Source organism: Martes martes (genome assembly GCF_963455335.1).
Source record: "Martes martes genome assembly, chromosome: 9".
NCBI classification, from domain to species: Eukaryota; Metazoa; Chordata; class Mammalia; order Carnivora; family Mustelidae; genus Martes; species Martes martes.
The window spans coordinates 68,013,302-68,068,872 of record NC_137896.1 but is presented as its reverse complement, the minus strand read 5'-3'; the positions used below and the strand labels follow the sequence as shown (position 1 = coordinate 68,068,872).

General features: G+C 36.0%; 1 protein-coding gene across 2 annotated transcripts; it reads right to left on the bottom strand.

Annotated features, from left to right (window-relative positions):
- Window positions 1–5,961: 5,961 nt before the first annotated feature.
- On the bottom strand, window positions 5,962–54,937 carry GTF2A1L (general transcription factor IIA subunit 1 like; the record flags this gene model as incomplete). 2 transcript variants are annotated; one of them, XM_080812849.1, is made up of 9 exons in its annotated part: window positions 5,962–6,069; window positions 13,674–13,763; window positions 14,821–15,081; window positions 40,168–40,754; window positions 41,834–41,918; window positions 43,971–44,026; window positions 51,787–51,910; window positions 52,316–52,417; window positions 54,917–54,937. In XM_080812849.1, the coding sequence occupies 9 exons, from the start codon at window positions 54,935–54,937 to the stop codon at window positions 5,962–5,964; spliced, it is 1,434 nt and encodes a 477-aa protein (XP_080668975.1). The 2 variants fall into 2 exon arrangements, with proteins under 2 accessions (XP_080668975.1, XP_080668976.1); XM_080812850.1 differs by lacking the exon at window positions 52,316–52,417.
- Window positions 54,938–55,571: the final 634 nt, after the last annotated feature.

The window sequence follows — 55,571 nt, the reverse complement described above, 5'->3', positions numbered from 1 at the left end:
TTATGCCACTGTGCAAAGTGATTCAAAATAGCCTATAAAAGACTGTAAGCTTTATAAAGTATCTCTTCTCTGTATGTTTTTCACATTTCTGAATTTTCTACTGTAGAACTAGTTATTTCTCTTTACTCAGATACAATCCTCTCTGGTAAGCTGTTCTGTTCTAGAAGTTGTCTCAGTGATGTGAGAGAATACTAATTACTCGTGTTGCTATACACATACACAATAAACTTTTTGAATGATTCATAAATTCCCAGAACCAAAACAACTAAGTAAGCAAAAAAGCAGAAAGCCAAACAAAAAAAAAAAAGTAAAGTATATCTTTACAGAAAAACTCTATTTGAATTATATCTTAAATATTGTTTGAGCCAAAGTACTTGTATACATCCTCTCTAAATATTGCAGCCTTTTCCACAAATACTGATTTTTGTAAGTTTCAACAGAGTTATAGTTTACTGTCTCCCTCATCCTCCTATCCTTTCTCATTCACAAAGACCTACCGGTTGCTGAGTGTCTTTGAATGTCTTCTATATAAAGTCTTTATTTTGCATTCCTGCTGCCACACCCACACTTCAGGCCATTCCCCCTTATGGGGAAGTCTTATCATAACCCCCTCATTTTTATTCATATCCAATCTTTGCCATAGCTACACTCTCATACCCACTACTGACTGATCTTCCTAAAATCCTATTATATCCTATTACATATCTGCCAAAATCCTAAGCAGCTCATCTGTACCTATAAATTTAAGCTTTAGCTCCTAGACTAACATTCAAAGAGCTCCAGAATCCATCTTCAAATCTGCTCGCTTGGTCTCCTGCTGCTGTTCTCCAAGAAGCAAACTCTTCCACTTGCTTTTCCCCAGCCATGCCCCACGCATCTGGATTCTGGTGCCTGTGCCACTGTTACTATCCAGAATACCTTCGTCCTTACCTGTCCTCCTCCTGCGCCCCGCAAGACCCCAGCCACGGGTTTAACTTTGTTACTAAGCTCTCCTAATCCACCTTCTCTCTAAGCCACTGAATTTAAGACACCTCCTTTACCTGAAATAAAGTGAGGCATAAGTAATAAATATGTGGCCCACAACAATTTCTCTGGACTTCTTCTGCACTTGGCATCCCTATCATTCATCTGTCTTTTACGCTATATGCTGGGTATTGTCCATACACATATACCTCTTATTTCACCTATTTTATAAATTTCTTTAGTGATAAACTCGTTTCTTTTACTTGTTTCTCCCACTATATCTATCCTTGAGTCTTATACATGGTAGGTGATTAATAATTTTTCAGCTAATTCACTTTATTAACAAAAATATAAGACAAATCCTTATGAAGAAGTATTTTCCTGAGAGGGTCTCGTGTATTCTTAATCTGTGCAATCCTTCATACATAAATGACAAAAACATCAAATGCTCAGGAAATTTTATTTCTATCTTGTGGGTTTGTTTTTGTTTTTGTTTTACCATGTTCAATACTGTCACTGGCAGTTTGCAAAATGATGAAGAAGGGTTAATCAGTTAAGAATCACTCATCTAGAGGCGCCTGGGTGGCTCAGTGGGTTAAAGCCTCTGCCTTGGGCTCAGGTCATGATCCCAGGGTCCTGGGATCTAGCCCCGCCTCGGGCTCTGGGGCTCTGGGGCTCTGGGGCTCTGGGGCTCTGGGGCTCTGGGGCTTTCTCTGGGGCTCTGGGGCTCTCGGGCTCTCTGTTCTGCAGGGAGCCTGCTTCCCTTCCTCTCTCTCTGCCTGACACTCTGCCTGCTTGTGATCTCTGTCTGTCAAATAAATAAATAAAATCTTTAAAAAATATATATAAAAATAACAAAAAAAAATAAAAGAATCACTCGTCTAAATTTACAAAATATTTTTAAAGGTACTTTGTCCTCCATTCCTAACATTTGCTTTAAAGGGCCTGGTTTTAGTTTCCTCAAAAATGTATTAAGTCCACGTGTAAATTAAGAATCTTTATGTCACAAAGATTTCAATAAGTGTGTTCCTAACTGGAAATAATCTTTCCTTTAAAATGTTCAATTTTTTTTTTAAGATTTTATTTATTTATTTGACAGACAGAGATCACAAGCAGGCAGAGAGGCGGGCAGAGAGAGAGGAGGAAGCAGGCTCCCCGCCAAGCAGAGAGCCCAATGCGGGGCTGGATCCCAGGATCCTGGGATCATGACCTGAGCCGAAGGCAGAGGCTTTAACCCACTGAGCCACCCAGGCGCAATATTTTTTATTAATATTGAATTCCTTCCTAAGCGTTATTACCATAGCCGCCTTATTTATAATTTAGCTTTCTAGTTATAAATCACAAAGTTCCCATGTGGCATATTACAGTATATTTACATGAAAACGGCATAATATTAACCTAATAACAGGAGTCAAAAGAAAATCCCCATTAAATTCCCCTGCTTACCACCCCAATTAACCGTTGTATTCATTCTATTTTCATTTTCACACATAACTAATATTACTGAAACTGAGTGCCTCAGCCAGACTTGGAACCTCATTGCCCTGTGGAGTCTGAGCTGTACGGATGATTAGTAACACATATTATAGCACATTGAATAAAATAGGTAAAGACGGTATTCCAGGCAAGATCAGTTGGTCAATCCCTAAGAGACTGTGCATATTCAACAAGATCTTTCCCTTAGGGAGAGGTGGAAAGTATGTAAGAAAGCACTGTAGGATGCGAGCATGAGAAAAAGTTTGAAATAGGAATAAGGATACATGAGACTTTCACAAATTTCATTTAACACAGCAAATTGTAACCTCTATAATAGAGACACTTTCTCTACCTATAAAAGGGCACAGGATGACATTTGCTGAGGTACTGTATTTACAATCTACCTTATAGGATTTTGTTATAACATACAATAAGAAATGCTCAGCTTGGACATGATGAAGGGTTTCTGAAAGTAAAAGTAATACCATATCAAAGCCAAGTCTCAAACACCACTTATAGGGTTTATAAAATAATTTTTTCTTTTAAAATACACTAGTAAGATTTGCCTTGCACTCTTTAGCACAAGAGTAAAAATACTTTGACTATGAATCATGACCCATCACTAGGTAGTGAAATTAATTTAGTGGGTCAAGAACATCAATTTTTAATGCAACAGAACAGAATCAAATAGGAAATATAGGAGGCCATCCTGTGCTAGAGTTAAGCATGATTTTTTAAAACTTTTATATAACTTGTGTTATGTGTGTCTATGCACATATAAACATATACTGGTTGTTAATTTCTTAGTGTAAATCGTGACCAAAAAATTTTCAAAATTTTTTGAATTTTGACAACTTTTCAGGAAGTAGAATTTTTTTCTGGCATTATTTGAAACTAATAAAAGGGCACCAGGTCCAAAATAATTTGGAGAATCTCTTAATTCTCTCTGCAGCCATCGCCAAAACTATCATTTACATCAGCATGCCAAGATTATTGTTGGCTTTGTCTTCTTTTGTGGTAAGCTTAGTTTTTAAATTGATTTTTTGCAGTTTTAAAAGATCAGGGGCATGAAGGCATGCAGAGACACAAATGGGACAAGTGTGACTTTTTTCTCTGATGGTAAAAAATAAGGAGGACCACATAAATAAAGAGGACCAACATAGTAGTATTTGTGATATGCCATTTAAAAAAATCACTGAAGCAAAATGAGATTTTAAAATCCACAATGGAAAAGAGTAAATGAACTTTAGAAACAACTGTTATTGCATCTCCCAAACATTTGAATCAATACATTAAACCCCAACTCCCAAGTGAATGCACATTCTCAATAAATTCAGCCCTTAATTTCCTTAGGACAAATGCAGAATGATTGGACAACACTGGGAGGAAGAAAGCAAGAACAACACTAGAATCTTCAGTCCTGGATGGGGTACATTTTAGGAAAGAACAAAACAAGTAAGTGCCGTCTTTTTGCCTTCCATGTAGAAAAGATGGATATTTCATGAAGGACAACATTCATTAAAGACAACATTCATTAAAGGGAAGTTTTGGAAGTTCTTAAAAAACAGACAAGGATCTGGGACAGCAGGGGTCATAAGGAAAAGAATAATTACTCTGAGGATAAAGCAGGCATAGCTGGAGTATCTGGTTTGGAGAGCAGCACATTCACTAGTACTAACTGAATCCTCTTTCAGCTGCCTACTTTAGGCCAAAGACAGTACCCCACAAATGTTGTCCAAGGCCCAGAAAAAATTAATCCAGATTTTGAAAAGATTTACCAGTAGCTGAGTCCCTTGGGTTGGACAGGACAAGTACTAGAATAAATTAAATTCTCCAAATGGGGTTGCCTCTGAAAAAGAAATGAGGAATTTGGGGAACCTGGCTGGCTCAGTCAGTAGAGCATGCAACTCTTGATCTCAGGGTCATGAGTTCAAGCTCCACATTGGGTATGGAGCCTATTTTTAAAAAATTTTTTTAATTGTAAAAAAGAAACTATTAAATAAAAAAAAAAAAAGAAAGAAATGAGGAATTTGTGACCAGTCAAACCAAGGTATCTAATTCTTGGGGAGTTTTCTGAGACCATAAACCACTCATATCAGCACTGGATTTTCTATGAGAGTTACATCCTAGAAAACACCATTCAGGGCTGAAAGTAGGATCTTAGAGACCATGTATACTCTACCTATTAAGAGAACCAGAATGATGGGGAAAATGTTCCCTTCATGAATTTGAATCTACTAAGGGAAAGAGTATTACAGAACAGCTCATTGGGATATTCATTAGTTTTTTGTTTTGTTTTGTTTTTTTAAGATTTTATTTATTTATCTGACAGAGAGAGACACAGCAAGGGAGGGAACACAAGCAGGCGAAGTGGGAGAGGGAGAAGCAGGCTTCCCGCCGAGCCGGGAGCCCAATGCGGGGCTCGATCCCAGGACCCTGGGATTAGGACCTGAGCTGAAGGCAATCGCTTAATGACTGAGCCACCCAGGTGCCCTATTCATTAGTTTTTATTGCTGCAGGAAAATGAGAGCTATTTGTGTTTTGCACTTTTTCTCTCCCTGATTTTAAGAAAGTTATTTAGATCTTCCTGTGTCAAATGAGATTGCCTGGCCAAAACAGAAGGTTCCTGAAAAGAACATCTCTTCTTAACTTTTGCTTCAGAAAACTCAAATTCAGTGAGGGAATTCCCTGTGAGGGCAAATGAAAAGAGATGGTGTCTTTCAGGGGAAAGGAGTCTGCAAAGGGATTTTCCACTGTTAAGAAAAACAGAAAAAAACTACAGATGGAGGAAAAACCCACCATTACTAAGAAGACAGAAGTCTGAAGTTTCAAGAAACAGAATGGAAACATAAACACTTCCTCACAATTCTCAGGAAGATAGCAGAATATGAAGAAGAATGGCCCAGTCACGTGCTAAGCCTAAAGAGGCTGATCCTTAGCTCCAGGGATCCTGGGCTCAGCACAGACTTCCATGTTCATGTATAGTACAGTTTCAACAGACATCTGCTTCCAAGGGACCACTTGGGGTTGCACAGTCAGCATATCATTAGTTATCAGTGTAGACTGAAGACCTAGAGAACTTTCTTGAATATCCTTCTAATTACAAAACTCTCTAGGGTCTGTTGTAACATGGTTTGGGGAGAGATGGGAGGACACCAGCCCCAATCTAATAACTGATACCAACTTTATCATGAAAGGGAATTGGCATCTGATTTAAATTTTACTTCAAGATGAAAGAAATGTGACATTTCTTCATGCTCCATTACATCTGGTTCATTTATGCTTCATAATGCTATAGATAATGAGGGTTTTTTTTTTAAAGAAACCCCATTAAAACAACAAATGAAAGAAATAAAAAATTGTGTATTTGTATCTGCATCTGAATTATAGTTTTATTAAACTCCACACAGTGAACTAAAAAAATTGAGCAGCTCTGTACTTGACTATATATAAAATAAAAATAGGTTTCACAATACGTGATATAGTTCCACTGATGTTTTTGGTGTATCGAGCTCTTAAGTTTTACCACTCTGCATCACCAATGGCTTTTGCAAATACATAATCTCTCCCTCCAAAACACATAACACCATCTTTCAAATAGAATTTCCATTTGTTCTTGCTTCGATGAATCTGGAGGGAGAAAAATAGTCTAAATTAATTAATTTTATAAGTTAAAGGATCCTTTATAATTCTTTGCACATCACACGGGATTATTCTGACCCTAAATGGGAGTTCTTTAAAAATAAGACCTCCTCAACATAGTTTATTCATTCATCCAGCAAATATTTGAGTTCCTGTATGTCAGGTATTGTTTTAAGCACTGTAGATATATCAGTTTAAAATATATATATATGTTTTATATATATATATAATATACATATATACGTGTGTGTGTGTGTGTGTGTATATATATATATGTGTGTGTATATATATATATATATATTTTTTTTTTTTTTTACTTTTTAAAACCTGGAAAAATTCCTGACTTTGAAGAGTTTACATTTTAGTAAGGATGGAGGGAATAGAAACCTAATAAATATAACCTAATTATAAGGAATATTAAAAGGTCCTAAGTGCTATGAAAACTAGAGCAGGAAAAGGAAGATCACAAATACAGAGGTGGGTTATAATTTTAAATAAGAAAGTCAGTGTGAGCCTGACTTATGAGATAACATTTGAGCAAAGACTAAAAGAAGGTGAAGGATAAAGCCAGGAAGATATTAACCAGAGAGAACATTCCAGGCAAAGGGAATAGAAGCACCAAAGTCCTGAGGAGGGAGGATACCTGGATTGCTCAAGAACAGCAAAGGGTTCAGTATGTCTACAATAGAATAAACAGAGAGGATGTAGTTAATATTTTCAGGCATGAAAAAAAGTGGAATTTCATTTTGAATGAGAAAGTTACAGTAAAGTACTGAGCAAGGTCAGAAGATACAGCTTATAATCTACTAGATTCTACTGGCAGTTCCTTGGACTTAATAAGTCAGTCTAAATACAGACAAAATAAAAACTAGAAAATCCTACTACTCCAAGAGGTAAGAAATCATAAAATCATTATTACCTCTGGGTAAACCACAAGTGACTATTTAAAAACCTTAGATATGTATGATCTGAAATCAAGGGTAAAAATTAAACCCAGATGTTTATTGCAAACAGTCAAACCAAAGAAGGAAAACCTGTGACCAATATTCATATACATTTTGTGAAGCATAAGAATATACAAATGATAAACCCCTATTTGTATAGGGGGAAAGAAGTCCTAATAATGGAAAATTTCTTCTAAGTTTGGCTTAATTTACACTTGGACATATCTTTAAAAGTCCCTGAGGAAAATACATACATACATACATATCAAAAAAAAAAAAAAAGTCCTTGAGAATATTCAGAATCCTAAACTCAGCATAGATGATAAAATCTGACCACTGGGGCCCCTGGGTGGCTCAGTTGATTAGGTGACTGCCTTCGGCTTGGGTCATGATCCCAGGGTCCTAGGATCGAGCCCCACATCGGGCTCCTTGCTCAGTGGGGAGCCTGCTTCTCTCTCTCCCTCTGCTGCTCTGCCTGCTTGTGTTCTCTCACTCTCTCTGTCAAATAAATAAATAAAATCTTTAAAAAAAAAATCTGACCATAACTAGGAGGAGAACAACAGTAACAGCAGCAAATCATCCTAGTAACTTTATTCTAGAAATAGTGCATAAATAGTACATTTATTCTAGAAATGCAACAATGGTTCAATATTAGGAATTTATTAATATAAAAACTGTATTACTAGACCTATGGAGATAAACCATATAATAATCTCCAGTGATGTTGAGAAAGCATTAAATAAAGAATTTAAGACTTTTGTTTAACTCAATAAGAATCAAAGACTGCATCACACACACGCGCGCGCGCGTGCACACACACACACACACACACCCCTACCTCAGTCTAAAAGCTGTCTTAGTGGTTAGCAGGGAACCCTAAAAGTATTCCCACTAAAATCAAGACATAGACAAGGCTTATTCAAGTTTTTATTCTAGAGATCCTAACTAATACAATTAGATAAGAGGAAAGTACAACTTGCACTGGATAATGCAAGTAAACAAGAAGAAAGAAGTGGAGGTATAGAAGTTGGACAGGATAAATATTTACAGATGCAATGACTGCACGTTGGAAAACTCTAAGAGAATCAAGTAAAAAATTACTAAATAGGGGCGCCTGAGTGGCTCAGTGGGTTAAAGCCTCTGCCTTCAGCTCAGGTCATGATCCCAGGGTCCTGGGATTGAGCCCCGCATCCAGCTCTCTGCTCTACAGGGAGCCTGCTTCCTCCTCTCTCTCTGCCTGCCTCTCTGCCTACTTGTGATCTCTGTCTGTCAAATAAATAAATAAAATCTTTAAAAAAAAAAAATTACTAAATAAAGGGACACCTGGGTGGCTCAGTCAGTTGAACATCCAGCTCTTGATTTTGGCTCAGGTTGTGATCTCACGAGTTGTGGGTTTGAGCCCACCTGCAACTCCACACTCCGTATGGAGTCTGCTTGAGATTCCCTCTGCCCCTTCCCACATTCACTTGTGAGCACTCGTGTTCTCTCTCAAATAAATAAATCTTTAAAAAATATTACCAAAAATAATTCAGTATTGATAGAAAATTAATAAGCACAAATTCATACTCTTCATGTATATAATAAGCACTGGTTAGAAGATACAATGAAAAAGCCCTTTAATGACAGCAACAAAAGATAAAATAGCTAGCAATAAATTTTTAAATACTTGATCTACTGGCACCCTTCAACACTCTCTCCTCTTTGAGATATTTTCCTCACTTGGCTTCATGAAGAAGTACTAACTTTACCAGATATTAAAAATCTTAATTATATCAATGTAGTATAGGTCAATGGACAAACCAATGGGACCAAAAAGAAAATCAAATAGACCAATATAGAGGGAAATGTAGTAGGCGATAAAGAATCATTCTCTTATTAGTATGGACAAAATAGACTTTTCAGTAAGTGATGTTAGGAAAATTGGGTAACCGCCTGGAAAAGAAAAATAAAAGAAGCCAAAGAAATACTACAAGAACACATGAGCGAATCCCCTTTAAAATCTTAAGAAAGAGCTTTCTATTCATGACTCAAAATCAGAAGCCATAAAAATTAAGGTTGACAAATACAACATCTGCATGAAAGAAAGAAAAAGCACTGGGAGCAAACAACTGAGGAAAACTATTTCTGTATATAAGGGCTAATCTCCACCCAAACAATACAGAGCTCTTAGAAATCAGTAAACACAACAATAACCCAATTTTTAAAAAAAGACAAATAATATGAACAAGGAGTTCACATAAAAATAGAAATAGTCCTTAAACACATGAAAAGTTAAAAAATTTCACCAAGACATCATTTTCCACTTTTTATAATAGCAGAGATTCGAATATTTTATTGCACTCCATTGGCAAGATTGTAAGAAAAGCAGCACTCTCAAATATTGTAATGGGAGTATATACTGGAATATAGTCTAGGAGAGCAATACCCAGTAATCTCACTTCTGAGGATTTTTTTTTTTAAAGATTTTATTTTTAAGTAATCTCCACACCCAACATGGGGTTTGAATTTACAATAACACTGAGATCAAGAGAGGCAGGCTCTACTCACTGAGCCAACCAGCGGTCCTACTGGGTATTTTTTTTAAATAGATATACTGCACACTTATGAAATATCTTATGGATGTGGTCATTCAATAGCAAATGACTGAAAAATAACTCAAAGATTCATCAGCAATAATTCTGCAATGGAAAATTACACAGCTATAAAAATATTAGGACAAAGATCTCCAAGACATATTGTCTTAAAAGACAAGGTGCAGAATACAGTGTTGACTATGCTACCTTTTAGGTGTCTACTTGAGTAAAAAGACCCTGTAAATACATTAAGAAACTATTATAACTGGTTACATTTTTACACTCAAGGAAGAGACAGGGAACTACTAGACGGAAGCACAAACAGTGAAGGAGCAAGAATCAGACTTTTCATGGTGTACGTTTTATAGTGTTTTGACTTTTTATCAGACATGTATGCAGTATCTATTTATAAAACAAAGTATATATTTATAAAGGGAAAGATACTGTTACACACCTACCAATTACTCATTGTACCATCATCTACCAGACAAAGCCAACTATAAATAAGCTAAAGTTTGCTAACTTGTTACATGAGGATGCAACATATTCAAATAGTTTTACACTCCACTATAGTATCCAATTATGGTATAAAACACTCCCATCTACAGTAAAAGGTTGCATTTCACCATCAATCTTCTCTACATCATTATTTTATTTTTATTTACTATTATGTTTGTGTTTATTTATATTTATTTATATTATACTTATTATTTATTATTATATTTATTTGTTATTTTATTTATATATTTATTTTATATGTGTTTTATATTTATTATTTTATTATTTATTATTTTATTTTTTATTATTATTCCCTATATATAACCTTTATATTAATTTTAGACATTCTCTAAGACATCCTATAACATGATTATATCCTTTAATTCTGTAGTCAACATGGTGACCAATGACTTCATTTAACCTCTTTTCATGGCACATCTCAATATTTTCAGTTTTTCCCCAATTTTTTTTAATTTATTTTCAGCATAACAGTATTCATTGTTTTTTCACCACCCAATTGTTAACTTATAAATTTCAAAGGTAAATTCCATACGGTAATCAGAGCCAGATCAAATATACTAAAAAAAACCAACAAAACAACAACAAAAGAAAAACAAAAACAACACTTCTCAAAGTTTAATAAGCATGCAAATCATCCCCAGGGTCTTGTTAAAATGCACATCCGGATTCTGTACTCTGGGGTAAGACCCAAAAGTCTACCTTTATAACGCTCTCCCAGGCAAACTGATGATACTGGCCTTCAAAACACACTGACTAGTAAAACTCTTAAAATACTACTGAAAACTCTTGAAAACTTACTTGAGATTCGTTATATTAAGTGCAATCTGAAATGAGCCAACTGATGCCCAGAACTGGGAAATTATTCCCTCATAAAAATCTACTGCTGGCAGTGGTCTCTTGCATCCCACTTTGACCTTATAGATACATTTTCTTTGCTAGCTATTTCTAAGTTCATCAGTCCCTTTTAAAAACAATTCAGTGGCTCCCCACTGCCTTGGTTTAAAATGTTTAGTACTGTTTTTAAAATATTCATCAATTAGAGAGGGACTCTCAGACAACTAGATTTGTCAACACTATACACCTAATATCACTCCTTCTACCCCCTGTAAGAAGCAAAGACAATGTATGAAAACACACTTTGAAAAATACAAAGCACTATGTAATTAATTATAAGTTATTTCCCACAATGCAATACAACAAAGGATACTATACCCATAATGGTCTAGAATATCCTCTGTGACTCTATGGGATGCATGCATAATTTAGTGCCTTATAGTGTCTTCTTCATAGAAGACAATATACTGTTTATATGAAACTAAAATAAGTTTCAAACTAAGAATGGTCTCTTTTCTATTACCTATTCCTTCTTATGCTTATGTTTACCAGCATCTAAATTGCCATTTTCTATCTATATAAAATGTTATAGGAGAGAAAACGATCTTATTTTTAGAGAAACGGATTTCTTTTTATAGCAATTCAAAACACCATCCTCTGTTTCTCTCAAGTATATTGGAATTGTTACTGAAAAAAAGACAAAGATGTAAATATGCATTAGTCATCAGGGAAATGCAAACCAAAATCACAATGGGATACCACTCCATACCAACTGGAATGGGTAGAATCAAAAAATCAGATAACAAGTGTTAGTGAAAACTTGGAGCAATCTAAACCCTCATACACGGCTGGTAGAAATGGAAAATGGTAGAGCCACTTTGGTAAATAGTCTGGTACTTCCTCAAACTATTGCCATATAACCCTGGAATTTCACTCCTTGGTATATACCAAGAGAAATGAAAATATATGTTCACACAAAAACCCGTAAATAAATGTTTAAAGCATCATTCTTTGCAATAGCCAAAAACTTGCAACAACCCAAATGTCCATCAACAGATGATTGGATAAATAAAATGTGGTATTCAATGGACTAGTATTCAACCATAAAAAAGAATGAAGAACTATTATATGCTATGACATGGATGCATCTTGAAACACTGTAAAGTAAAAGCAGGCAGACACACACACACACACACACACACACACACACACACACACACTTATTATATGATCCCTTACATATGGAACTCCAGAATAGAGAAATCTAAAGAGACAAAAAGTAAATTAGTGGTTTCTTAGGCCTGGGGTGAGGATGGGAGGAAATGGGGAGCTATGGGAATGAAAACTAAAGGAAAATGTGTTTCTTTTTGAGGTGATTAAATGTTCTAAAATGGACTATGTTAATTGCTGCATTTGTATATTCATATTCATGAATATACAAAACCACTGAATTGTATACTTCAAACATGAGTTGTATTGTATGTGAATTATACCTCAAAGCTGCTAAAAATAAAGAAGTAAATATGCAGGAATTAAAGACAAAAGCTGACTATTCTACCACATCATCACAGATACAGTATTTAAAAAGAAGAAAAAGCAGTATTCTCTTTAAGTTGCCAAAAGTGAATTCCTTTTAACTTAATCTCTAGATTTGAAAACTGACACACCTTCAACTATTTGTTTGTTTAAGTGGGCTCAGCCCAATGCAGGGCTTGAACTCATGACCCTGAGATCTTAAACTCTTGACCTGAGCTGAGATCAAGAGTCGGACACCTAAGTGCCCCTCAACTCTCTCTGTTGATCATCCTCTAATGTCCAAATAATCAAGTCCCGTTGATTCTTCCACCTCTGATTCTTTCATGTTCTACATTGCCACCCCTAGTCCAGGCTCTGGTTACTTCATGTCTGCACTATCCTTGTTCTAACCATTTACCTCTGCCTAATCAGCAAATACAGCCAGTTTTAAGCCCAATTATATCTCAGTAACATTTTCAGAACGCCAACGTCCATCAAATCAAGTTTGAATTTCTCCTACCAGACTTCTGGATTTTCCAATCTGCTGCCAACTCTGTCCCCAACCCCACCTCATTTCCTGATAAATCCAAAAGAACATGTAAGGCAGAGCTGTCTCTTCACTTCCCCCTTGTATATTCTACATGCATTCATTTCACTGTTCTACTTGTATTAAGCTGTTCTACTCAGAATGTCTACTCTCCACACTTATCTATATCTTACAAATCATTTAAGGCCTGTTTCAAAGCTCCACATCACCCATGAAGATTTGTGGAGAACTCCAACTACAAATGATTTCTTATATTTCCTAGCTACTTTTTGGACTTACCGCCTGCACCACTCATCTTACTATTTGATTTATATGCCATGTATTTTAGCATTTGATTTATATGCCACATACTTTAGCATTTGATTTGCCTGTCACAGATTTTAGCTTCTGATTTACCTACCATCTTATTATATGCCATTCTTTCATTACATATAGAAACATCTTGTTTCAATAAGATTGTTACCTCCTTAAGAACTATCACTTTTTTTGTATCCCTGAGACCACACAGCACAATGTTAAGACACAAAATATATATAATTAACTAGCTTTTTCAGGATTAACTATGGATTGTAATTCACCATCATATTGTCCATCATTTTACATACCTTTCTACCATAAATGCAATTAATAAACCCACAGTTCAAAAGGTGAATACAGCACCTTGTCATACTGGCAGACAATTACATTATCCGTGTCAAACAGGTCTGGCACATCCTGCTCACTAACGTCATCTCCAGAATTTAAAGGGTCCTAAAGATGAAAGATGGTCACAGTAAGGAATTTCATGATGCTGTGAATTTTTTAAAGACAGAGATACATATAGAAATGAAGGCACTTGGTGGGGTGCCTGGGTGGCTCTGTCAGTTAAGCATCTGCCTTCGGCTCAGGTCATGATCTCAGGGTCCTGGGATCAGGCCCCCCATCAGGCTCCCTGCCCACAGGGAACCCACTTCTCCCTCTCCTCCCTGCTTGTGCTCTCTGCTGTGTCCATGCTCTCTCTCTCAAAGAAATAAATAAAATCTTAGGAAGGAAGGAAGGAAGGAAGGAAGGAAGGAAGGGAGGGAGGGAGGGAGGGAGGGACAGGGAGAGAGAGGGAGAAGGAAAGTAAGAAAGAAAGAAAGAGAGAAAGAAGGAAAGAAGGAATGAACGGAAGGAGGAAGGGAGGAAGGGAGGGAGGAAGTTACTTGGAAAGAGAATAGTATTGTACTTAAAAAGTCAAATAGCCTGAGTTTGAATCCCAGCTTGGACACTTGGTAACTATAAGAGTGACCTTCGTCAATATACTAAAACTCTTCATATCTCAGTTTTCTCATCTGTTAAATGAGGGCAATAATAAGACCCATAGGGCTGTGGGAATGTTAAATAACATAAAGCAGGTAAGACTTAGTGTGGTATCTGGCATATCCCTAAGGCCACCATAAATGATAGTTAGTACTACTTACCACATTCCACAAAAATGTACTGCATTTATTAGAATCAGAGCAGATACTATATGCTTCCAACCTGGCTGCCTTCTGTACCTCCACTCCTGCCCTCTAAACCTCCCACTATATCCAGTTAAGACCAACAAATATAGTAGCCAATTCCCAAATACTTAATACTAGTTTGAATTACAGTTTAAGAAAAAAAGTTTAAATACTAGGGTACAAATAAGTCTCATTTTAAAAGACTAAAGACAGAGTTAATCTTAATTGTGATTCCTCTTGATTAAAATATATTAAATAATAAAGTGTATTTAAAGTATACTAAAGTACAAATGCTGTAAATTTAATTTTAAAAAAAGTTTCAGCTCAAAAGTGATCCTCACCTCTTCTACAATGTCTGTTTGAGGATCTTCGTTATCACTACTGTTGGCAGTTGAAGCTTCATTTGATATACTGTCAGCTTCTTCTTCAAGTACCTTCAGGTCTCCTGCATCAATAATCCTTAGAAATTCGTTTTCATCTACTTCTCTTGTACTTCCTATTTCGTCATTGGAAGATGTATCACCAGTTCCATCTATTTGAATTATTTCATTAATATCATCATCAGTTACCTGAATGCTTAAATCCGTCTGAGAATTAGAATCCTAGAAAGAGAAAGAAATTCAGTAAAGTTTTTCAAGTCAAAAAGGTGTATAAAACATTTTATCACACAAAATATAAAATTAGTTAAACATTTCATAATAATCTTAAAATATATTTCTTTTCTATATTTATTTTCTTTCCTATGTATGTTCCTTAATTTTTTACTTTAGAACAATTTCAGCATTTCTATGCAACACGGGGGTAAGGTTTAAATCATAAATAAAGTAAACCCACTCACATTCATACATAGACAACAAATGAGTTTACTAGTTCCGGGTAGTAACTGCTGGCTTTTATATATACCACCTTAAATTTATACAGTACTTGTTACGTTTTAACTCTTTTGTTTTATTTTAAACAGTAATTCAATGAAGTAGAAAGTAAAGTGATATCATGCTCAATGGATAAATTAAAAAAACATAAAGGATTATACTAGCTGAAATAAGCCAAGCACAAAAGGACAAAAAGAAATCAAAACTGACAGAAATGAAAAGAGAAACAGACAAATCTATAATTATAGTTGGAGATTTAACATTCCTCTTGCAGTGAACAATAGAAAAATAGACTGAAATTTAGTAAGGATATAAAAGACATGAAAAACACAATAAAACAATTTAGCCTAATTGACATTTATAGAATACTCAATCCCAAAATAGCAAAAGGCACACTTTTTTAAAGAGCACACAAAATGTTCACCAAAATGGACCGTATTCTGCTAAAATAAATCCTGACAAATTTAACACACACAATGTTCTTTAAGCGCAAAGGAATTAAACCTGAAATCAGTAACAGAAAGATCTGGAAAATCTTCTAATATTTAAAAATTAACACATTTCTAAATACCCATGGGTCAAAGAGTTAAGTCATGAGGGAAAGCAGAACATAATTTTAATTGAATATAAACAAAAACATAACACTTCAAAACTTATGAAATGTAGCTAAAGCAGTGCCTAGAGGGAAATTTACAACATTACATGATTATATTCAAAAAGAATCAAGTTTCGGGTGCCTGTGTGGCTCAGTTGGTTAAGCAACCGCCTTCAGCTCAGGTCATGATCCTGGAGTCCTGGGATTGAGTCCCACATCAGACTCCCAGCTCCATGGGGAGTCTGCTTCTCACTCTGACCTCCCCTCTCATGTTCTCTCACTCTGTCTCTCTCTCTCTCTGTCTCTCAAATAAATAAATAAAATCTTAAAAAAAAAAAAAAAGAATCAAGTTTCAAATCAATGGCCCAAAATTCTACCATAAGAAAGTAAAAAGACTGAATTAAGCTCCTGGCAAGAAAGAAAACAATAAAAAGAGAAATAAATAAAATTGAGAATAGAAAAATATTGAGAAAGTTAGACCAAAAGTTCATTCTTTAAAAAGATCAATAAAATTGATAAGCTTTTAGCCAGACTGACAAAGAAAGAGAAAGAAAAAACAAATAAACACTATCAGGGATTAAAGAAGTGGTTTTGCCATAAATTCTGAAGATACTAAAAGGATAAGGAAATTGTCTTCAGCCATTTGAGCTGCTATAACAACATACCATAGGCTAGGTAGCTTATAAACAATGGAAATTAATTTCTCACAGTTTTAGAGGCTGGGAAGTTCAAGATCAAAGCACAAATAGATTCAGTATCTGGTGAGAACCCACTTTCTAGTTCACAGGCAGTGTCTTCTCACTGTGTCTTCACATGGCAGAGAGGCTAGAGAGTTCTGTATAGGGTCTCTTTTGTAAGGCAATTTGTCCCACTTGTAAGGGCTCCACTCTGACCTAATCATGCCAAAAGACCCAACCTCCTAACCACCACCATCTTTGGGGGTTAGGATTTCAACAATAAATTGAGGGGAAGAGGAACACCAACATTCAGACTGAAATAAGTCAGTTTAAAAAATTAATTTTGGGGGTGCCTGGGTGGCTCGGTGGGTTAAAACCTCTGCCTTTGGCTCAGGTCATGATCCCAGGGTCCTGGGATTGAGCTCGGCATCGGGCTTTTGCTCAGCAGGGAGACTGCTTCCTCCTCTCTCTCTCTCTGCCTGACTCTCTGCCTACTTGTGATCTCTGTCTGTCAAATAAATAAATAAATATAAATAAATAATAAATTAAAAAAAATTTTGTAGTAGCAATAAATGATTAGAAATTGAAATTTTAAACAGCACTAATTAATTTAAATATTTACTTCAAATTTTAGAGACGTTTCCAAAAGTTGCCCCATTGAACTTATGTTTTGTGGGTTTTTAAAGTTTTTATTTAAATTCTACTCAGCATTTAGTGTACTATTTGTTTCAAGAGTAGAATTCAGTGATTCATCACTTACTCATAATACCCAGGGCTCAACATAACAAAAAAATTGCCCAGTTTTTAAGAGTCTGTACATCTACTAAGTGGGAAGAAGTCTAATGAGCTCTTGACCTCCTTGGAGAGATGAAGGCTGCCTCCTCTGTGGAGAGGGAAGCACTCTGAGAAGCTATGCTCATGTGATTGTGGTGCGCTGCTTTCAGTCATAATTGAAACTAGGAAATGCAGGGAATTGTGATAAAGAAAACAGGATCAGGTGAGTGTGGAAATTAGCGGACTTTTCCCCCACAAAATCTGTAAAGACAGACTAGCTTGAGTTAGGGGTGTGATTTCCAGGTTATATATGAGCAGAGGTGTCTTAGAGCTAACACCATGAAACCAATAAGGGAATATCCTTCACTTCCCTGTGACTCCAGGCACAAGTTGCAAGAATGCTCCTTAAGAATAAGCACAAGACTGTCCCAAAAGTAAACATGTAGAGGAGAGGTTGGGGAGGTGGTCTATTTAAATCAGACCTAGTTCATATAGTTTTGAGTGTTCTGTGTCTATGTGAATATCTAGCACAGTGCCTACTTTACAGAAACACTCAATAAATGGTCATTGCAGCAAAACAAGTAATAAAAAATTTTTAAATCTTAAAAAATAAAAATAAAAACAGCACTAATTAAAGCAGCAACAGAAAAGAAACTCATCACATACAAGAGATCCTCAATAAGGTAACATGCAGATTTCTCAGCAGAAACTTTGAAGGCCAGAAGGCTGTGGGATGATATATATTTAAAGTTCTGAAAGAAAAGAATGTCAAGTGGGAATTCTATATCCGGCAAAACCATCCTGTAAAAATGCGTGAAAAATTAAAGGATTCTAAGATAAAGGCTGAAGGAGTTTTTTGCCACTGGACCTGCCCCACAAGGCTCCCTAAAGGCTTAATTTAAAGGCTCCTTTAAATTAAAATGAAAGGCTTTAATTTAAAGGCTTTAAATTAAATCCCTAAAGGCTTTAATTTAAAGGCTCCTTTAAGTTAAAATGAAAGGAAACCAGACAATAACTCAAAACCATACAAAAATAAAAAGTTTTCTGGTAAATACATAAAGAAATGTAAAAATACAAAAAATACAAAAACTAGTATTATAATTTTGTTTGTAATTCTACTTATTCCTGAACAAGATTTAAAAGACAAAAGCATGAAAGCATTTATTATTATAGATCTATATTAATGGAACACAATATATAAAGATGTAACTTGGGATATCATTAACAAAGTAAGGGAAGGCAGAGCTGAAGAGGAGCAGAATTTTTATAAGAGACTGAAGTTGACTTGGTATCACTTCAAGACCGTAATAACTTTAACATACCACAAGTAATCCCCATGGTAACCAAGAAGAAAATATCTATAGAATATACACAAATGGACATGAAAAGGGAATCGAAATGTGTCACTACAAGAAAATCAACTAAACACAAAGGAAGGCGGTAAGGGAGGGAATGTGGCACAAAAAAGCTAAAAGACACAGAGGAAACAAGTAACGAAATGGCTAAAGTCCTACTCCATCAGTTATTACTTTAAATGTAAATGGATTAAGCTCCTCATCAAAAGACATAAATTGGCAGAATGGATAAAAAACAGGATCTAACTATATGTTGTCTACAAGAAACTCACGTTAGAGCTAAGGATGCACATAGGTTGAAAGTAAAAGCATGGAAAAAGACACTTCATGCAAATACCAACCAAAAGAATTGGGATATGCTACTATCAGACAAAATAGACTTTAAGCCAAACGCTATTAGAAGAAACAAAGAAAAACATCATACAATCAAAAAAGAATCAATTCACCAAGAAGATTTGACAATTATAAACATATCAGCACCAAACATTATAGCTCCTAAATACATGTAACAGTGATAGAATTTGAGAAATAGATACCTTTATGATACTAGTATGAAACTTCAATTCCCCACTTCCAATAATGAATAGAACCAAACAAAATAGCAACAAGGAAATAAAGAACTTGAATATTATAGGCCAATTGGACCTAAAAGACATATAAAACATGCCACCCAACAATAGCAGGATACACATTATTCTCATTCTCAAATACACACAGAACATTCTCTAAGAAAGACCACATTTTAGGCCACAAAACAAATCTTAATAAAAAGACTAAAATCACACAAGGTATCTTTTCTGATCATAATAGAAGGAAAACACACAAGATATGGAAATTAAACTACAGACTCAAAAAATCAATGGGTCAAAGAAGAAATAAAAAAGAAATAAAAAATCAATCTTGATCATATAGTTGTGGGTTTATTTCTAGGTTTTCTATTCTTTTCCATTGATCTATATGTCTGTTTTTGTGCCAGCACCATACTGTCTTGATCACTACAGCTTCCTAATATAACTTGAAGTCAGGAATTGTGATGCTCCCAGTTTTCCTTTTCTTTTCCAAGACTGTTTTAGCTATTTGGGATCTTGGAGGTTCTATGCAAATTTTAGGGTGGTTTGTTCTAGCTCTGTGAAAAATGCAGTTGGCATTTTGATAGGGATTACATTAAATGTGTAGATTGCTTTGGGTAGTATATACATTTTAACAATATTTGTTCTTCCAATTCATTACTTGGAATGTGTTTCCATTTCTTTGTGTCATCTTCAATTTCTTTTAGAAGTGTTTTTATAATTTTTAGAACTTCTTTGTTTAGGTCTATTCCTAGGTATCTTACCGTTTTTGGTGCAATTATAAATAGAATTGATTCCTTGATTTCTCTTTCTGCTGCTTCATTATTAGTGTATAGAAATGCAACAGAGGAGGGAGGAGCAAGATGGCAAAGGAGTATGAGAGCTAGATATCATCAGGTCCCAGGCGTTCAGCTAGATAGTTATTAAACCATTCTGAACACCTACAAACTCAACAGGAGAGCAAAGAGAAGAAGAGCAGCAATTCTAGGAATAGAAAATTGACCACTTTCTGGAAGGCAGGATGTGCACAGAAGTGAATCCGAAGCAATATACGGAAAGAGAGACCACGGGGGAGTGGCCGGCTCCTGGCAAGTGGTAGAGTAGCAGAGCACAAAATTAGAATTTTCAGAGGTCTGCTCCACTGAGGGACATCACTCCAGAGGCTAAGTGGAGTGTGGATCCCTTGTGGGGACAGTGTGGTCTCAAGACCCACAGGGTCACAAAAAGACCAGGGGTGTCTGAATGTGCAGAGCTCCCAGGTATCAAAATGGGGAGGCCAGCTACAGAGACAGAGCCGAGTGGCTCTCAGCTCGGGGTCACCTAAAACCATGATCTGAGGGACAGTCAGATCACGGCTCTTCGAGCAGGGACCCAACAAGCAACAGATCCGGGTAGACTCACCTTCCTCCTCTGGGAGGAGTGGTGCAGGAGTGCATGGCAGGAATCTGCTGTGTTTGGAGACTCCAAATGGGGCCATGCACTGGAGATAGAAATGCTCCATCACAGGCTGGGTGAGAATGGAGTGCAGCCGGGGACCAGGGAGATGGGAGTGACTGACTGCTTTTCTCTGAGGGTACACTGAGGAGTGGTGCCCAACCTCTCAGCTCCTCCAGGCCTGAAACTGGGAGGCTGCCATTTTCATTCCCATCCTCCAAAGCTGTATGGAAAGCATTCAGGGAACAAAAGCTCCTGAGAGCAAACCCGAGCAGATTACTTAGCCTGACCCCTGTCAAGGGCAGTGCAATTCTACCTTGGGCAAAGACATTTGAGAATCACTGCAACAGACCCCTCCCCCAGAAGATGAGCAAGAACATCCAGCCAAGACCAAGTTCACCAATCAATGAGAACTGCAGAATTCCAGAGGTAGGGGAAAGCAACACATAGAATTCATGGCTTTTTCCCCATGATCCTTTAGTCTTTCAAAGTTAAATTTTATAAATTTTATTTATTTCTTATTTTTTTCTCTTTCCTTTTAATGTTTTTTTAACTATTTATCAATGCCTTTTTAAAAATCTTTTAAAATTTTCATTGTTATAGTCATATTTTATCCCCTCATTGTATTTAACTTATTTTTTGTGTACATATAGGTTTTTCTTTCTTTAAAATTTTGGGATAAATTTTCTTCTAATAGATTAAAATATACCCTAAATCTAGCACATGGCTTTGTTCTAGTCTCCAGCCTGATCACATTCCTTCCCCCTTTTTTTTCTTTTTTCAACCAACTTCTTAATTCCTTTTTTAGAATATTTTTAAATTTTCATCTTTACAGTCATATTCCATCCCTTCATCATATTTACCCTTATTTTTGTATAATTGTAAGTTTTTCTTTCTTTAAAATTTTGGGAGTTAGTTTCTTCTAACAGACCCAAATCAAGTGTGTGGCTCTGTTCTATTCACCAATCTAATATATATATATATATCTTTTTTTTTTCTTTTTTTCTTCCTTTCTTCTTCCCCCGGTTTCAGTCTCTTATGATTCGGTTAGTGTATATTTTTCTGGGGTTGTTGCTACCCTTTTAGCATTTTGTTCTCTCATCCATCTATTCTTATCTGGATAAAATGACAGGGCAGAAAAACTCACCACCAAAAAAGAACAAGAGACAGTACCAATGGCTATGAGCCTAGTCAATATGGACATTAGTAATATGTCAGAACTAGAGTTCAGAATGACAATTATCAAGGATCTAGCCGGGCTTGAAAAAAGATACTAGAAAATCTCTTTCTGGATAAATAAAATCCCTTTCTGGAGAATTAAAATCCAACCAGGTTGAAATTTTAAAAAGCTATTAATGAGATGCAATAAAAAATGGAGGCTCTTACTGCTAGGATAAATGAGGCAGAAGAGAGAATTAGTGATATAGAAGACCAAATGATGGAGAATAAAGAAGCTGAGAAAAACAGAAAAAGAGAAACAAACAACTACTGGACCACGAGAAGAGAATTCAAGAGATAAGTGATACCATAAGATGAAACAATATTAGAATAATTGTGATCCCAGAAGAAAAAGAAAGAGGGGGGGCAGAAGGTATATTGGAGCAAATTATAGCAGAGAATTTCCCTAATTTGGCAAAGGGAACAAGCATCAAAATCCAGGAGGCACAGAGAATCCCCCTCAAAATCAATAAAAATAAGTCCACACCCCGTCATCTAATAGTAAAACTTACAAGCCTCAGTGACAAAGAGAAAATCCTGAAAGCAGCTTGGAACAAGAGGTTTGTAACATACAAGAGGTCTGTAACATATACTTTTATCCACAGAGACTTGGCAGGCCAGAAAGGACTGGCATGATATATTCAAAGCACCAAATGAGAAAAATATGCAGCCAAGAATACTATATCCAACAAGACTGTCATTGAAAATAGAAGGAGAGATAAAAAGCTTCCAGGGCAAACAAAAATTAAAAGAATTTGCAAACACCAAGACAGCCCTACAGGAAATATCGAAAGGGGTCCTCTAAGCAAAGAGAGAGCCTAAAAGTAACAGACCTGAAAGGAACAGAGACAATATACAGTAACAGTCACCTTACAGGCAATAAAATGGCAGCAAATTCATATCTTTCAATACTTACCCTGAGCTAAATGGGCTAAAATGCCCCAATCAGAAGACACATGGTATCAGAATGGATTAAAAAAAAAAAAAAAAGACCCATAGAAATGCTGTCTGCAAGAGACTCATTTTAGACCCAAAGACAACTCAGGATTTAAAGTGAGGGGGTGGAAAACAACTTACCATGCTAATGGACATCAAAAGAAAGCTGGAGTGGCAATCCTTGTATCAGATAAATTAGATTTTAAGCCAAAGACTATAATAAGATATGAGGAAGGACCCTCTATCATACTTAAAAGGTCTGTCCAACAAAATCTAACAATTTTAAATATCTAATTTACTAGTTATTTAATTTAATTCCCTAATTTAATCCCCTAATATGGGAGCAGCCAATTATATAAACCAATTAATAACACAATGAAAGAGACACATCAACAATAATACAATAAAAGCATAGGACTTTAACACCCCCCCCCCTCACGGAAATGGAAATAAGGAAATAAGGAATGGAAGTAAGGAAATAAAGGAAATAAATGACACACTGGACTAGATGGACATCACAGATATATTTAGAACACTCCATCCCAAAGCAACAGAATACACATTCTTCTCTAGTGCTCATGGAACATTCTCCAGAATAGATCACATCCTGGGTCACCAATCAGATCTCAGCTGGTACCAAAAGATTGGGATCATTCCATGCATATTTTCAGACCACAATGCTTCAAAACTATAACTGAACCACAAGAGGAAAGTTGGAAAGAACTAAAATACATGGAGGCTAAAGAGCATCCTACTAAAGAATGAATGGTCAAGCAGGCAATTAAAGAAGAACGAAAAAAATTCATGGAAACAAATGAAAATGAAAGCACAACTGTTCAAAATCTTTGGGACTCAGCAAAGGTGGTCCTGAGAGAAAAGTATATAGCAATACAAGCCTTTCTCAAGAAACAAGACAGGTCTCAAGTACGCAACCAAACCCTACACCTAAAGGAGCTGGAGAGGGACGCCCGGGTGGCTCAGTTGGTTAAGCAGCGGCCTTCGGCTCAGGTCATGATCCCAGGGTCCTGGGATCGAGTCCCACATCGGGCTCCTTGCTCAGCAGGGAGCCTGCTTCTCCCTCTGCCTCTGCCTGCCTCTCTGTCTGCCTGTGCTCACTCTCTCTGACAAATAAATAAATAAATAAAGGAGCTGGAGAAAGAATAGCAAAGAAAGCCTAAATCCTGCAGAGAAATAATAAAGATCAGAGCAAAAATCAATGAAATAGAAAGCAAAAGAACAGTAGAACACATCAACAAAACTAGGAGCTGGTTCTTTGAAAGAATTAATAAGATTGATAAACCGCTGGCCAGACTTATCAAAAAGAAAAGAGAAGGGATCAAAATTAATAAAACCACAAATGAAATAGGAGAGATCACAACCAACACCAAAGAAATACAATTATAAGAACATATTATGAGCAACTATACACTAGCAAATTTGACAATCTGGAAGAAAATGGATGCATTCCTAGAGACATAAACTACCAAAACTGAACCAGAAAGAAACAGAAAACCTTAACAGACCCATAACCAGTAAGGAGATTGAAGCAGTCATCAAAAATCTCCCAACAAAAAAGAGCCCAGGGCCAGATGGCTTCCCAGGAGAATTCTACTAAACATTTAAAGAAGAATTAATACCTTTCTCCTGAAACTGTTCCAAAAAATAGAAATGGAAGGAAAACTTCCAAACTCATTTCATGAAGCCAGCATTACTTTGATCCCAAAACCAGACAAAGACCTCATCAAAAAGGAGAATTACAGACCAATATCCTTGATGAACACAGATGCAAAAATTCTCACCAAAATACTAGTTACTAATAGGATCCAACGGTACATTAAAAGGATTATTCACCACGACCAAGTGGGATTTATTCCTGGACTGCAAGTTTGGTTCAACAAGTGCAAATCAATCAATGTGATACATTAATAAAAGAAAGAACAAGAACCATAGGATACTCTCAATAGATGCTGAAAAAGCATTTGACAAAGTACAGCATCCTTTCTTGACCAAAACTCTTCAAAGTGTAGGCATAGAGGGTACATATCTCAAGATCATCAAAATTAATTTTTCATCAAAATTAGAAGAAAAAATATTGTGAAAATGTCTATGCTACCTAAAGCAATCTATACCTTAACGCAATCCCTATCAAAATACCATCAATTTTTTTCAAAGAAATGGGACAAATAATCATAAAATGTATATGGAACAAGAAAAGACCCTGAATAGCCAGAAGAATGTTGAAAAAGAAAGCCAAAGTTGGTGGCATCACAATTCCAGAATTCAAGCTCTATTACAAAGCTGCAATCATCAAGACAGTATGGTACTGGCTCAAAAACAGACACGTAGATCAATGGAATAGAATAGAGAGCCCAGAAATGGACCCTCAACTCTATGGTCAACTAATCTCCCACAAAGCAGGAAAGAATGTCCAATGGGAAAAAGACAGTGTCTTCAACAAATGGTGTTAGGAAAATTGGACAGCCACATGCAGAAGAATGAAACTGGACCATTTCCTACACCACACACAAAAATAGACCCAAAATGGATAACAGACCTCAATGTGAGACAGGAATCCCTCAAAATCCTTGAGGAGAACACAGGCAACAATGTCTTCGACCTCAGCCACAGCAACTTCTTCCTAGAAACATCACCAAAGGCAAGGGAAGCAAGGGCAAAAATGAACGATTGGGACTTCATCAAGATCAAAAGCTTTTGCACAGCAAAGGAAACAGTCAACAAAACCAAAAGAAAACTGACAGAATGGGAGAAGATATTCACAAATGACATATCAGATAAAGGGCTAGTATCCAAAATCTATAAAGAACTTATCAAACTCAACACCCAAAGAACATATAATCCAATCAAGAAATAGGCAAAATGCATGAACAGACATTTCTGCAAAGAATACATCCAAATGGCCAACAGACACATGAAAAAGTGCTCAATATCACTCAGCATCAGGGAAATACAAATCAAAACAACAGTGAGAAACCACCTCAAACCAGTCAGAACGGCTAAAATTAACAAGTCAGGAAACAACAGATGTTGGTGAGGATGTGGAGAAAAGGGGAACCTTCTTACACTGTTGGTGGGAATACAAGCTGGTGTACCCACTCTGGAAAACAGTATGGAGGTTCCTCAAAAAATTGAAAACAGAGCTACCCTATGACCAGCAATTGCACTACTGGGTATTTACCCTAAAGATACAAATGTAGTGATCTGAAGGGGCACGTGCACCCAAATGTTTATAGCAGCAATGTCCACAATAGCCAAACTATGGAAAGAACCTAGATGTCCATCAACAGATGAATGGATAAAGAAGATGTGGTATATATATACAATTTAATACTATGCAGCCATTGAAAAAAACACGAAATCTTGCCATTTGCAACAATGTGGATAGAACTAGAGGGTATGATGCTAAGTGAAATAAGTCAGAGAAAGACTATTATCACATGATCTCTCTGATATGAGGGAATTTGAGGGGCAGGGTGGGGGGTCGTGGGGGGCACGGAAGGAAAAAATGAAACAAGATGGGATCAGGAAGGAGACAAACCATGAGAGACTCTTAATCTCAGGAAACTAATTGAGGGTTGGCGGGGTGAAAGGGGAGGGATAGGGTGGCTGGGTTATGGACATTGGGGAGGGTATGTGCTATGATGAGTGCTGCAAATGGTTTAAGACTGATGATTCACAGACCTATACCCCTGAAGCAAATAATAAATTATATGTTAATTTTTAAAAAAAGAAATTCAACAGATTTCTGCATGTTGATTTTGTATCCTAAGACTTTGTTGAATTCATATAGCAGTACTAGCAATTTTTTGATGGAAACTTTTCGGTTTTTTATGGAGTATCATGTCATCCACGAACAGTAAAACTGACTTCTTCCTTGCTGATTTGGATTCCTTTTCTTTTTGTCTGATTGCTGAGGCCAAAACTTCTAATACCATGCTAAGTAACAGTGGTGAGAGTAGACATCCCTGTCCTATTCCTGACATCAGAGGAAAAGTTCTCAGTTTTTCCCCAGTGAGGATGATATTAATTGTGGGTTTTTCATATATGCCCTTTATTATGTTGAGGTATGTTCCCTCTATCCCTTCTTTGTTGAGGGTTTTTATCATGAATGAAAATTGTTCTTTGTTCTTTGTTCTTTATTGAGAGGATCACATGGTTCTTATCCTTTCTTTTATTAATGTGGTGGTCAACTAATTTTCAACAAAGCAGGAAAGAATATCCAATGGGAAAACAGACAGTCTTTTCAACAAACAGCATTGGGAAAACTGCACAGCAACATGCAAAAGAATGCAAAAGAATGAAACTGGACCACTTCCATACACAAAAATAAATAAAAAATGGATGAAAGACAAATGTGAAACAGGAAACCATCAATATCCTAGAGGAGAACACAGGCAATAACCCTCTTGGCATCGGCCATATCAATTTCTTATTAGATACATCTCCTGAGGCAAGGGAAACAAAAGCAAAAATAAATATTGGGACTTCATAAAAATAAAAACCTTCTGCCCAGTGAAGGAAGCAATCAACAAAACTAAAAGGTAACCCATGGAATTGGAGAAGATACTTGCAAATGATGTACCTGATAACAGGTCAGTATCCCAAAATCTTTAAAGAACTTATAAACTCAATACCCAAAAACCAAATAATCCAGTTTAAAAAATGGGTAGAAGACATGGACATTTTTCCAAAGAAGACATACAAATGGCTGACATAGGAAAAGACACTGAATATCATTCATCAGGGAAATACAAATCAAAACTACAATGAGATACCACCTCACAACTGTTAGAATGGCTAAAATCAACAACACAGGAAACAACAGGTATTGGTGAGGATGTAGAGAAACAGGAAACCTCTCACACTGTTGATGGGAATGGAAACTGGTGCAGCCACTAGAAAACAGCATGGAGATCCTTTGAAAAGGTAAAAATAGAACTACCCTATAATCCAGCAATTACACCACTAGGTATTTACCCAAAGAATACAAAAACACTGATTTGAAGGGATTCATGCACCTCGATGCTTATAACAGAATTATCAACAAAAGCCAAATTATGGAAAGAGCCTAAATGTCCACCACATGATGAATGGGTCTTCTTTATCTATCTGTGTGTGTGTGTGTGTGTGTGTGTGTGTGTATACATACATACAATGGGGTATTACTCAGCCATCCAAAAGAATGACATCTTGCCATGTTCAATGATATGAATGGAACTAGAGAGGATTATGCTAAACAAAATAAGTTGGAGAAAAACAAATACCATATGATTTCACTCATATGTGGAATTTAAGAAACAAAACAGATGAACATCGGTTGTGGGGTAGGAAAAAAGAGAGGCAAACCAGAAAACAGACTCTTAACTATAGGAAACACGCTGAAGGTTGCTGGAGGGGAGGTGGGCAGGGGGGCGTGGTTAAATGGGTGATGGGTATTAAGGAAGACACTTGCTGTGATGAGCACTGTGTGTTGTATGTAAGTGATGAATTACTTAAATTCTACATCTGAAATTAGTATTATATTTTATGTTAACTGGAATTTAAATAAAAACTTGAAAACAAAAACAAAAAATCTTTTATGGAAAGGTAGTATCTTAAGACAAATAAAAATGAAAATACAACGTAACAAAACTTATGGGATGCAGCAAAACCAGTGCTAAGAATGAGATTTATAGCTATAAATGTTCACATTAGAAAAGATCTCAAATTAATAACTTAAATTTACACTGTAAGGAACCAGAAAATAAGAACAAAGCCTGAAGCTAGTATAAGGAAAGAAATAATAATAATTAGGGCAGAGATAAAGAATAGGAAAAAAAAATAGAGAAAATCAACAAAATGAAGAGTTCATTCTTCAAAAAAAATTAGCAAAATTGATAAGCTTTTGGCCACGCTGATTAAGAAAAAATTAAGACTCAACTAAAATTGAAATGAAACATTACTACCGATTTTACATAAAAATAATTATGAGAGAATACTATGAACTGTATATCAACAAATTGGATGACCTAAATGAAACAAACAAATTTCTAAAAACACACAACTTACCAAAAATGAATCATGAATAGAATCATGAATAGATCTGTAAGAAGATAGAATTAGTCATCAAAAATCTCTCAACAAAGAAATGCCCAGAACCAGATGGCCCCACTGGAGAATTCTAACAAACATTTAAAGAAGAATTAACACCAATCCTCAAATATCCTAAACAAAATACTAACACAAACAGAATTCAACAGCACACTAAAAAGATCACATATCATGACCAAGTGGGATTTATTCCTGGGAAGCTGGGATGACTCAACATATGAAAATTCAATCAATGTAATACAACATATTAACATAATGAAGGGGGGTAAACACAATCACCTGAATTGATGCAGAAAAGCATATGACAAAATTCAATGCCATTTCATGATTTTTAAAACACACTCTAACTAGGACTAGAAGGAAACTGCTTCACTATAATAAAGGCCATCTATGAGAAGCCCTCAGCTAAGAGCATACTCAGTGTTGAAAAACTCAAATGTTTTTCCTTTAAGATCATGAACAAGGCGGGGCGCCTGGGTGGCTCAGTGGTTTAGGCCTCTGCCTTCAGCTCGGGTCATGATCTCAGGGTCCTGGGATCGGGCCCCGCATCAGGCTCTCTGCTCGGCAGGAGCCTGCTTCCCCCTCTCTCTGTCTGCCTCTCTGCCTAGCTCTGATTTCTCTCTGTCAAATAAATAAAATTTAAAAAAAAAAAAAAAAAGATCATGAACAAGGCAAAGTGACCACTCTTGTCACTCCTATTCGACAATGTACTTTAAGTCCTACCCAGGGCAACTAAGCTAGATAAATAAATAAATGACATCCAAATTAGAAAGGAAGAAGTAATATTATCTATTTGCATGTAATACTATCTCATACCTATACAAAACCCAGAAGATTCCACACACATAAAAATGTTAGAACCAATGAATGAATTCAGCAAAATTGCAAAAGGTAAGAATTAACATACCATCAGCTGCATTTCTATACATGAATAATTAACAGCCTGAAAAAAAGTGCAGAAAACAACTCCATTTAACATATCATTAAGTAGAATAAAATACTTAGGAGTAAACATAACCAAGGAGTCCAAAGACTTGCTCACTGAAAACTGTAAAACTTTCCTGAAAGAAGTTAAAGAAGCAAGAAATAAATGGGAAGACATTCTGTGTACATGAATTTTGTGAATATTGCTAATATTGCTAATGCCACCCAAAGCTATCTATGTATTCACTACAATCCCTATCAAAACCCAAATCCTAATTTCTTTCTTTTTTAGATTTTATTTATTTGAGAGAGAGAGACAGACAGACAGACAGAGCACAAGCAGGGGCAGGGACAGAGGCAGAGGCAGAGGCAGAAGCAGGCTCCCCGATGAGCAAGGAAGCCAATGTGGGACTCAATCCCAGGACCCTGACCTGAGCTGAAGGCAGACGCTTAAACCAACTGAGCCAACCAGGTGCCCTCCCTATTTCTTTTGTAGAAATAGAATACCCATCTTAAAATTCATATGAAATCTTAAGGGACCCTGAATAACCAAAACAGTCTTGAAAAAGAAGATATAAGTTGGAAGTCTAAAACATCCTGATATTAAAACTTAGAGTAGTTAAAACAGTGTGGTGTTGGCATACAGACAGACAACAAACCAATGGAAAAGCATAAAGAGCCCAGAAACAAATCCTCACATTATATGGTCAAAAGATTTTTACATGATTCCCCATTCAATGAGGAAAGGGCAGTCCTTTCAACAAATGGCACTGGGAACACTGGGTATCCACATGCAAAAGAAAGAAGTTGGACCCTTACCTTATACTATATACAAAAATTAACTCAAAATGGATCAAAGATTTAAACCAAAGAACTAAAACTATAAAACTCTTAGAAAAAATCATAGGGGAAAATCTTCATGATGTTGGATTTGGAATTATTCCTCAAAGAGGATACCAAAAGCACAGGCCAAAAAAAAAAAAAAAGAGGCGCGAGGGATAGATAAAATGGCCTTCACCAAAATTTAAAAATCTTTATGTATCCAAGGACATTATCAACAGAGTGAAAAGACAACCCACAAAATGGAAAAAAATGTTTGCAAGCCATATATATATATAAGGAGTTAATATCCAAAATATGTAAGAAATCCTATAACAAAAAAACAACTTGATTTAAAAACATACAAAGCACTTGAATAGACATTTCTCCAAAGAAGATAAATAACCAGTAAGTATGTTAAAAAATGTTCAGTGTCACTAGTAATTAGTGAAATGCAAATCAAAACCACAGTAAGATACCACCTCACACCCATTAAGATGGCAATTATCAAAGGAGTAAAGCAACAGGAACTAACAAGTGCTAGTGAGTATGTGGAGAAACAGAACCCTGGTGCACTGGTGGGAATATAAAATGGTACAGCTACTATGGAAAATAGTACAGTAGTTCCCTAAAAACTTTAAACAGAATTACCATATGATCCAGCAATTCCACATTTGGCTCTATATCCCCCAAATAATTGAAAGCAGAGACCTGACATATTTGTACACCCAAATTTACAATAGCATTCGTCAAAATCGCCAAAGGGTATAAGCAACCCAAATGTCCATGGACAGATGACTGAATAAATAAAATACAGTATGTACCTAACACAGAGTAGTTTTTAACCTTAAAAAAGGAAGTTCTGAGAGATGCCTCAACATGAATAAACACTAAAGACATTATACTAAGTGACAGGGATACAAAAGAACGAACACCATCTGATTCTACTTCTGAGGTATATAAAACAGTCAAATTCATAGAGATAGAAAACAGAATGGTGGATGCCCAGGATGGGGTGAAGGAAGGATGGAGAGTTATTTAACAGGCATAGAGTTTCAATTTGGGAAAGCTAAAATGTTCTGAAAATGGATGGAGGTGATAGTTGCACAGCAATGTGAATGTACTTACTGCCACCTAACTATGCAGTTAAAAATGGTTAAAATGGTAAATTTTTACCACAATACAAAAAATAGAAAACAACCAATGGTGATAATGAACCATCAAGTATGTAATAAAATACAGTGAGTAAGAGCACTTGTAGCAGGAAAACTGACACAACCTTTTGAAATTATTGTGGCAATGTATGTAAAGGACCATGGAAATTTTTTTCTTGATAACCCTACCTTTGAAAATATATTTTAAAAATATGTATTTTTTTACAAATGATGCAAATGAAGCATAAAATATGAATTAAGATGTTTATAGGTCTCTTAGTACTATTTATAATTGCACCCAAAACCATAAAATACTTAGATCAAAAATAACACATGCATTCTGTGTATGTTGAGAACTATAAGACTTAATGAGAAAAGTCAAAGATCTAAACAGAAAATGTGTCCTATCTATGAAATGGAAAACTCTTTATTGTGATGTCAGTTCTCCCCTTGATCTATAGATACAACACAAATCAATGTCCTAGCAGCTTTTTTTTAATCTACAAACTCAATCTCACATTTATATGGAAAAGCAAAGAATTAGAATAACGAAAACAATTTTGAAAAAGAACAAAGTTGAGAGATTTATACTCTCTGATATCCAGACACACAATAAAGCTACCACAATTAAGACAGTGAGGTATGACTGAAAAGATAGACACATGAATTCATGAAACCATGAAAGTCCAGAAATAAACCAACACACATATGGTAACTGATTTTCATTGAAGGTGAAGTGTTTTAGACACTCAATGAACCTTAGACAACTCAATGGAGATAGGCTAGTCTTTTCCATAAGTGATGCTAAAACAAATGAACATTCACATGCAAAAAACGAAGAACCTAACCTTGCACTATATACAAAAATTAACCCAACATGGATCACAGCCCCAAATGTAAAACCTCTAATTTTTTTAGATGCATGAGATCTTTGCAAATTTTCGCTAAGATATATAAACAGAAATCAAAAGGAAAAAATAAGTACACTTCATCAAAACCACAACCTTCTCTTCTCCAGAAAACACTATTAAAGTAGAAAGGATGTCAAGTAGCTACAAATCTTATACGCTGCTAGGAAAAATGAAAAATTCTACCATACATTGCTGGTGGAAATATGATCACTTTGGTAATGTGTGTTGGTTTCTTATAAGCATACATGTATCATATGGCCTAGATTCCTACGTATTTACTCAAAAGAAAATCTGTGTCCACACCAAAAAACAACAACTATACGTGAATGTTTTTAGGAGCTTTATTCACAAATGCCAACAACTAGAAAGAATCCACATGTCCACAGGGTGCATGAATATACAAACCGTGGTACAACAGAATACCAATATATGCAACAACATGGATGAATCACAAATATATTATGCTAGAGTTACATGTTGTAGGGTTCCAGTTGTTTGACATTCTGGAAAAGGCAAGCCTAAACCAAAAGAAAACAAATCAGTGAGTGACGGACAGAGAATGGAGGCAGAGGGAGGATACTGACTACAAAGGGGCATGAGGAACCCCTTTGGGGTAACAGAAATGTTCTGTGGCTCAGCTTGGTACTAGTTATATAATTGTGTTTGTAAAAATTCACACTGTACACATAAAAACTGTGTACCAAAAACAACAAAAACAACAAACTGTGTACCTACAGAAGTATTAACTTTATCATATATAAATTCCACCTCAATAAATCTGGTTTAAGTAAATTATGATTAGGCTGGTCCTAGGTCTAAATCACATGTTGGAATTTGCTCTTGGTTTTAATACTGACAAGTAGGGACACCTAGGTGGCTCAGTTAAGCACAGTGAGCCTTCAGCTCAGGTCATGATCCCTGGGCTCTGGAATCCAGTTCTGCATTGGGCTGCTTGCTCAGCAGGGAGCCTCCTTCTCCCTCTACCTGCCTCTCTCCTTGCTTATGCTTACATGCATGCTCTCTCATAAATAAATAAAATCTTTAAAAAAATAAATTAATAGTGACAAGTACTGAAAACCTCAACCCACAAGATGTTTTGTTGCAAAATTAATCAGAACTCTCACAGTACTTCGCAAAAAAAGTTTAAGCTTATTAAGGAATATTGAAGATTTCAGGACTCTTCTGATTAAATTCATGTAGCATCATCTTATCTTACTTAAATCAGTAAGGTCCTGTTTACTTTGGGAGAGGAATAAAATTACAAATACAAATTTAATATCAGTAACTACAAGAGTTTTGTAGTTCTCAACTTCAGAAGCACTTTCACCAAGCACTGAAAAGTTCTTATGCTTATCTGACTCCAATCTCCTCTTCTAAGGCGGTAATTTGACCAGAATAGCCAGCAGGTTTGCAGCAAAATCCAAAACTGATACCACAGGATCATGAATACAAAGATTTAAGTCTTTCATATGGCCAAACATCCACTACATACATCAGCAATGGACTTCTGTCAAATTCTTACAAGGGGGTTTTCATTCTCTCTCAAAAATAATCAATGTTCCCCAAGGATCAATTAAGAACTTCAACCATCATCCTTTGAAAAGGAAGAAAAATTCTGCATGAAGAAGAAATTAACATTTTGCCCACATTTTTTGACAAATGTCTTGGAAAGGGCAATAATTCAATACTTTTGCTCTAATGTATCTGAGTTTCCTGGCAGCAGATGAGACTTCTTTTAGAATTATTGGCTGTGTCTTAGCATTAATGTATGCCATGTGCTGAAACAGAGAGCAATGCTCTCTTTCATGAAGTGGCAAAACATTTGTTGCCAGCCATCTCAGAAGCTCCATGAGGATGGACAGTACCAAGTTTTGCTAAGAAAAAATAATAATAAAAAGTTTCACAACAGCAACTTTTTTGATGGTGCCAACATACAAATGATGATTAAAATCAAATGTTAGCTGCCCTGAGAAGCATTCATATTTTTATCCTGTTGAATGTTAAAGTTACTGCTGATTCTTCTGTGAATTCCAGCTGAATGTGAAGAAATGTCAACAATTCTAGTGCAGATGACGTCATCTGACAGAGGCACTGCTTCAATTTTCTTTCTCTCTTCTCAAACAAGGCAGCTCCTGATTTCCAAGATTTTCATCTTCACCAAGATCTCTTCAATTGTATATGGCTTCTGTCTGGGTCATACAATAAACAAATGCACAGGAGGCTTCAAGATAAAGCTTTGTTGGCCAAATCCAGTTTCCAATCCTTTCAATTTAAGCTTTCTTTTAATTAAAGAACAGTGTTTTTCTAATTGCTATAAGGACTAACAACTTCATACCTATATGTGGGGATAAACAGAAGAGAAACCTAAGCTATAATAAATACCCATTCTTTTTACATTTTCAAACTACATTATGTAAAATTGAATTGCCTATAATCATAACAGCATCATACATCTTCTTGAATTCCTAACAGAAACTTAATCCAGATATTTACCATAACATAATGAGTGGCAATAATGATTATATATTACCTGACCATGTACAATTGCATCCCATGTCACTCCACTCTTTTCTGGCACAAAATATACCTTATTTTGACAAACACAAAAAAAGTATTTTGTTAAATTGGCTTTTTTCCTACAAAGAAAAATATCATATCTAGTTTAAAAATCTTTGATTTAGAAATATTTAGGAGTGACACACAGTGACTCAAAAAATACATGCTCAGTTAACTAAATTCTGAATTCAACTAACTATTAATATGATTTTTGGAGGAGTATCAGAATGGATTTGAAAGAAAAATTAAAGCTCTTAAAGTTATATATTCTCTTATCCCCTTACTCCATCCATATTTCATTCATACATTGATCTAAGTCAATAGCTCCTAATCTCAACTACATTATGACAAGCACCTCAGAAAGTTCTTTAACACTAATGAGCAGAACCCATTCCAGACTAATTAAATCTAAATTCCTTGGGGTAGACCTGATCATTTTTTTAACATCCCAGTGATTTGTTGTTGTTGTTGTTGTTGTTGTTAAAATTTTATTTGAGAGAGAGAGAGAAAAAAAGAGAGCACAAGTGGGGGGAGGGGCAGAGGAAGTAGGAGAAGGAGACTCCCTGCTGAGCACAGAGCCCAATGAGGGGCTCAGTTAATTACAGGACTGCAGGATCACAACCTGAGCAGAAGATAGACACACAATCGACAGCCACCCAGGCTTTCCTAATGCCCCAGGATTAAGAACTACTAAGTCAAATAACTAATCATAGATCTTGGTGTTTTGTTTTGTTTTGTTTTTAAGACTTTTCTTTATTTATTCGACAGACAGAGATCACAAGTAGGCAGAGAGGCAGGTGGGGGGATGGGAGCAGGCTCCCCACTGTGCAGAGAGCCAGATGCAGGGCTCCATCCCAGGACCCCAAGATCATGACCTGAGCCGAAGGCAGAGGCTTAACCCACTGAGCCACCCAGGTGCCCCTAGATCTTGTTCTTTAAAAGCTTACATTCTATAAAAAAGTAAAAATAAAAGTAAATTTAAAAAAATTTTTTAAAAAGCTTACATTCTAGAGGTGCCTGGCTGCCTCAGGTGGTAAAGCATATGACTCTTGATCTCAGAGTCAGGAGTTCAAGCCCCACCTGGAGCACAGTATATTCCAGTATACATGAATGTATATATATTCTTAGGGGCTATGTATACAAAGATTAATAAAACGTACCTCCCAAGGCAAACAGGACACTTTAATGCATCTTTTAACTACATTATGACACACACACGCTTAAGGTGCAATGATAACACAGAAGAGATATATAGCCAATCCAAAAATGAGGGGAGAGTAGAGAGGCACTGAAATAAAATTTCTGGAGGAAGTATTAAGTGGTATTAAGTATTAATTGCTTCATGAGAAGCAATTAGCTAGAGAGGAGGATGGGAGGATAGGAGGAGAAGATTCAGGCACCAAGCAGTGGGAATAACAAAAGCAACAGAAAGATGGATACACCAAGGTTAACAGAGAATCAATCAGTTTGGTGTTCCCACCCAAGTAGTAGGCATGAAATTAAAAAAAATAAGAAACTCTTTGGACTGGGAGGAGTGGAGTGAAAAAAGCAGACTACAAGTTAATAAATTATTTAGGAAACTATTATATTATCTTAAATGAGAGACAATGAGGACAACAGCAGGAGAGAGGGAAAAGAGGGAAGAGAGTCCTGAAATATTTAGTACTGAAGTTATAAATAAAGTTATCAAATGACATGATGCAGTCTTAAAAAGAAATGAAATTCTGACACATACTATGACATGGATGAATCTTGAAAATCTTCTGCTAAGTGAAATAAGCCAGTCACAGAAGGATAAATATTTTATGATTCCAGTTATGAGGCATCAAATTCATAGAGACAGAAAGTACAAGTTAGCAGGAGCTAAATGGAGGGGGTAATGGGAAATTATTACATAATGGGTACAGAGATTTGGTTTGGGACAATGAAAAAGTTCTAGAGACGGATAGTAGTGATGGTTGTGCAACCATCAATGTACTTAATGCCACTAAACTGTATAGCTAAAAATGGTTAAAATGATAAACTGTATGTTGTATATGCTCTACAGTAATCTTAAAGATAATTTTTTAAAAGCACATGATATAAGGAGAGTAAGGGGGGGAAAGAGCCAAAAGTTAATTGTTAAATCCTCAGCATGGGAGACCAACTAGACAGTGGTACCATGCATGCCTCTGATGAGGATCAATGAATTGCTGTGACATTCAGGTAGCACTGTCTAGAAGGCAAACAGATAGAAGAATGAAGCTCAAGGGAGTAATACAGTTAGAAATACGGTCATCAACAAATAGGCGGTAGTTAAAACTGTAATAATCCAGGAGACTGTCCAAAGAAAACTTCAAGTAAAAAGAGAATGTCTGAGAACAGAACCTTTGGAAATAGGAGAGAGACATAAAAGGAGCTCAGAAAGAAGGGAACAGGTTGCAGTCAGACAGGTAAAGAATTAAAAGATGAGGCAGCAGAAATGACAGTATTTGGAGGTGGGGCAATGGCGACGATAGGGAGTGCAGTCAAGAGATAAAAACAGTTACAGAAGATATATTACCATACCCCTTTCTCTCCTTCTACTCCTACTTTTTGGAGTTCAATGAAAACACAAGTTTCTAGTTCTCTGTAGCCTCCTAAGACTATAAAACAAAATCCCCACACTTAAGAATAATCCAACATACTAATACACATTTTAAGATAGGAACACATCTAAAATTGTCAGGAATACATTTTATGTAACAGTAAGAATGTTAAACCTATATAGAAACTAGATCTCTGGTAGTCTACACAGGAAAAGTAAACATGTATACTTAATTGTAACTTGCTTTAAGCAATAAGATTCCCTAAAAAGCTACTTTTAAAAAAAAAGAAAGAAAATCTATTTATAATTCTTGCAAAAATTTTATCAGCATCACCTTTACCAGATTAGTCTACTATTTGAAAAGACCCTACTGTATATTAATAAAAAAAAATACCTTATGAAGTAAATACTTTTGGCTATTTGGATTTTTGTGTTTTAAATATAGCTCTATTTTAATACATTTTTTTTAAAGATTTTATTTATTTATTTATTTGACAGACAGAGATCACAGGTAGGCAGAGAGGCAGCCAGAGAGAGAGGAAGGGAAGCAGGCTCCCTGCTGAACAGAGAGCCCGATGTGGGGCTCAATCCCAGGACCCTGGGATCATGACCTGAGCCGAAGGCAGAGGCTTTAACCCACTGAGCAACCTAGGCGCCCCTACAGCTCTATTTTAAAACTAACCAAAGAGTTATATGAAAAGTTACCCAATTTATCACACGCCCATACTAACCTAAAGCTTACTGTGGTCCCAGAAGCTATTACAAACTGTATACAAATCATCTCTGATAATTTTAAAAATTATGAGGTTGGTCTCATGCCCAGTTTATGGACTATAACTGAATTTCAGAGAGTAACATTACATAGCTTGTTTGTAAACAGTGAATCTGGAATTTGAACCTATTGTGGCTTCAACCTAAGTTCTCGACCACTATCCCCTAAACAATTCTTGATTAATCTCCCTTAACTAATCTATTTTCCCATTTCAGAACAAAGTACAAGGTGACATCTCATAAGTAACAGTAGAGTAAGTCCTTGACTCTTCACACCAAAACTCTGCAAAGTTCATACAGAGTCTGGGATAAAAATGCCTCCAAAAGTTTTAAGTAATGAAAACACTTATTTTAAATTCACAGGTATTTTTTACCTCAAAAACAAATGTTTCCTAATTATGAGTTTAGCCTACATTTCTTAAATTTTATATATTATATGGAAAATATAATGAAATAATACTCAAAAAAACATTTTAATCTTTATACTCTATACCAAACCTCAACTTGCTACAAGATTCTGAACAGGCTTCATCAAACAACAGAAACTTTCTAAAACAGGTCCAACAGTTTTACAATCATTTTTTTCATTCATTACCCTTCACTGTACACTGTAACTTTCCCTTCCATCTAGGAAAATGTTAAAGTAACACTTTACTATCCACTGCTACAGGTTTGTACAGCAGTTGTAGGGGGCCACTAAACCATTAGCTAGACACACAGACCTTTAATTAATTGTCTTATGTGACTAAACCTTATAAATAGAGTTAGCCATAAGACATATTTCACATTTGTAAAAAGAATGCAAGATTCTTTTTTAATTTTACCATCCAAAATTCTCCGTGAATCTGTCTGCCTTCACCACGAATTCCTTGGAAATTAATAATTTGAACCTTTTCTCAATGTGCAAAGTTAATTAGGAGCTATTTTTTAGTAGTTTGAATTCCAAAAGACATTAACTCATATTTCAGCAAATAGGGAGAAATAAAGTAGTAGCAAGATAAGGGAAAACTTTCTTATGGAGTTCAGGAAAATTTGGTAGAGCTTCTTAAAAAAAAAAAAAAAAAACTTTGAACCTCTTTTGTATATTAAGAATTACCTCAAAATATTCATTTATTTTCATTTAATTATGAGGATTGATTTCTGGGTCTTTTAAATTTATACGCAAATGAACATTCTCACAATGTAAGGTAGAGGTAATATGGATTACTTTAAAACAAATCCATTTTCTTCGAAGACTATTCTAATTTATTAACTGAAATTAAAAGTTTGAAATGCTGGGCATTTATAAGAACTGATTGCTATATTAAAAGCAGTAATAAATAATCTTCTAAAGGAAAAAACAGAACACTTATACTTCTGAGTACCTTACAGCTTTTAAAAAACCCTCGGGATGTCAAATCACAGGCCACTATCTGTCCCCTAATACCATTCACTTCAACAGAGAACTACCTTCTCTGAGATAGGTAGGCTGCTGGGCTCCTCTGTATTTCTTGGCTGCTTTACAGAATCACATCCAAACATCCTATTTTTAAGAACATGAAGCTGAATATCAGACATGTGTTGGTGCTGGGCCCCCTGTCGGCCAGTGGAGAGCGACACACCATTCAGATTTTGAGTCACGCGGCCTGAAACACCAAGCACTGGCTCCCCGTGTTCATCTGTCTGAGAGACCTGTGGAGGAAACACAACACCTGGAAGACGGATATACCGAGGGCTTTCTGGCTGACTCAACAAAGCTTCAGACATGATTTCATGCTCATTTCCAGGAGGTGCAAGTGTATCACTGGCGGCATTTTCTAAATGTTTCCTACCCACCATCCCAGAATGAAGAACTGTGGGTTGCTGGAGCACAGTTTCTATTCTCTGTGATTTTTCAGCAGTCACGTGGAGAGAACATGGGTTCAGGCATGGAATGCTGGTCTGGATTATTGAAGGCTGCCCAAGCTGCTGAAATACTTGCTGAATTGGATGTAGAATACTTGCTCTTCCAGAAGACTCTGTCACCATAACTGGTACATTGACTTTATAAAGGTGACCTCAAAAAGGAGAAAATAGTACCGTAAGTATAACAGAAACCTAATTTCCTCTAAAAAAAAAGAAAAAGAAAGAAAGAAACCCTCAGGCACAACAGGCTGTCCAAAAATACATCAGTATGGTAATAGTTTTCTCTATGAGTTTTTATTTTATTCTTCAGATTGTGTTTTCTACAATAAATATGTATTACTCTACTTTTAACAATTAAAGCCATCTCACTTGAACTTAAGCCTTTTTTACTGCTTGCTTATATGGCACACTTTGAGATACATACAGACCACTGATATTTACTCCATGGACCTATCCCATTGTCTGATAAATTACTATGTTACCAACCCAAACTGGGATTTTAACAAACATAATAATGGAGAATGTATTTCACATATTTAAGATCTCTAAGATACCATGTAACTACTATAAGGTAATGCTATCCAAAAAGAGTTAAGTAATTTCAAAAGCTATGAAATCCCCTCCTCCCTTTTTTCCTTTAAAATAACACTAAAAAGGAAGAGGAAGAAATTTATTCTTTTGAGCACTGAGTTAGGTGCTTTAAACTTTGCAAAAACCTAAAGAACAGATATGATTCTCTTTCAAATCAAGACATAGTACTCTGAAAAAGCAAAGTTTGGTTACTCTCCAAACTTTTTGGACATTCTACTACACGATCTCCAGTACCAAAGAAGGCAAAGGTTGATCAATGTCATCTTTAGTTTTCCTTGATTAGAGCTAGCAGGGACACAGATGTGTTCCTTTGCATTTGTCAGAATTTAGGTAATTGATTTGAGTTAAAGAAACATATATAAAGCAACTTCTACAATGCTAGGAAAAAGAAATGGGAATAAGTTACAGGACAAATCTCGTACAGTGTCTTATATGGTAGGTTGCCTCCACAACAGGAATAACCACCACTTATTATTGTTCTTAAAATAAGTTATATTTTCAAAAGTTCCTGTAACTTCAGTAACTTCTAGTATACAGTTTATTAAAAATCATGAAAATTAACATCCAACAGTCAGTACCAGTGTTAAAACAAAAAAACAAAACAAAACAAAACAAAATTTAATGGGGACTATACCCTTACCAGATGCAGTCTGTAGTGTCACACCTGCTGGTACATGAATAGGATAACCAGGAAAATTGAAACTTGCACTACAGTTTGAGGTGCCCTAGATATGAAAATTTAATTAGAAAGTTAGAAAAAGGCTTTCCTTTTATCTTTTTTCCTGATCTCACATGGATTAAAAAAAGTCTGATTCAGACAACAGGACAATGGTTGGACATTTAACATTGAGGCTAAGTTCTTTGAACAAAACAGCTTTTCAATATTTGATTTAGATCATTTAAAGATAAAAAGAATACTGTTCTATGGCTATTCGCAATGAAGCCAGTAAAGTCTTAGTAAATGGTATGAACACTGATTCCTAAAACTTCCCCACTACACAGCTTTGCATGAGTCCCTGATCCTCAAATTGTCAGATACAAGAAACAGCTGTTAATGAGTCCTCTAGTCCACAGGTTGATCACTAATGGTACTTTAAATTAGTTAATACGATAGTGTACAATTTTTATTTTAGAATCAATAAACCTCAGGATTTTCCATTTTTTTAAATGCTAAGTTAAAAGACAAAAAAGTTTTTGCCTACCAGACCTACAAAAATTTATAAGATTGATTAAAAACATCCAATATTGGTAAGGATGTGATTTAAAAAAAGAAAAAAAAGTTTTCTCAGACCACTGCTTGTATGAGCATGTATGTACCAACTTTTTGGAGAGCAATTTCACAATATATAACCAAATTGAAAACATGCATAATCTTTGACCCAGAAATTCCACCTCTAGGAATTTATCCTCATTACCTGCTATCATACCAATACACAAAAACTTATCTATAAGTATTATCAATTATATTAGAAAAAAACTAAAAAATAAATGTCCATTAATAAAATATCAGTTAATGAAAATGATACATCGACTAAGGTTAGTCAATATTTAACTGGCAGGGAAAAGGATCCATCTATATTACTAAGTAAAAACACAGAACCAGCACAGAGATGTGCCTACTTTTACCTTAAAAATTAAGGTAACTTTCATGAAAGAATGCTAGATGGATATATATCAAACAGTTAAAACAGTTAGCTTTGGGGTACAACACTGAAGGGCTCTTTTGCTTTTTATTTTATAAACTTTTTTTGTTTTTACTATTAGTGTATTATTTCTTTAACCAGGAGAAAAAGTAGCTCAAGAATTTCAAAGGCAGATATATTTTTCATTGGTTTCCTATCAAAAACAGCATCATTCGTCCCAAAAATCCTGGTAAGGGGTGTGATTTTGTATTTAATAAAGAAATGGAAATTAACAGCCTACCAACCCTTTTGGCCCAGAAAGTGGGCTGAAAGGTGAAAAACAGTGGATTATATACCACTGAAGAAAGGTAAAAGAGAAAAAGTGTTATTTTTTCCCCACCTGAAAATTACTCAATTTTCTAAATACAAGTTGTAATTTATTTTCTGCTCCAAATCTTCGGGGAGGGCAGGGGGGAAACTATCCTCTAAATCTCTACAACACAAAGATAAAAAATGACCAAAATACTCCACTTAAATAAAAAGAAGAACTATTATGTAGCTCAACTTGCCAAAAAAAAAAAAAAATCAGAAAGTATCATCATTTATTTAGGATCTACCTAGTATATAGCATTATACTGTGTATTAAAACTCCATAGAATTTAACTTCAGAAATTTCCTGACCTTATAGATACTAACAACAGTATTTATATATACTACTGGCAGATGCTAACAACTGCTCTGGAAGACAGGAAAAGTTGGTAAAGAACATGTCAATTCTGAAACTCCTCAGTTTTTGCGACATGTACATTTTAGAAGTTATTCCTATCTCCCCATCCCTTACTACATCTTTTCTCATTAAAATGGGGGATTATGAATTATACCTATGCCTAGCCTCCTGCTACCATTCACTAAAAGTGAGGCATATCTTTAAAAACATATCCTAGGGGCGCCTGGGTGGCTCAGTGGCTTAGCCTCTGCCTTCGGTTCAGGTCATGATCTCAGGGTCCTGGGATCAAGCCCACATCGGGCTCTCTGCTCAGCGGGGAGTATGCTTCCCTCTCTCTGCCTGCCTCTCTGCCTACTTGTGATCTCTGTCTGTCAAATAAATAAATAAAATCTTAAAAAATATATATATATCCTAAACAGGCTACATACCAGTTCTGCTGTAGTAAAACTGGGAAGAGGTCTACCAGCAGGAATAACTAATGATGCTATATAGAAAACAAAATAAACATTATACATTTGTTACAATTTACCAGTTTAATCAAACTGCTAAGTATAGCTTGTTTTAAAAAAATGTTTTCCATCACTAACATGTCTGACCATGGTGAGTTCTAAACCTCCTAACTGCAAGTGAGGTAAATGAATTTAACTATATTTTTTCCCAAAAAACTTCAGATAAAGACTTTATAACTAACCTGTTTTAAGTACCAAAAGAAAATATTTGTTATCAAGTATACCATAGTATAGAAATCCACAAGAAAATACCTAGGTTATTTTTATTGAGTCAATGTAGCACTAAATCTCCATTACAACTTCTCACAGAGGAGAAAAGGTAGTATTTATTCAAGTAGCACATTTCCAAAAGACTATATTATTGAGCAAAAAAAATGTAACCCAACATAAACCATTCTAAATTTTATAGGCTCAAAAGAATTTCCCATTCATTCATTTCAGGAAGAGTTATTTGTAATACTTTAGCCAGCACAACTACATAGTTTTAGGAATAAATGAATAACATGTCTCCACAAGTCTTTACATGAAACAAGTATGAGTACTAAGAAAAATAAAAGAGAACAAATTCCTAGGGGAAGACCACCTCAACCTGCATTAAAGTTGCAATCTCACATATCTTTTCTTTATTATCTACCAATTTTCTATGCTATCTCTTTGTTTTTAATATAGCTAAAACATTTGCCTAATGGTTGGAAATGGAAGCATTAAAAAATAAGTGTAAAAAACAAATAGTAACTATAGTAGAAAGACCTCAGGAGATCAACATAACCTTAAACTTTACCTCAAGGTCCATTTTACCTAGCTGAACACTACTGTTACACTATCATTTCACCTTTTAATAAAAAAAAGAATGTTTCAGCATGTTTATGGAGCACATATATATTAAATGTAATGTTTATTATGGTGTTTTTTCATGGACCACATTAAAGTGTCCCTAAGATTTGCTTCTGCCACTAGAATGACTCCATTATAAACAGCAAGTCACTCAGAAGAGCAAATATTTTTTTTAACTAACCATTCTTCCCACATTAGAATAACAGAAGTGAAGCTACAGAGATTGATGATTAATGAAGCAGAAAATTATTTTTATCCTCCGTTCATCTATGGCTTTGCTTAATAACAGGCATTCTTTTAGAAAGGCTAAATTAGAAAGAATTGGTGTGGCAGGAACACAAGGGTATTAGTCTTAATTAGCTGAAGTGAGCGAAGCTTAAGCTGGTACAGCTGAAGCCATTGCCTGAGAGGAAACAAAAATCTGTTAACGCGCTGTCTAAAGCAATTAACTGAATTTCTTGAGGAAAAATAGCAACAATTCCCCCTCTTTTAAATACCTTGCAATAAATCCTAAAGGATAATTCTCTAATCTTATATAAATCAAACAGAGCTATAAGAGAGTTTAAGAGTTCCTTTATAGTCATCAGAATAAAAGCATTGAACAGTTTTATAGTGAAGTTTCATGCAGCTCCTAGTTAATTTTGATACTAAATGCACCATTTACATACTTCCACAAATTATATATACCATTACATGTGCCTGAAACATGCTTTTTAAAATATTCAAGATGGTTTCAATACTCAATTAAGTTTTAACTGAATATGTGTCTTTTCTTAAACTAAAAGTGTTACAATTTTGGTCTTCATGTATGTATTCTAGAAATATTAAATTTCACAAACAATAGGCTTTACAATATAGAAAGAATTCAATCCCACAAATGTAATTTAAGAAGTGTAAATTAATAAAAGATGCTACATTGTGACATCTATAAGAGTATTTCTTTCTTACACACCAAGAAGTCTTTGATACATTAAGGCAGTTAATAACTTCACAATTCTTGGTCCTGCTTTAAACCATTCCAAATCTTAATATCCAAGTCACGTGACTCAAGAGGTGCAAAGACTGGTCAATATTCTTTTTGACTACTCATTAGCATATACACATCTCTGATAACCAAACTGAATATTCTACCTCAAATCACATCAAGAACCAACAGCACTGGGGCACCTGGGTGGCTCAGTTGGTTAAGCAGCTGCCTTCGGCTCAGGTCATGATCCTAGAGTCCCAGGATCTAGTCCCACATGGGCCTCCCTGCTCGGCGGGGGGTCTGATTCTCCCTCTGACCTCTCCCCTCTCGTGCTCTCTCCTCTCATTCTCTCTCTCAAATAAATAGATAAAATCTTAAAAAAAAAAAAATTTAAAAAAATAAAATAATAAAATAAAAAATAAAAAAAAGAACCAACAGCACAGCTGAAATTTTCACCAGATCTAAATTCAACAACAGTTGGACATGTAGTTTGTACCTGAAGGAGTCTGAACACTCAAAGATGAAAGCCATCACAAACTTCTCAAAATTCCTATTCTTCCCTTTCTTGCTCGTACAATGATAGTTTCATCAAAAAGACTATGTGACATGAAGACCAAATAGCACAGATTTGAATTGCTCTAGAAATAGGGCAATCATGGACAAAGTGAATCCCACTTCTCAGTTAACCCAGGACAGTCCTAGTTTACACCTATTATTCTGAGGTTATTATTAATGCAATCCCATTTCTCTCTGACAAGTGAATTACAGGCAAAAGACCCAGAAGAGCCACTGTGATATTCATGGAGAAAAAGTTGGAGAACTGACACTGCCCCACTTCAAGACTTACTAGAAAGCTGCAGTAATCAAGATAGTGTTACCTGGTGAAAGAATAGACAAACACATCAATGGAACAGAACAGAGAGCCAAGAAACTGACCCACATAACACAGTCACTTGATCTTTAACACAAAAGCTAAGGCAATACAATGGCACAAAGATAATCTCTTCAACAAATGTTTGAACTGGCTATCCAATGCAAAAAACATGAAACTAGACACAGACTTTATACCCTTCAAAAAAAAAAAAAAAAGACTAAAAGTAGATCAGAACTAAATGTAAAATGCAAAACTACAAAATTCCTAGAAGATAGAAGAAATTCCTAGAAGATAGAAGAAAATCTAGATGACCAGGAGTATGGCAATGACTTTTTAGATTCAACACCAAAGGTAGAACCCATGAAAGAAATAATTGATAAGCCAGGTTTAAGTTTTTATAAAACTTAAAACTCCTTTGAAAAAAAAAAATCAAGATGATATGAAAAGACATAGGTTGAGATGTGCTTTATAGGTGAACAATTAAATAAACTGGCACATCCAGACAATGGAATATCATTCAGTGTTGAAAAGAAATGAGTTATCAAGCCACAAAAAGATACGAAGGAATCCTAATACCGTATTACTAAGTAAAATAAGCCAATCTGAAAAGGCTAGATACTACATGATTGATTCCAACTATAGGACATTCTGAAAAAGGTAAAACAACGGAGACGATAAAAATATCAATGGTTGCCCTGATTTGGTATGGTAGGAAAGGATGAATAGGAGGAGTACAAAGGATTTCTAGGACAATAAAAATACTCTGTAAGATACTGTAATGATGGATACATGTCATTATAAATTTGCATAAACACATGGTACATGCAACACCAAGAGCAATAAGGTGACCTATGGACTTTGAGTGTTTATGATAGGTCAATGTAGGTTCATCAATTGTTAACAAATGTAACCCTCTGGTGGGGGATGTTAATAACTGAAGAGATGATGCATGATTGGGACAAGAGGTATAGGAGAAGTCTCTGTACCTTCTCTTAAATTTGTTGTGAATGTAAAGTTCTAAAAACATTGTCTTTTTTAAAAAGTGGATTACAAACTATATATAATCACCCCAAGAATAGAATAGCAGTTCTTAAATTGTACTTTGCAAACCCCCAGGGGTCCATGGGACCCTTTCAGGGTGTTCACAAGGTCAGACTATTTTTTTATAACACCAAGACAATAAATCTTTTTTTTTCATTTCTCACTATGCATTTTTTTCTTTTTTCTTATAGTGGAGAGCAATGATGAGTAAAAGTGAAGGCACTTTGGGGTGCCTCGGTGGCTCATTTGGTTAAGTCTCCAACTTTTTTTAAAGATTTTATTTTTAGAGAGAAACTGCATGTGCACGAGCTGGGTAAGGGGAAGAGGGAGAGAGACAATCTCAAGCAGACTGGCCACTGAGCACACAGCCTGACACAGGGCTCCATCCCAGGACCCCAAGATCGTGACCTGAGCCAAAGCCAAGAGTCGGAGGCTCAACCAACTGATCCACCCAGGGGCCCTTAGCATCTGACTCCTGATCTCAGCTCAGGTCCTGATCTCAAAGTCATTAGTTCAAGCCCTCCATTGGGCTGCATGCTGGGTGGGTGTAGAGCCTACTTTATTTAAAAAAAAAAAAAAAAAAAGGAAGGAAGGAAGGAAGGAAAGAAGGGAGGGAGGGAAGCAAGGGAGAGGAGGGAAGGTGGAGAAGAAGGAAGGGAGGGAGGGAGGGAGGAAGAGAGGAAGGAAAGGAAAGGGAAAGAGAGAGAGAGAAAGAGGCCATCTTAGCATGAATTAAAGCAGTATTACCAAACCTGCTAGTGGCCTCTTTATTTGTTCTCCATCACCACCCACTCACAGTAAAAAAGATAAACAACAGCAACAATAAAATAGTAACCATAAATGTAACCATAAAGAACTATTTTTATAAAATTTCAACCCTTGAGGATACTTTCTTTTAATATTCTGTGGATGAAATGGGAAGAACACAAAGCATTTCTGCAGCATACAGATACACAGGAAGTACATGGAAAAGGACTGGTGCTGTTATTTAAGCTGAGAGCTGATCTAGCCTCTCCTTTTTAAGAAACATTTTTACTTGAAAGAATAAGTGACACAAACTATGGTTATTCAGACATGGATATTTGGCAGTCATTTTTTTTTTAAATGAACCAAATGTGCCCGTCACTTCAAGGAAAACAAACTGACAGTATTTGTTTGGCAATGGTAAAATTCAAGCTTTCAACCAAAAATCTTAATTTTGTAAAACTTTATATCCACCACAGTGAGCTTGATAGCTTTCCAATTTTTCTGAAGAAATGTGTGGTGATATTAATAGCATTTTTTAATCTTGTATAATGAACAATGTGTCAAGTGCATAACTCAGTCAAACAGTATTTTCCAAATAACTAACTTATGTTACAAAATCACACACAGGTTAAGGAGTCATTCAAAGTGCAAGACACACCAGTGATCTTTAAACATTATACAAAGTCCACTGATAAAGTTTCAGATTCCACCTTGTAGCTAAACTCTCAGAAACTAACACTTGTTGAGTTTTAGTGTAGTATCAAGTTACCTGAAATTGCTATAAAAACACTCTTTTTCCAATTATACATCTGTGGAAGGCTAGATTTTCTTCATATACTTTAGCCAAAACTACGTGTCACAACGGACTGAATTTAGAAATAGATATGAGAATCCAGCTACCTTATATTAAGCCAGACATCTGAAGAGATTTGTAGAAAAGTAAAACAATGCCACTCCTCTCATTAAATACTTTTTGTTCTGGAAAAGTTACTTTTACCAAATATATGTTATTATGTTAACATATTAGCCAATTTTTGGAATTTATAAAACTTTTTTTTAAGTTTCTCAGTTTTAAACTTTTATATGGTAAATAGATACTTAACAACCCACATAAAGGGGCACCTGGGTGGCTCAGTGGGTAAAGCCTCTGCCTTTGGCTCCGGTCATGATCCCAGGGTCCTGGGATGGAGCCCCACATCGGGCTCTCTGCTCAGCAGGGAGCCTGCTTCCCTTCCTCTCTCTCTGCCTACTTGTGATCTCTGTCAGTCAAATTAATAAAAATAAAATCTTTAAAAAGAAAAAAAAAACCCACATAAAGTAAGCTCTTCAAGGTCCTCCATTTTTAGGAGTGTAAAGGGGTCCTGAGACCAAAAAAAAGTTGACAACTGAAAATACAGGAAATTATTAAGCAAATGGATAATAGAGTCAAAGAAAATATGATAGAGCAATAAGCTTTAAAGATGGAACAAAGGCAAATGACTTACTCCATTGTAGATTTAATTTGAACTTGTTATCAAGAGATAAAAAGGTTGTAGAAGTAAGTTAGTTTAGATTATTTTAATCAGGCTTTTAAAAGCCTACAATGAGAAGATATAATTAAGAAGTACTTCAATTTTATGAGGCTATTTACTTCAAGATTCTTATTCTAGGGAACCTAGAAATGAAGAGGGATAAAAACAAGGCTTGTAATGATTTTTAAAGGATGTGTACTTCCTCCTAAGCCTTTTCATTATAAATGATGTAGAAAAGAATAAAAACTGTCTTGTTTAAATGTAATTATTTCTATTATTCTAACTTCCAAGAAAGAGAATAGGAATACAGTGCGGAATGAAAGCCAGCTAGACATATTAGTTGCAAGACTATTTTGTGATTTAAATCACTGGTAATATTACCATCTTGCGGCAAAAACAAGTATTGCAGTTTTGAATAACAAAGAACCTGAGAAGTGTTAACTGCTTTTGATAAAAAACAGTCTAATCTTTCATCCCTCCACACTGGCCACCCTCTAAGTCACTCCTAGGTTAAAAAAAAAAAAAAAGAAAAGAATGAAAATCTTTAAAGTTCTTCAATAAAGAAAATAATGTTATTTAAATAGAGAAATAAAAGGGATGACCTAAAAAAAAAAAGTTAAAAACAAAAGCATAATCAAAACTATAGAAACTGAGGTAAAATGTTTCAAAGTGTCAACTTAGTAATTAAAACTGCTGTGGCTAACAGAGTAAAGTTATACTTTAGAAGCATAACATTAAATAAAAGTTACATCTGGGAATTCAATATTCATTGTTAACTTATTTCATTTTTAAGTTATAATTGCTGCCACACTTAAATTCTCTCGTTTTATAATAAACAAGATACTAGCCTCCTTACTATTTTCTCTTCACCTTGTCCCACGTGATTTTCCTTTGAATTTTCCCAAGTGTGCAATGAACAACCTAGTTATTACTGACAATCCAATCCAAAATCTAATCCAAAATCTACCCTCACTTCTGGCAGACATCAATCTAATTCAACTAAACAAAATAAAACCTGTATGTATGTGTGTGTTGCATGCAGATATACAGACAACACACACACATACATTAGGATAGTATAAAAATTTTAAGAATCAGAAAAGAAGGAATAAAGGCTAGAAAGATAAAACAGTATCATTTATCTTAGCCATTTTTTTCCAGTTTAAATTGATACACATAATATGGAAAATTATTTCCCTCAAAAGCAAAGGTTTCAAGTCCAAGAAATGAAGAAAAGCACACAGGGTTAATTTCTAGCCATAATATATAATACCCAAAACAGTGAAGTAGCCTGAATAATCTCCATATTCTTGTTAACTCTCTACTTTGCTTCCAGTACAATAGCAGATTTATAATATATACAACAAGCAAGAGAAAGATAAAGAATGCACAAGCATGCAACCACCCATCTTTCCCACTGCTTTTTCCAGCAATGGTGGCTCAGTTACTCCTTGACACAACCCAATCAAATTCTCTGAAATAACTAGTGGGTATTCCCAATAGCCCACAAGTGATGTAACTTGTTCCTCTGAAGCAACAATTGGTCATCTTTGTGGACTTCAGTATTTTCAAAAGCTGGCTTGAATAACCTAATTTTGTTACCCATAATTACAAGATGATGGTTTATTGTGTTCATTTAATAGTAATGGTTTTGAGATCCAAGCCCCCTCACCTTAAGAACATTACCCTAATATAAAACCACCACCAATGAGAATGTGTTCTGAAGACCAAAGTAGTACTAATTTACTAACTGTATCCAACCTGTTGATGACTGCAATGTTTGGTGCAAGCTGTTTGGCAATGGAAGGGTGAACACAGGTGAATGGGCACTATTTCTGAAGAAATCTTCCGTTGCTTTAGACTGCAAAATCTTTGTTTCCCAGAGCTGCAGAGAAAAAAATGTTAAAAAAAAAAAAAAAAAAAAGTTAGGGTATTTAGGTCTTTAACTTTTTTTTTTTTTTAAGATTTTTATTTATTTATTTGACAGAGAGAGAGAGATTGCAAGTAGGCAGAGAGGCAGGCAGAGGGAGAGAGGGGGAAGCAGGCTCCCCGCTGAGCAGAGAGCCCGATGCGGGGCTCGATCCCAGGCCCCTGGGATCACGACCTGAACCGAAGGCAGAGCCTTTAACCCACTGAGCCATCCAGGCGCCCCTAGGTCTTTAACTTTTTAACGTCAGCTGATGGCACAACGAATGGGTAAGCATTAAACTATAATTGAGGGGTTAAAACTAAAATTTATAAGCTTTTTAAGAAGAAAGAACAAAAAGGGTAACTTGCATTGTCTACAAACCTGCTTCAAGTCTTTTAGAACTTGTTCTTCTATACCTTCTTCAGCGAATAGATCCCGCACTCCTTCAATTACATCTTCAATTATAGATCTGTAGAGTTTAGGCTACAAAAAAGCAATTGTTAACATTTTAAACTATCAAGAAGGTATTCAGTTTACATGCAGTGTATTCTTTCTTATGGTTTAAAGAAAAACCACCATAAAGATTCTTACTAAATGCAATCTACTTCCAGTATAGTCTTAGCTGTTCATAAATTGTGTTAGCTTCTGACCCATAGTCTCAGGCTGGCTGACAAGGCTGACTTAAAGAACTACAATCAAATATGAACTAATAATTCATCAAGATGGTAGGTTACAATTAAGTCACTTGGTTTTTGTCAGAATTTAACCTTCTCCCTTTTATTTTTATTATTTAAATTCAATTAACATATAATGTATTATTAGTTTTAGAGGGAGAGGTCAGTGATTCATCAGTCGATTATAATACCCAGCGCTCATTACATCACGTGCCCTCCTTAATGTCCATCATCAAGTTATCCCATCTCCCACCCCTCCCTTCCAGCAACCCTCATTTTGTTTCCTGTGATTAAGAGTCTCTTTCTGACTTCATCTTGTTTTATTTTTTTCCTCTCTTCTGCTATATCCTGTTTTGTTTCTTAAATTCCACACGAGTGAGATCATATGATAATTCTCTGACTGATTTATTTCGCTTAGCATAAATTCATTTAAGGCAGGTGGAAACGAACCTACTGTCTTCAACTTATTTTCTCAAATCAGCCAAAGGAGTTTTTAGAGTTCACTATATTACTTTCACATATATGAATAAATTGCAAGCTGTAAGACTGAGACAAGTACTTACAATAGAGTAACCAAAGACTATCCCACTTCCAAAATACCTGTAGTCCAAAAAAATATTCTGAACCACTGTCAAGTGAAAGTACAAGTGCACCAAAATGGATTCCTAACAGAACCTAAACAAGACATGAATGAACTATACCTTTCCACAAGATTTGGCAATAAAAATTGTGGCATTCTAGGACTGCTTTTTCACACTACCCAGAGAGTATTTAGTACTCTCTAAATACTCCCGCTCACATCAAGAATAGTTAGGTTTAAAATTAATGCCCATAAAGATCCCAGGTAAGCTTATAAATAGGCCAACCAGTACCATGTTATTCACAGGCATATCCATTAAGATTAAGTGCCCTAGATTAGATGCTTCTTCTCAAACAGTTTACCCCGATAAAGGCATACTAAAGTGATACTTTGGTGTTCATCCCAGCTAGTTTGATCACTTTTACTGCAAGAAGAAAACACTCCTAGGGTTAAAAACTTCCTTAAGATCTACCCTCAGAGAGTGCCTGGGTGGCTCAGTTGGTTAAGCAACTGCCTTTGGCTCAGGTCATGATCCCAGAGACCTGGGATTGAGTCCCACATCGGTCCCCCAGCTCCAGGGGGAGTCTGCTTCTCCCTCCACCTTCTCCTCTCTCATATAAATAAATAAAATCTTTTTTAAAAAAAATCTGCCCTCAGAGTATAAGAGCAGCTGTCAAAAACAAACCATTAGAACACAATTTTTAAAAAGCAAAATAAGTATTGAACATACTTTCTCTTCTGGAACTAAGATTAGCCTTTATATTCTCCCTAATACCTTTATCAGAACAATGTATAGTCCAGGAAATCCATCTTAACCTCTTCTCTATTTAAAAGAAAACTCACACAACCCTCCACAGAGTTCACCATCAGATAAAAGGGTACACATGGTAAACTTATATTCAAGCCTGAGTATTTTACGTATCTTAAAATACATTAGCATCAAAAAATGGATACACAATGAAAATAATGTGTCTCTAAAAATGGACCCTTTTATGCTGCATATATATACATGGAACCCATAAAATAATAGACCGGGACAAGCACACTGCCTTTCACCAAATACCACGTTTGTTCAGGTGAACTGAAAATAAAGGTGAATCCTTGTTTTTCTCTTTAATTCAGCTTTTTAAAAATTGATAGAGCGTTTCACAAGTGCCATTTAGCCTGTCAATTCTCACTGTAAGGGTAGGAGATCAAGGTTTGTGTTTAATTCCAATGGCGTACTTAAGCATTCAGGATGGGAAATGCGGGGTAGAAGAGAACTCAAAAAATACGCCCGGGGTAACAAGAAATACCACATCACTTATTACTTCAGGTAAATAATAGAGCTCAGAATCAACAATGGCCACACCAGAAGTAAGAATTAGAGTAAGAGTACAACTGAACTCGGGAATTTTCTCAAGACACAGGAAACTGGAGGGCTACCGCGAGCTCCAGCTCTAACCACCTCTTCCAGACAGCCTCAGTGCCAGTGAGAACGGAGGGGAGGAGGAGGCAGCGGTTCCTTCAGCAGGCGGATTCCAACTTCCGGCTGAGCTACTACTGGCCCTCACCGGCTTCCTCCAAAGCGGAAGCGAACAGCCAGGGCCACTTAGAGTGACGGTTTCTGAACGGCTGTGAAGGGCCAGGAAGGGAAAGCGTGTGTAGAGGCCTGGGCTGCCGAGATCCCTGGACCAGACCTCCCTCCACATAGACCACGGGCCCACAGGCCCGGCCGGTCCTCCTTACCACGGGGTTGACACAGGCCATGATGGCGGCTCCGGCACCTCTCTCCTCGCGCCTGCGCAGCACGCGGTGCCCCACTGAACTCTCGCTGCTCACTATGAACGCCGGCACGGCACGTAGTCTGCGCAACCACGCAGAGACTCTGGGGGCGGGGCAGGGAGGAGAGAAAGGCTAGTGGGCTGCTTTGAGCAGGGTGCCGCGGAATGAGGGTATGCGTGAGCAAAGAAGCCCGCTAAAATGGGCTGGTTAACGGTGATCTAAACAGCTGTGGACCATTCAGCCGACCCCTGAAGCACCTTTATTTACTCAGTCTGTGAAATAAAGACTGAGAAAACAGGGGAGATGCGATGCAGTGGTAGATTCCAGTTCCCCTTCAGCTTGGAAGGGGATTGAGCCAGGAAAGTGGAGAGACTAGCGGCTTCTGTCCTCTCCTTCTACCAATTTTCACCCCTCCCCCTCCACCCCGCGCACAGCTGAACTCTAGTAAAAATACAACAAAAGCCAAACTCTTCTAAGATTGATTCTCAAAGCATAGGGCAGCAAATCAGCATCATCTGGGAACCTGTTAAAAACACAAATTATTGAGCCCACCCCAGACCTACCTACCAGAAACTCTAGGGATGGGGCCCAGCATTCCGTAATTTCAGCATGCTCTCCA